General features: G+C 47.7%; 1 protein-coding gene across 1 annotated transcript; it reads left to right on the plus strand.

The window, feature by feature from the left end:
• The first annotated feature begins 6,102 nt into the window (after nt 1-6,102).
• On the plus strand, nt 6,103-32,366 carry LOC149436231 (uncharacterized). The gene is made up of 2 exons (XM_089661830.1): nt 6,103-6,594; nt 28,472-32,366. The coding sequence occupies exon 2, from the start codon at nt 28,803-28,805 to the stop codon at nt 30,114-30,116; it is 1,314 nt and encodes a 437-aa protein (XP_089517956.1). The 5' UTR covers nt 6,103-6,594; nt 28,472-28,802; the 3' UTR covers nt 30,117-32,366.
• Nucleotides 32,367-72,089: the final 39,723 nt, after the last annotated feature.

Below are 72,089 nucleotides of genomic sequence, written 5' to 3' on the forward strand. Positions count from 1 at the left end.
GTCCCTTACATTGGTGTCAGTGGAGTAGTATGTCCCTTACATTGGTGTCAGTGGAGTATCTCTCTTATATTGGTATAAGTGGAGTAGTATCTCTTTTACGTTGGTGTCAGTGGAGTACTATGCCCTTACATTGGTGTCATTGGAGTAGTATGTCCCATATATTGTTGTCAGTGGAGTAGTATGTCCCTTACATCGGTATCAGTGGAGTAGTATGTCCCTTACATTGGTGTCAGTGGAGTAGTATGTCCCTTACATTGGTGTCAATGGAGTAGTATGTCCTTACATTGGTGTCAGTGGAGTAGTATGTCCTTACATTGGTGTCAGTGGAGTAGTATGTCCCTTACATTGGTGTCAGTGGAGTAGTATGTCCTTACATTGGTGTCAGTGGAGTAGTATGTCCCATATATTTTTGTCAGTGGAGTAGTATGTCCCTTACATTGGTGTCAGTGGAGTAGTATGTCCTTACATTGGTGTCAGTGGAGTAGTATGTCCCTTACATTGGTGTCAGTGGAGTAGTATGTCCCTTACATTGGTGTCAGTGGAGTAGTATGTCCTTACACTGGTGTCAGTGGAGTATCTCTCTTATATTGGTATAAGTGGAGTAGTATCTCTTTTACGTTGGTGTCAGTGGAGTACTATGCCCTTACATTGGTGTCATTGGAGTAGTATGTCCCATATATTGTTCTCAGTGGAGTAGTATGTCCTTACATTGGTGTCAGTGGAGTAGTATGTCCTTACATTGGTGTCAGTGGAGTAGTATGTCCCTTACATTGGTGTCAGTGGAGTAGTATATCTCTTACATTGGTGTCAGTGGAGTAGTATGTCCCTTACATTGGTGTCAGTGGAGTAGTATGTCCCATATATTGTTGTCAGTGGAGTAGTATGTCCCTTACATTGGTGTCAGTGGAGTAGTATGTCCTTACATTGGTGTCAGTGGAGTAGTATGTCCCTTACATTGGTGTCAGTGGAGTAGTATGTCCCTTACATTGGTGTCAGTGGAGTAGTATGTCCTTACACTGGTGTCAGTGGAGTATCTCTCTTATATTGGTATAAGTGGAGTAGTATCTCTTTTACGTTGGTGTCAGTGGAGTACTATGCCCTTACATTGGTGTCATTGGAGTAGTATGTCCTTACATTGGTGTCAGTGGAGTAGTACCTCACTTACATTGGTGTCAATGGAGTAGTATGTCCCTTACATTGGTGTCAGTGGTGTAGTACCTCACTTACATTGGTGTCAATGGAGTAGTATGTCCCTTACATTGGTGTCAGTGGAGTAGTACCTCACTTACATTGGTGTCAGTGGAGTAGTATGTCCTTACATTGGTGTCAGTGGAATAGTATCTATCTTACATTGGTGTCAGTGGAGTAGTATCTCTCTTACATTGGTGTCAGTGAAGTAGTATGTCCTTACATTGGTGTCAGTGGAGTAGTATGTCCTTACATTGGTGTCAGTGAAGTAGTATATCTCTTACATTGGTTTCAGTGGAGTAGTATGTCCCATACATTGGTGTCAGTGGAGTAGTATGTCCCATACATTGGTGTCAGTGGAGTAGTATGTCCTTACATTGGTGTCAGTGGAGTAGTATGTCCTTGACAACCACCGGGCCAGGGTTGTATGGAAGAGGCCATTGTCTCCATTAGTTTGGTGACACCATCCTAATGTCAAGGTCACTTGGTCTGGTAAGCCATTGTGGGGCCCCTCCTAACCTTCCTATCAGATCTATGGGTACGGTATGGATTTGGGGGGAGGGGGTATGGATTGGGGGGGAGGGGTCCTGCTGCAGTCAGTTCCATACATTGTACAGATGGGGGACTTTGCAGGAAGTTTAGGGGACCCCCTCCCCTCCCCCCCAGGAATGAGGTTTAAAGGAATATTTCATTTTTTTCCTTTTAGCGATGAAGACTGACTGCCCCTTTAAGAATGGTACTTTGTGACTACATTTCCTTGATCCCTGTCCCCGAGGGCCCCCCGGAGCCCCAGACCCCTTTTGTGGCCAATACCTGGCATAGAAGCCTTCACCATGGGCACAGGTCAGGTGCGATGCTTCGGCCAATCACAATCGGGTCAGGGCGCAGTGCATTGTGGGACATGGTTGGCCCTCTCCAAACACAAGGAACATCCAGCCGGACACTATAGTAGACCCACCAAACCTGGGTGTGTAGACAGCAATGTCTCCTCCGTAGTGATTGGCTGACCTCCCCCGTAGTGATGGGCTGACCTCCCCCCGTAGTGATGGGCTGACCTCCCCCGTAGTGATGGGCTGACCTCCCCCGTAGTGATGGGCTGACCTCCCCCGTGTTCACTTCTCCATGGAACGTTCCACCCTAATGAACGATCCACCACCAATCTCCAACTCAATGCAAGTCTATGGGACCACAACTTGTCCATTCACAAGGGCCCATTGTGAAGGTGAATATGCCTGTTATTGGCCATGAAAGGGGTGCGGGGGTCCCCACATCAGGGACATTGGCTTCCAAAAAGTAACATTTTGATAGGAGCAGTACATTAAAAAAAAGAGATATCCCTTTAAATATCATGCCGGGGGGAGGGGCTAAATTACCCGTGACTATGTATCATCTGTACAATGTATGTATTTTATTTTAAAAAAAAAGGTTAGGAGGGCCCCCAATCCATAGCACACCCATTAGGTGTGGTAGGAAGGTTAGGAGGGACCCCCCCAATCCATAGCAGACCCATTAGGTGTGGCAGAAAGGTTAGGAAGACCCCCCCCAATCCATAGCAGACCCATTATGTGTGGTAGGAAGTCTAGGAGTGCCCCTGAATCCATAGCAGACCCATTAGGTGTGGTAGGAAGGTTAGGAGGGACCCCTCAATCCATAGCAGACCCATTAGGTGTGGTAGGAAGGTTAGGAGGGCCCCCCAATCCATAGCAGACCCATTAGGTGTGGTAGGAAGGCTGGGAGTGCTCCCCAATCCATAGCAGACCCATTAGGTGTGGTAGGAAGATTAGGAGGGACCCCCCAATCCATAGCAGACCAATTAAGTGTGGTAGGAAGGTTAGGGGGGGCCCCCAATCCGTAGCAGACCCATTAGGTGTGGAACGAAGTTGAGGAGGACCCCCCCCGATCCATAGCAGACCCATTAGGTGCGGTAGAAAGCTTAGGAGGGACCCCTAATCCATAGCAGACCCATTAGGTGTGGTAGGAAGGTTAGGAGGCCCCCCCAATCCATAGCAGATCCATAAGATGTGGTAGGAAGGTTAGGAGGGACCCCAATCCATAGCAGACCCATTAGGTGTGGTAGGAAGGTTAGAAGGGACCCCCAATCCATAGCAGACCGATTAGGTGTGGTAGGAAGGTTAGGAGGGCCACCCAATCCATAGAAGACCCATTAGGTAAGGAAGGAAGGTTAGGGGGGCCCCCCAATCCATAGCAGACCCATTAGGTGTGGTTGGAAGGTTAGGAGGGCCCCCCAATACATAGCAGACCCATTAGGAGTGGTAGGAAGATTAGGAGGGTCCCCCAATCAATGGCAGACCCATTAGGTGTGGTAGAAAGGTTAGGAGGGCCCCCCAGTCATGAACAGACCTATTAGGTGTGGTAGGAAGGATAGAAGGACCCCCCAATCCGTAGCAGACCCATTAGGTGATGTAGGAAGGTTAAGAGCCCCCCCAATCCATAGCAGACCCATTAGGTGTGGCAGGAAGGTTAGGAGGGACCCCCAAATCCATAGAAGACCCATTAGTTGTGGTAGAAAGGTTAGGAGGGCCCCCCAATCCATAGCAGACCGATTATGTGTGGTAGGAAGGTTAGGAGGGCCCCCCAATACATAGCAGACCCATTAGGTGTGGTAGGAAGGTTTTGAGGGACCCCCCAATCCATAGCAGACCCATTAGGTGTGGTAGGAAGTTTAGGAGGGCCCCCCAATCCATAGCAGACCCATTAGGTGTGGTAGGAAGGTTAGGAGGGCCTCCCAATCCATAGCAGACTTTTTAAGAAGCCAGGACCCTTTAGGCCTGGTGGGACTTTTAATGGGAACCCCACCCCTAAATAATGGGGGGAGTGAGGGGTCCCCCCAAATTCTTACCAGACCCTTGATCTGAGCACAGACCTGACAGACCAGGAGAGGAGGGAGGGGAGGACTGAGCACACACCCTCCCTGTGGCAACGTACCCTCAGTATTGAGATGGTGTCCCCAAACCGATGAGGGCAAGGACCTCTTCCCCACCACCCTGGCCTGGTGGTTGTGGGGGTAAGCTGTGGGGGGGCTCATTAGTATCAGGGTACCCCTTTAAATAAGGGGGCACCCTGATGCTGCCCCCCCCCCCTTGTGAATGAGTAAGGGGTGAAAAATAAAGACGCCGGACTTCCTTTATTGAACAAAAATCACAACAACAGTTTATGACGAATCCTTTATAATAATAAAAAAGACAAAAAATGTTTCCATCGTTGTAATCCATCGTCAGACGACGCCCACTGACCCGCCCAGCACTCGCTGCAATGTGACAACAGGTCTGACATTTGGTGGTCAGATGTCAAGAAGTAGGCGTGGCTAGCGGTGACGTGGGCTTTGTCCGCTGCGGTGGAAGGAGAAGTATGATCCGGGGTGACAGAGGAGGAGGTGGATGAGGATGGCTGACTTCTCCCCTCCCCCACCTCTTCTGCATGTTCTGGCTCAATAACACGGCCAGCAGAGGAAACAAAGGCCAGGAGTGCCCTGCCTGCACCATGTCCACCACCACCACTTGTCACAGTGGGTACACAGGCTGCCCGCCCTCTCTGAGCTGCCTGGGAGACCCCGCCTCTCCTTTCCGACATGATGGTGACTTTTTGGGGGATTTTTATGACTTTTTATCTCAGAGTGTGGGATGGGAATTTGGTGCTCGGGTGCAATACGCCTGCGCTTGGTGCGCTATAAACCCTTTTATTATTGTTCGGAGGAACAGCATTTATGGGGAATTTATTTTATTGCTGCTGTAAAACAATGAAGAAAACCCCAAAAACCCGACTGGTGACACCGAAGGAGGAGCCGCAATTCTGGGGAAATGTTTGTAGAAAAGATAATAGAGCCAGCGCTAAATGCCGTATATGAAATTACAATGATATATATTCAAATGAATGAAAAGCAGCCGGCACTCGGGGTATAGGTCACAGTCCCAGAATCACAATTGTTATATTAGTGCAGCGCTAAAAAATGCATGTCATAAATTCCATAAACGCATGTGTGAGTAAAGTGCTGAAAGTGCAATATTAATAGAACTAGTTCAAGATGACATAAAATGCAATAAAATACGTTCATCAATGGGTACACCCCTGAGGAGGTGTTATTACACGAAACGCGTTGGGTGGAGCCCTATTGCTGACCTCTAGCTGCCACTACTGGTGAGCGGCAGCCATTTTGGTACTTTATTCATTTATGTATTTATTTTAGTACTCCACATGGATACGTTTTTATGTTACTTCCTATTATTACCTTACATAAAATACTACACTATAAGCACCTTTGTGGCTCCTGTGGCTGAGCTCATTCCCCCCAGGACCACCAGGCACCCACCCTGACGGATGGACGGATGGCCCCGTAGCTGTCAGCATACCGCTGCACCCCCAGATGTGCCATGTATTCTAATCAATGCACATTATAATTGATGGTCTGGTGAGTGTACGTCCGTCCCGAGGGGGGGGATTTCCTTTTACAAGCTTTTACACCGTTACTCTTCCCGGATAACGTCACGGCCAATCATAGGCATCTCTTCAGCTGATATCTTTGCACAAGAGACGTTTTACATTCACAAATGCTCTGATGAACTTCTTTTATTGCATTTTATGTCATCTTGAACTAGTTCTATTAATATTGCACTTTCAGCACTTTACTCACATATGCGTTTAAGTCACATGCGTTTATGGCATTTATGACGTGCAGTTTTTAGCTCTGCACTCATATTTTAGAAACTGGGGAAATGTTTGTATCTATCAGCTGGTGAATGTTCTGCACGGCTCTGGATCCGGGAACTTTGTGCAGCTGTTGTTCTGTCTGTCCTCCTCTCTGCCATGGACAGCTGCTACCCCCCCCTCCTGAATTTACCACTCCCCACCTGACACCACATTTCATTCCAGCCTGAGAAATCACTGAGACCCCATTCTCCTAGTCCGATCCCACCGTACACACCATCAGAATATCGGAGGAATGAGCGTTCGGTTTCTGCATGCTGGTCTCATATGGGAAATAAAGAGATCACTCAGCCAATGGAAATTCCCGGAAGACAGAACCCAACTTGGGAAGTGATGTCATGTGTTGTATTTCCGGATGGAAACTCGGCTGATTAACCCAGAGTCAGAAGTCAGAAGAGAGGAGGTACCCAACCAGAGAGGAGGAACCCGACCAGAGAGGAGGAACCCAACCAGAAGAGAGGAGGAACCCGACCAGAAGAGAGGAACCCAACCAGAGAGGAGGAATCCAACCAGAGGAGAGGAACCCGACCAGAGAGGAGGAACCCAACCAGAGAGGAGGAACCCGACCAGAAGAGAGGAACCCGACCAGAGGAGAGGAACCCAACCAGAGAGGAGGAACCCAACCAGAGGAGAGTTATCAGCGGAGCTCCACTTCCACCTCCAGAACAGAACACCATCAGCCAGGTATTAATTTCCCAATTCACCCCACTAACCCCCATTCACCCCTCTGTCCCCCCACTGCCTCCCATCAACCCCCCTGTCCCTCCACTGCCTCCCATCAACCCCTCTGTCTCCCCACAGCCCCATCCACCCCTTTGTAACCCCATCCTGCCCTCTGTTCCCCCACTATCCCCCTGTGCACCCATTTGTCCCCCACTGCCCCCCTGTACACCCCATTGTCCACCTCTCTGCTCCCTGTCCTCATATCTGTCCTCCCTGTCCTCCCATTATTATTATTATTATTATTATACAGTATTTATAAAGCGCCAATAGTTGGCTCAGCGCTGTACATTACAAAGGGGGACAGAACATGTGACAGAACAATACCAATACAATACAAAACATGAGGGGATCGAGGGCCCTGCTCTTTCGAGCTTACAATCTAGGAGGGAGGAGATGGTGGCACAGGGGGAGATAGCTGTGGGGGATGGAGTGGTAGGAAGAGTGGAGGAGGTTGGCAAGTTAGCAGGGGGTGGGGTAGGCTTCCCTGAAGAGATGGGTTTTCAGGGTGCGCCTAAAGGAGAGGAGAGTAGGTGATAATCTGATGGGTTGGGGCAGGGAGTTCCAGAGGATGGGTGACACCCTGGAGAAGTCCTGGAGGCGGGCATGGGAGGAGGAGACCAGGGAACTAGAGAGAAGGAGGTCTTGTGAGGAGCGGAGTGTGCGTGTTGGGTGGTACTTGGATATTAGGTCAGTGATGTAGTTCGGGGCAGTATGGTGGACAGCTTTGTACGTCAGCGTTAGGATTTTGAATTTGATCCGTTGTGCAATCGGAAGCCAGTGGAGGGATTGGCAGAGGGGGGTGGAGGACACTGAATGGAGGCCAGTGGAGGGATTGGCAGAGGGGGGTGGCGGAAACGGAGCGGTTGGAAAGGTGAATGAGTCTGACAGCCGTATTCAGGATGGACTGAAGCGGGGATAGCCTGTGGTGAGGCAGGCCAGTGAAGAGGGAGTTGCAGTAGTCGAGTCGTGATATGATGAGGGAGTGGATGAGCTGTTTAGTGGTTTCTGGGGTTAGGAACGTGCGGATTTTGGCGATGTTGCAGAGGTGGAGTCTGCATGTTGCGGAGGTGGAGTCTGCATGAGTTTGTTAAAGATTGGACTTGGGGCTGGAAGGATAGGTTGGAGTCCAAAATGACACCAAGTACTCTGGCCTGCAGGGCGGGTTTGATGGTAGCATTGTTCGATGTGATAGAGAAGTCAATGGGAGTGGTGTCCGGGCTGGGGGGAAGACAAGAAACTCGGTTTTGGAGAGATTCAGTTTAAGGAAGTGGAGCGACATCCAGTCTGATATGTCGCTCAACAGGTGTGTGATTCGGGCGGAGACCGAGGGGGTGAGGTGGGGGGTTGGGAGATAGATTTGTGTGTCGTCGGCATAGAGGTGGTAGTTGAAGCCGTGAGAGTGTATGAGTTGGCCAAGGGAGGAGGTGTAGATGGAGAAGAGAAGGGGCCCGAGGACAGAGCCTTGAGGGACCCCAACAGAGAGGGGGAGTGAGAGGGAGGTGGTAGCATTATAGGTAACGCTGAAGGAGCGTTGTGACAGGTAGGATGAGAGCCAGGAGAGAGCAGAATCTCTGAGGCCGAGGGAGTGTAGTTTTTTGAGGAGGAGGGGGTGGTCGACTGTGTGGAAGGCCGCAGAGAGGTCAAGGAGTAGGAGCACTGAATAGTGGCCATTAGCTTTGGCGGTTAGCAGGTCGTTGGAGAGTTTGAGTAAGGCAGTTTCCCATCTGTTCCCCCACTGCTCCATGTCCACCCCTCTGTCCCCTCACTGTCCCCCTATCCACCCCTCTGTCCCCTCACTGTCCCCACAGCCCTCCATGCACCCCTCTGTCCACCTAATGCCCCCATCCACTCCACTGTCCCCCCATTGCCCCCATCTACCCACCCATTGCCCCCCTGTACCCTCACTACCCCCTGTCCACCCCTCTGTTCCTCCACTGCCTCCCTGTTCTCTCCTCTGTCCTCCCCTGTCCACCCCTCTATCCACCTACTGCCCCCCGTCCCCACCTCTGCCCTCCCACTACCCCCTGTCCACCTGTCTTTCCCCCCACTGCTCCTCATCCACCCCTCTATTACTCTACTATCCCCCTGTCCACCCCTCTGTTCTCCCACCTCCCCCCCTCTGTCCCCAACTGTCCCCCTGTCCACCACTCTGTCCCCCCACAGCCCCCCTGTCCTCCAACTGCCCATGTCCATCTATCTGTCCCCCACTGCCCCCCTGTCCACCCCTCTATCCCTCCACTATCCTCCTGTCCACCCATCTGTCCCTCACTGTCCCCCTGCCCCTCCCTCTGTCCTCAAGTCCACCACTCTGTCCCCCATCTGCCCCATTCATCTATATGTCCCCCCACTGTCCCCCTGTCCACTGCTTTGTCCCCCACTGTCCCCCCATCCACCCCTTTGTTCCCAAACTGCCCCTGTCCACCTCTCTGACCCCCCACTGCCCCACTGTCCACCCAACTGTCCCCTCACTGCCTCTACTGCCCTCCATACACCCTTCTGTCCCCCAACTGCCCTCTGTTTTCCCCTCACTGCCCCCCATCCACCCCTCTGTCCCCTTACTGCCTTCCTGTCCACCTCTCTGTCTCCCCACTTCCTCTCCACCCCTCTGGCTCCCCATTGCTCCCCTGTCCCACCACTACCCCCGTCCACTCCTCTATCACTCCAATGTCCCCCAGTCCCCCCCTCTGTCCCCCACTATCCCTCTGTCTCCCCCCACTGCCCCCCTGTCCCCCTCTTCCACCACTTTGTCACCCCACTGCCCCTCATCCACCACTCTGTCCCCCCACTGCTCCCCTGTCCCCCATCTATCCCCAACTGTCCCCCTGTCCACCGCTCTGTCCCTCCACTGTCCCCCCATCCACTCCTCTGTCCCCCACTGCCCCCGTCCACCCCTCTGTCCCCCCACTGCCCCCCTGTCCACCTCTCTGTCCCTCCTCTGTCCACTCATGGCCCCCACTGCCCCCATCCACCCCTCTGTCCTCCTACTGCCCCCGTCCACCTCTCCGTCCCCCCATTGCCCCCTGTCCACCTCTCTCTCCCCCCCTCTGTCTGCTCATGGCCCCCACTGCCCCCCATCCACCCCTCTGTCCTCCTACTTCCCCCCTGTCCATCCCTCTGTCTCCCCACTGCTTCTGTCCACCCCTCTGTCCAACCACTGCCCCCCTGTCCACCCTTCTGTCTCCCCACTACCCCCTGTCCACCCCTCTATCTCCCCACTGCCTCCCTGTCCTCCCCTCTGTCCCCCCTCTGCCCCCTCTGCCCACCTCTCAATCCACCTGCTGCCCCATTTCCAGCTTTGCTCTGTGTATTCAGAATTCCCCGCCATGTCATGCCTCTTTCTATGCTTTCAGATATAGGTGACCCAGTTGGTGAGAACTTTTATGGGGCTCTCAGGGTATGCCCACCCCCCTGTCAGGGGCCCCCACATTGGTTCCTGGACTCACCCATTCCTCTCTTACAGTGGGAGCTGGAGGTGATCGGGGAACATCCTCTCCCTGATCCCTCTGCGGGTAATGAACCCCAAAGTCACTTGTATCACTTCAGGGTCACAGCTGTAATTTCCTGGCTGCTGCAGCTGCGGATGCAGCTAATCAAGCACAATTTGTGGTTGATCAGCTGCATTGGAGGGCAAGGGAGACATTGGGGGTCCAATAGACATCCAATGTCTCCATAAAGAGGACCTGTCACCTGCTCATGCTACCACATAGCTGACTTGCTAAATCCTGAGTAAACAAAAAATAAAATAAATGTTAAAAAATGTTGAGTCTCCGGCATTCACCCGTGTCCATATCATGATACAAACCCCCAGCGTGTATGGAGACATAAATGGTGTCACACATGTGAGGTGTCAGCGCACACGTCACAGGGACATGAAGAATTGTAGAACCATCATACATGACGATGACCTGTAAAGGCTTTTAAAGGGTGATTTGTGGTGAATGTTTGGAGGCCATAGATTTGTGTGATTTCCCAGGCGGATGCAGTTCTAAGGATGGACATGTTTGGTATCTATTTACTCCATGCAGCCCCATCTTTTATATTTCACCAACAAATTGGGGATTTTATTGTGTTTGCACTAAAATCATTTCAGTGTATTTTTTTCCTGAAAACTTGGGTTTGATGAAATAGCCGAGCAAATATTGTGCGCCATAAAAAGTGTGACTGCTGCCTCTTCATTCTTCAGGGTCTCTGCTTTCCGAGAATAGAGGGCTGATTGGTGGGTTTCCAGTCATTCATAGTAAACAATGGCGACTGATGCAATCTTTCACGCCGCACAATATTTGCTCGGCTGTTCATCAAATGCATATTTCCAGGAACAAATACAATGAATCTTAGTGACACCAACACAATATTTCTCCTCATTGTTAGGAAGATAGAAAAGATGATGTGATGAGAAAATAGATACCAAACATGTCAAAGCTGAAAATTGTGCGTACCCAGGAGAGAGAGAGAAACTGCAGTACCTAAAATCTTCCATAGGTGGCACTTTCAAAGCTTTTCCAGGTCATCAGTTTAGAGTTCCCCTTGAATAACACCTCGAAAATTATTGGTGTCAGTCAGATGTTGTCGGTGATACCTCACATGTGCCACACAATTGCTGTTTCTGTACACATGTGTGCCCTATGCGCATGCTTGCATTCATGTGTGTGATGCGCACAAAGGACAGGTTTGCTTTACACTTTTTTTATTATTTTTATTGATTTTATTACAATTTGATTTTTCATAAAACATTTTAATTTAACTTTATTACTATTACAAGAGGGATAACAAGAACATTTATAAATGGACCTCGGCAGACGAGGGGTTAATGAATGAGGTGAAGTCTTGCTGACCTCCATCATCCAATCATTGTCAAGCTATCTGCAGAGTCATATTTCCTCACAATCACTATGATGGGGAAAGCTTCTCTGAAAGGTGCAACTTCCCTTGAAAAGTGAACAGCCTGTCTGCCTTTTGTAACCCCCCTCCCCCCCCCCCTCTGTCTGTACACTGAACTGTCCATAATGCAGCTCTGGGGCCCGCTAATGATCCAGCACAGCTGACATACATGACATTCCTAATACCCCTCCCCCTCCTCTCCCACCATGCTTACTACAGACCAGCAGTCTACAATATCCCTTTGCACCCCTCCCCCTCTCCCTGCACACTGACACAGGAGGGGGGATGGTGAGGGACAAGGCAGGGGGGAACATGTTCTCATGTAAGATGACTGGATGAGAATTTGAGCTTCACACGGCCAGGATTGGACTTAGGAAATAAGATGTTTAGGTTTCATTATTTCACAGATAACAGACAGAAATACTGAGCAGACACAATGCACACCATGGAAGATGATTTTAATAAAAAGTAAAATTGTTTATTGAATGTTGCAGAAGGAACAATGTGCAAGAGGTATGGAGGGAACTGGGGAAAAGTCTCCTATGACAGACTGTATCCAGAATATAAATGGGGTTCAGATCATCCATGAAACTGAGGATACTAAGCGTCAACTGTAACAAATATGTAAATGTGCAAATGGTCAAACTGCCATCCAACAAGAGAGGCCTCATAGTGGAGACTAAACAGAAGGCAGCTTCTTCAGGAGAGGTGAAGAATCAGCCTTCTTAGATCCTGAGATTCGCAGGGAAGAGCATGCTGTATTTCAGGCCCTTAGGCTCCATTCACATCTGAGCATAGCATTTTTTCACATATTTTACAATTGTAGCATGTTTTTATACAGCGTTTTTAGCCATTTTTGAGCTTTGGCTTTTCTGTGTTTTAGTTTTCCCATCAAATTTTAGTGTTATTTTTTTTAAATTATTATTATTATTATTATTAGTAGTATTAATGTATTATTATTTCGTTTTCTGTTAGGGTGAGGGGTAAGATTAGGGTTAGGATTAGGGGTTAGCGTTTGGGTTGGGGTCAGTATTTTATTTCTTATTTCTTCTTATTAATTTATTTATATTATTTCATTTATTGTTTTCTTTTTTTTCTTTCTATTTATTTTTTTGTAAAGGTGGTAATAATAATAATAATAATAATAATAAATGTAAAATAAATACACAAATACATTAACCACTTGCCCTCCAAAGGATTTACCCCCCATAATGACCACTCCTATTTTTGCTACTCAGCGCTGCACTAATTCAACTGACAATTGTGCGGTCGTGCAACGCTGCACCCAAACTAAATATCCGTCCTTTCTTCACACAAATAGAGCTTTCTGTCGGTGGGATGTCATCACCTGTGCGCTTTTTATTTTTCAAGCTATAAACAAAAAAAGACCAAAAATTTTGAAGAAAAACAATATTTTTTACTTTTGGCTATAAAAAATATTAAGTAACCTCAAAGTTAGTTATAAATTTCGCCAAAATGTCTCCCGCTCCATGTTTATGGAAAAAGGACCCCAATAAGTGGATATTGATTGCTGTGTGTGACCGTTATATCGACTGCAGACTATGGGGAGATCATGGGGTGTACACAGCTTGTACTTCTCACTGCACAGCACATTTCTGGGGGGCTAAGATACCAGGACACCCCCAAATACCAGGACACCCCAAATACCAGGACACCCCCAATACCAGGACACCCCCAATACCAGGACACCCCCAAATACCAGGACACCCCCAAATACCATGACACCCCCAAATACCAGGACAGGACAAATAACCCCAAATACCAGGACAGGACAAACACCCCAAATACCAGGACAGGACAAACACCCCCAAATTCCAGGACAGTACAAACACCCCAAATACCAGGACAGCACAAACACCCCCAAATACCAGGACAGTACAAACACCCACAAATACCAGGACAGGACAAACACCCCCAAATACCAGGAAAGGACAAACACCCCCAAATACCAGGACAGCACAAACACCCCCAAATATCAGGACAGGACAAACACCCCCAAATACCAGAATAGACCTCACACTATGTTTTATATTTTTGTGTGATTAACCCCCTAATATCTATACCAGACTCAAAGTGTCTTTCATGCATTTTTGGGGGGCTCTTTCATGGAGCAGATGCCATGGAAGGAGTGTCACCCAAAGAAACAGCGGTGTAGACATGACCCGTCATTACTGGGGTCACTCATATACAAGGTGTGGAGTGACAGAATTTAGGGGAAATACAAGAATCAGCAAAACCCCTCATTGTTTCCCTGTCAGCCCCACAACCCCTTGTCCTCCCTACTGTCCCCACACTGCCCCCTGTCCTCCCTACTGTCCCCCACACTGCCCCCTGTCCTCCCTACTGTCCCCCACACTGCCACAAGTTCTCCCTACTGTCCCCCACACTGCCCCCTATCCTCCCTACTGTCCCCCACACTTCCCCTTGTCCTCCCTACTGTCCCCCACACTGCCCCCTGTCCTCCCTACTGTCCCCCACAATGCCTCCTGTCCTCCCTACTGTCCCCCGCACTGCCCCCTGTCCTCCCTACTGTCCCCCGCAGTGCCCCCTGTCCTCCCTACTGTCCCTTGCACTTCCCCCTGTCCTCCCTACTGTCCCTACAATGCCTCCTGTCCTCCCTACTGTCCCCCACACTGCCCGCTGTCCTCCCTACTGTCCCCCACACTGCCCCGTCCTCCCTACTGTCCCCCACACTGCCACAAGTTCTCCCTACTGTCCCCCACACTGCCCCCTGTCCTCCCTACTGTCCCCCACACTGCCCCCTGTCCTCCCTACTGTCCCCCGCACTTCCCCCTGTCCTCCCTACTGTCCCCCACACTGCCAAAAGTTCTCCCTACTGCCCCTTGCACTTCCCCCTTTCCTCCCTACTGTCCCCCGCACTGCCTCCTGTCCTCCCTACTGTCCCCCACACTGCCACAAGTTCTCCCTACTTTCCCCCGCACTGCCCCCTGTCCTCTCTACTGTCCCCCACACTTCCCCCTGTCCTCCCTCCTGTCCCCCACAATGCCCCCTGTCCTCTCTACTGTCCCCCACACTTCCCCCTGTCCTCCCTACTGTCCCCCACAATGCCACCTGTCCTCCCTAATGTCCCCCACACTGCCCCCTGTCCTCCCTACTGTCCCCCACAATGCCCCCTGTCCTCCCTACTGTCCCCAGCACTGCCCCTTGTCCTCCCTACTGTCCCCCGCACTTCCCCCTGTCCTCCCTACTGTCCCCCACACTTCCCCCTGTCCTCCCTACTGTCCCCCACACTGCCCCCTGTCCTCCTTACTGTCCCCACACTGCCCCCTGTCTTCCCTACTGTCCCCCACACTGCCCCCTGTCCTCCCTACTGTCCCCCACACTGCCCCCTGTCCTCCCTACTGTCCCCCACACTGCCCCCTGTCCTCCCTACTGTCCCCCACAATGCCCTCTGTCCTCCCTACTATCCCCCACACTGCCCCCTGTCCTCTCTACTGTCCCCCACACTGCCCCCTGTCCTCCCTACTGTCCCCCACAATCCCCCTGTCCTCCCTACTGTCCCCCACAATGCTCCCTGTCCTCCCTACTGTCCCCCACACTGACCCTGTCCTCCCTACTGTCCCCCACAATGCCCCCTGTCCTCCCTACTCTCCCCCACATTGCCCTACTGTCCTCCCTACTGTCCCCAACACTGCAGCCTGTCCTCCCTTCTGTCCCCCACACTGCCCCCTGTCCTCCCTACTGTCCCCCACACTGCCCCCTGTCCTCCCTACTCTCTCCCGCACTGCCCCCCTGTCCTCCCTACAGTCCCCAACACTGCCCCCTGTCCTCCCTACTGTCCCCCACAATCCCCCTGTCCTCCCTACTGTCCCCCACAATGCCCCCTGTCCTCCCTACTGTCCCCCACACTGTCCCCTGTCCTCCCTACTGTCCCCCACAATGCCCCCTGTCCTCCCTACAGTCCCCAACACTGCCCCCTGTCCTCCCTACTGTCCCCCACAATCCCCCTGTCCTCCCTACTGTCCCCCACAATGCCACAAGTTCTCCCTACTTTCCCCCGCACTGCCTCCTGTCCTCCCTACTGTCCCCCACACTGCCACAAGTTCTCCCTACTGTCCCCCACACTGCCCCCTGTCCTCCCTACTGTCCCCCACAATGCCCCCTTTCCTCCTTACTGTCCCTACAATGCCTCCTGTCCTCCCTACTGTCCCCCACACTGCCACAAGTTCTCCCTACTGTCCCCCGCACTGCCTCCTGTCCTCCTTACTGTCCCCCGCACTGCCCCCTGTCCTGCCTACTGTCCCCCACACTGCCCCCTGTCCTCCCTACTGTCCCCCGCCTCCCTACTGTCCCCCACACTGCCACATGTCCTCCCTACTGTCCCCCGCACTGCCCCCTGTCCTCCCTACTGTCCCCCACACTTCCCCCTGTCCTACCTACTGTCCCCCACACTGCCCCCTGTCCTCCCTACTGTCCCCCACACTTCAACATGTTCTCCCTACTGTCCCCCACACTGCCCCCTGTCCTCCCTACTGCCCCCTGTCCTCCCCACTGTCCCACACTGCCCCCTGTCCTCCCCACTTTCCCCCACAATGCCCTCTGTCCTCCCTACTGTCCCCCACAATGCCCCCTGTCCTCCTACTGTCCTCACACTGCCCACTGTCCTCCCTACTGTCCCCCAAAACGCCCCCTGTTCTCCTTACTGCCCCCCACACTACCCCCTGTCCTCCCTACTGTCCCCAAACTGTCCCCTGTTCTCCCTACTGTCCCCCACACTGCCCCTTTTCCTCCCTACTTTCCCCCACAATGCCCTCTGTCCTCCCTACTGTCCCCCACAATGCCTCCTGTCCTCCCTACTGTTCCCACAATGCCCTCTGTCTTCTCTACTGTCCCCCACACTGCCCCTTTTCCTCCCTACTTTCCCCCACAATGCCCCTTTTCCTCCCCACTTTCCCCCACAATGCCCTCTGTCCTCCCTACTGTTCCCACAATGCCCTCTGTCTTCTCTACTGTCCCTCACACTGCCCCCTGTCCTCCTACTGTCCCCACACTGCCCCTTTTCCTCCCTACTTTCCCCCACAATGCCCTCTGTCTTCTCTACTGTCCCCCACAATGCCCCCTGTCCTCCTACTGTCCACACACTTCCCACTGTCCTCCCTACTGTCCCCCACAATGCCACCTGTTCTCCTTACTTCCCCCCACAATGCCCCCTGTCCTCCCTACTGTCCCCAAACTGTCCCCTGTTCTCCCTACTGTTCCCCACACTGCCCCCTTTCCTCCCTACGGTCCCTCACAATGCCCCATGTCCTCCCTACTGTCCCCACACTGCCCCCTGTCCTCCCCACTGTCTTCTGAACTTCCCCCTGTCCTCCCTGCTGTCCCCCCCACCACCCCCTGTCCTCCCTACTGTCCCCCACACTGCCCCCTGTCCTCCCTACTGTCCCCCACAATGCCCCTTCTCCTCCCTACTGCCCCCCCCCCCCACTGCCCCATCCTCTCTACTGTCCTCTGCTCTGCCGTCTGTCCTTCCTACTGTATGTGGGTGGGGGGCTTATTGGAATCTAAAAGCCCCCCCATGTGAATGAGTATGGGGTACATGGTACTGCTACCTATTCACAAAAAATAAGTGTAGTGTAAAAATGACAGGAGACGTTCTGTGACAATTTATTAAAAATAACAATTTAAAAAAAATGTCCCCCGAATAGATCCAACGTCACTCACGATGCCCGCCTCCATCGCTACCCGGAAAAAGGAAAAACTTGTGACTCCGGATCCCGCCGTCTGACAGCTGCCCCCTCCATGACAGTTCTTATATGCAGTCATGACATCACATCTCTCCGCCTACAAGGCCTTGCTGGACACACAGCAAAAAGACACAAAAGATGCCCCTGGAAACGGTTTGGGAATGTCTCGGCTTATCCGTGTGTCTATGGGGCAATTGTTAGTGTTCAGATCAGCATTTTATACCAGATATTTATTTCCCCCCAAACAATGATATATTTTCTGAAAGCAGAGACCCCGGAGATTAAATGGTGGCAGTTTATCAAATGCATATTTTCAGGGAAAGAAATCCATTGAAATGAATGTTAGTGTGTGCAAACTCTGTATAATGCCCAGTCATTGGTGAGATAGAAATGATGACGTTGCATCGAGTAAACAGATACCAAACATGTCCAGACTCCAAACTGTGCGCACCTATGACATGGCAAAGAACTATGGGGGCTGAAATCTGCCATAGGGGGCGCTCTCCAATCCTTTACAGGTCATCAGGTCTATATAATGTGTAGTAACCTGTGAATGATGGCCCTCGACTTATTCCTCTCACTCAGACATGATGTGCCATGCAATGGCTGCTTACATACGCTTGTGTGCTCATTTACATTTGTTTGTATGTGCGGGGGAGGGGGGTAACTATATACCAAGAGAGCTAACAAGTCCTCTATGCAATAGCATCAAGCAGCTGGCAAGACCTCTTCATGAAGACCTCAGGGGTCTATTAGACCCCCAATGTCTCCCCTGCCCTCCACTGCTACTAACCCAAGACCTCCTCATGAAGACCTCAGGGGTCTATTAGACCCCCAGTGTCTCCCCTGACCTCCACTGCTACTAATCAAAGACCTCCTCATGAAGACCTCAGGGGTCTATTAGACCCCCAGTGTTTCCCCTGACCTCCACTGCTACTAATCCAAGACCTCTTCATGAAGACCTCAGGGATCTATTAGACCCCCAATGTCTCCCCTGCCCTCCACTGCTACTAACCCAAGACCTCTTCATGAAGACCTCAGGAGTCTATTAGACCCCAAGTGTCTCCCCTGCCCTCCACTGCTACTAACCCAAGACCTCTTCATGAAGACCTCAGGGGTCTATTAGACCCCCAATGTCTCCCCTGCCCTCCACTGCTACTAATCCAAGACCTCCTCATGAAGACCTCAGGAGTCTATTAGACCCCCAATGTCTCCCCTGCCCTCCACTGCTACTAACCCAAGACCTCCTCATGAAGACCTCAGGAGTCTATTAGACCCCCAGTGTCTCCCCTGACCTCCACTGCTACTAATCAAAGACCTCCTCATGAAGACCTCCGGGGTCTATTAGACCCCCAATGTCTCCCCTGCCCTCCACTGCTACTAACCCAAGACCTCCTCATGAAGACCTCAGGGGTCTATTAGACCCCCAGTGTCTCCCCTGACCTCCACTGCTACTAATCCAAGACCTCCTCATGAAGACCTCAGGGGTCTATTAGACCCCCAGTGTCTCCCCTGACCTCCACTGCTACTAATCCAACTACAGCAGTCGGGAATGATGGCTCTGAACCTGGAAGTGACAGAATGTTTGTCATTTCGGGGTTCATTCATCACAGATGAGATCGGGGGATCAGATCCTCTCCAAGCTCCTCCTGCTTAGTAAGATGAAGTGGTTTACCGATGTTCCTCCGTCCTGGACATCCTGGAGGAAACACGGCAGGCACCAGCAGGGGGGAGGGGCGGCACATTCTCTGTATTGTAAAGTGATTGGCTGCTTCTATAGCTGCCCGGATCAATTTTACATGACCGCTGGCTGAAATAATAATACAAACCTCATTTGTGTTTAACCCCTTGAATACCAGAAGGATAAGAAATGTACCTTAGTAGACGAGGGGGCGGGTAATGAGGTGAAGCTCTCCTGACTTCCATCAGCCAATCATGTGGAAGCAAAATTGCAGTCAGTGCAGATCTCCATAATGTTCCTCTCTGCCCCCCACCAACTTCCTTCTAACCCCCTCAACAGAGCTACGACCTTCTTTTAGTTTTGTGTTAATTAGACCTCAGCAGGCAGTTGTCACCGACAATCTGTCCAAGAGTTCCCTTTATTGTCCCAGCACCTCAATGCATCCTTTGACCCCCCCCACCCTAGTAAAACAGTCCCAGCACACAGCTAACCCTTTGATCGCCCCTCATGTTAACCCCTTCCTGCCCAGTGTCATTAGCACAGTGTCAGTGCTTTTTTTTAGCGCTGATCACTGTATTGGTGTCACTGGGGATGTCAGTGACACCAAGTCAGTTTCCCCCAGTGTCAGAACTCCCATGCCAAGATTAAAAAAAATGGTGTGGGGGCCCCACAGAATCCATACCAGACCTTTATTCTAGCATTCAGCCCAGCAGGTGAGGAAAGGGGAGGAGAACGAGCGAGTGCCCCCCCCGTACCATATCAGGCCACATGCCCTCAACATGGGGGGGGTGCTTTGGGGCAAGGGGGCTCCCATCATCTGAAACAGAGCCTTTTTTTAAAAATAATTTTACTGGTGCTGCAGCGGCAGTGGCGGTGATGGTGGACATCGTGATTGGTGTTGGATCTACTGCGGGGGACATTCTTTTAGTTTTTCCTTTAATAGAGGACTTGTCACAGACCCTGTCCTGTCTTTTTTCACACTACACTTTTTGTTTTTTTGTGAATGTGTAGCGGTACCATGTACCCCATACTCCTTCACATGGGGGGGGGCGGGATCTCGGGTCTCCCTTGTTAAAGGGGCCTGCAGACCCCCAAAACCACTGGCCAGGGTTGTAGAGAAGGGGCCCTTGTCCCCATCAACATGGGGACAAGGTGCTTTGGGGAGGAGCCCCCCTGCCCCAAAGCACCCCCCCATGTTGAGGGCATGTGACCTGGTATGGTTCAGGAGCGGGGGGCGCTTGCTCCCCCCCTTTCCTGACCTGCCGGGCTGCATGCTCGGATAAGGCTCTGGTGTGGATTTGGGGGGACCCCAAGCCATTTTTTATAAAAAACTTTGGCGTGGGAATTCCCATCAAAATCCATACCAGACCTGAAGGGCTTGGTATGGATGGGAGGGGGGACCCCATGCCGTTTTTTGATTATTTTTTAATTGCCGGCAATTCTTTTACATTCAGCTGTCAGTGGGGAACCCTGCAGACAGCTGAAACATTGCCGCATGGTTGTCACTACTAAAATACCGCATGACTCGATCAAATACCTCCTGCAGTATTTTAGTGGCGGTTACTTTTTCTGACCTCCGGAACGGATTAATTGGTTTTCAGTGCATTCCTATGGGAAACCGCGTTTCGGTTTTTGAATTTTTTGCTATACAAAAAGTCCCGCAGAACAAATTAAATTCCTAAACCGAGGTATGCCTCTGTGTGTGTATATATATATATACAGTATGTGTGTATTTACATAGACATGGCTTAGTCTGTATATTCTAGGGACATGTGGTGTCAATTAGTCGTACGTTGGCTTGCACCCCTCCCCCTAGGTTGTATGAGGATAAGGTCTCACATGCATTTAGTACATAAAGGTTTAAGTATGTATAAGTTAGGAATGGAAGTCCTTTACACTGTAGGATTCCCTGATTAACATATTCAAATGAAAAAGGAGTTTACATTGAAATCCATCTATTGGCGTCTGTAATATGATGGGATTCAGATGATAGGTAAAGTTCTATTCTATCATGTATATCATTGCTTTCACATGGACCATGCCATCCCCCCACCTCTGATGGAAGATCAGTGTGGCTCTGAAAAGGGGCCCCGAGTATTGGATTTCAGAGAAGGGGGGGGAGCAAGGCTGAAAGTGTTTTCCCTGCATAGGCATTTGTCTCCAGAGACTCCAGTATAGTGGGACTATAAGACGCAGGAGGAAACCCAGCTCACTTTTAGGAGAAGGTGGGGGCTGAATTGCTCCTAACAGAGTACAAGGAAGAGAACAAAGACTGGAGGGGAGACGCTTCCATGAGGAAGAGCTGCCCACTGCTATACACACACATGATTCCACACAATTCCTATCTCAAGAATATAACTACACTTCTATTATTATTCGTTTTCATTCTGGATTTGAAGATTATTCTTGTAAGCTTGCTTGCTATTTCATTATTAAACCCATTTTCAGTTTTTACACAAGAATTGGAAGGACTTTCTATTTTGGACTTTTCTCCCCAATATAAGTTTACAGAATATAGAGACAATTTCGATATTGAACCCATCCACATACAGAAAGAGAAGGGCCCATGGAGATGGCACCGTGTGTGTTTAGTATGACTTTAATGAAGAGATTGCATTGCCCTCCCTGAGTCTAGCACTAGTTCCCCCCCGAGTAGATGTCTCTCCATTGTCTGGATGTATTGGGGACAGTCGGGGTTCACCTCTCGCCCGCTGATTTTCTAAGGCAGATGGATTCCCTGTTTGTTCTTCTAGAGGGTCCTTAAAAAGAGGTTCTCACTCTTCCGGGTCCATTATTTCTGATTGAATTTGAAAGGTTCTAAGTGGATTGAACAGATTGTTTTTCAGGCCTATGAATTACGTGACAAAGTGCCTCCTTTCCATTACTGAAGCCCACTCCAGTAGTGAGCACTTCTTGGGCTTCTCATCATCAGGTTCCTGTGTCTCAGATCTGTAAGTCCTGCTCTTCAATGTATATGTCCTCTAAGTTTTACAAGGTCCATGTATCGGCCAGTTCATCCATTTTGTTCCCCAACCTGCAAAACCTCTGCTGCAGCCAGAACTCATTTATTTAGTGGTGGAATCCCTACTGTCACTAAATGAGAGTTTTTGGTTTGGTGGCTAGGATACTGGAAGCCACCGCCATCCTAGCAACCGAGGAAGCTGTTCGGACCTTAGCAACCAATGATTGTCACAAAGCATCATTGGCTGTTACGTAGGTTTCACCATAACAACCCATGATGCAGTGCAAGTGCCTGCGTCTTAGCAACCAATAAGGTGGTGCCGCACAGTCCCACTGGTTTCTAGGACACAGGTGGCCAGGGTATGGGATTTAGCGATGAAGTAGTGACATTTAGACAATTTAGTCAATGACCTCACCTGGAAGCCCTTTATTTCACTTTCAGCTGTCAGCATGGGAAATGTCATTTGTGGACAGAATATGTTGGGATAGTCTTGGTGGTCCGTGTGTTTTCTTTGGCAAGTTGGAGGAATATAAAACACCGGATGCCATGATTATTATCTATGATGGGGTCTCTGTTGTTGGTTAGACTTTATCATGGTGTTTATTTTCTAGTTGACCTTTTTCTTGTAAATGAGTAACCAGACATACTATGTACCTCTTACACATTTATGTAGGGGGGCAGATGTCTGGGGGCCCCTCTTACAAATCTTCCCTGCAGACCCTCACAACCACTGAGCTAGAATTGGGGGGAAGAGGCCTTGTCCCCATCAACATGGCTAGGCAGCCTGTGGTACCCTTCTGATGTTGAGGACATTTGGCCTGGTATGGGTTAGGTAGAGGGCTACCACTTGCTGACCCCATTTCCTGGCCAGCCAGGCTTCCTGCGTAGATATGGATTAGCTATGGATTTTGGGGAGTCAAGAATAAGGGTCGGGTATGAATGGTGAGAGGAATTCCAGCCACTTTGTATTGTTTCTCTCTGATTTTGTTTTTCTACATTCTACAGGTATGCCATTTGACAGGCAGGTCTGAAGCATTACTAAAGGATTTGTTTTTAATTAAAATAACACACATGGTACCCTTCCCTGCTCCCTGCAATGGTACTGCACAGAGCAGCCCCAAACCTCCTCTTCTGGGGTCCCCTGCTGGATATTTTAAGCTCTTTTTCTTCTGTTTCTTCCCTGTAGCAAGCCACTTGCTCTGGGGGCTGGCATGTGGACTAGCTCCCCAGGGCCGGTCTGCGTGTGTCTATAGATATACACAGAGTGGCTCAGCCCCACCCCCTGCTCTCAGGATTTACCTGACAGTAGAAGGAGCCAATGGTTCCCACTGCTGCCCGATCCTCCTGTGAGAAGAGAAAGATGGGAGAAGAACCGCAGTCGGGCTCAGTGCTGGATCAATGCAGGACTCAGGTAAGTGTTTGGTTGGGACACAGAAAGTGGCAGAACATTGTTTACCTTAATGTGGGGAATGCTTTAAGGGAAGAAAAGATTTTATGTTCAGGGCCAGTTCCCACCATAACCACCTGCAGACCAGTGACGTGCCCATACGTTGCCGGACCTTCGCTGGTGATACTGGGATGATGGCTGCAGCTGAAGAAGTCATCCCGGTGTTGTTTATTAGAGCCGAGGGTCTGCTTTCTTATAAAAGCAATCCAACCAGATAATTAGCCGCTGGATTGCTTTTACAAGCAGCGGGAAGGGACCTCCCCCCTCCCACCACCTTCTGTGCCCTCTCAGCCTCTCCTGTCCCATAGAAGCAAACAGAGGCCAGATTGGCCCTGATGGCCTCCATGATGCAGGAAGATGGAAGTGATGAGCATTCATCCCTTCTGGTTTTCTGGAATATAAAATGGTAAGGCCCCTTTCACACCGGGTGGGCCCGTCAGCGGATCCTCTTGCTCAGCGGGGGATCTCTCTGCTGATCGCTGTTGGGCAAATGGATGAGAAGCCTGCGTCTGCTTCGCTTATACAGAGCGGACATGGACACGGCCCGCTGTCCTCTATGGGCGGTCGGACTGCCATGTGATCCGATCCAATGGACAGAAGGGGAATGGATCCCCATCTGTCTCTTTTTGGTGGATCGGATGTCAGCGAGTGTAAAGGGACACATATCCATTTACACCTGCTGCTCCATAGAGGAGAATAGAGGTTCTGATCGGGTCCGGACCCAATCAGAACGTCCGTGTGAAAGGGGCCTAAAGTATCTGATTACACTGATCTTGGTGCGATCAGATGTTAAGGGCAGAGGAGAGATTTGGAGGCTAATACACCCCAGATCTCTCCATAAAGAGTACCTGTCACTGCCTATTGCTATCACAGGGGATATTTATATTTTCTGTGATACCAATAAAAGTCATCCAAAAAGAAATATAAAGCGACAATGTCAACAAAATAAGTGGATATAAATATGCAGCCCCCCCCGCCCGTGCTTGTGAGCAAAAGGTGAATGCGCGAGACATGCCGCACGCTTTCTAACAGCGATGGTCCCACACATGTGAGGTAACACCGTGAACATCAGATCGAGGGCAGTAATTCTAGTACTAGACCTCCTGTGTAAATCTAAAGTGGGGCCCTGTAAAGGCTTTTATAGCATCTCCTGTGGATAATGACATTTACGTCATTTGTGGCTGTTGCAGGCGTGCGCACTTTTAAAGAATGACACGTTTGGTATTTATTCACTCGCCATAATATACATTTTTTAAAATTTTACCAAACAATTTGGTGTTACATTGTGTTTTTTTAAATCCAAATTTTTAAAAATGTATTTTTCCCCAAAATTTGCACTAGAAAAAACAGCTGCGCAAATACCGCGTGTAAAAAATTACAACACCCTTCATTTTATTCTCTAGGACCTCCGCTATAAAAAGTCTATAACGTTTGGGGGCTCTAACTGATTTTCTAGCAAAAAAACTGTTTTCTAAAAAATATTTTATTAATATGAGAAGAAAGAAGATAAATCTTGAAAAAACGTAATGTCTGCTCCATTGTAGAGCACACGATTGTGATCCCTTGCTCTACGCAATATGTCTTCTTTAAGACGGAAATCGACTAGGCAACAAATTATGTCTCTCGGGGGGTCAGTCTCTCTACCTCTCCGGTGCAGTGCCCTATGAAGGCGTTCAAATTCAATCGGAGACTCTTGAGGTCTTTCTAGCAGATCATTAAAAATGGTTAAAATCGTTTGGGTGAGTTGACCTGAATCAATTATTTCAGGGACACCGCGTACCCTTAAATTATGACGCCGCCCCCTGTTGTCTAGATCTTCGATGTGACGATCAAGCTCTCTTAGGTGCATAGTGTGCAAATCTGCCATATCTGCGAATATCATGAATGGCAAGGTCTTGTGTGATGGCTTTATCCTCCACCGCTTCAAGCCTTTGGGCTACTGCCTGCATGTTGATATGTAAATCTGCTATTGCAGCAGAGAGGGTCTCTTTAATATCTGATGCAACCGCTTTCAAATCCTCTATAGTGAGAGGTGGGGTGTCAAGATGACCGGCTGCGGGTATTGTGGCTAGGTTCCTGCTTTGCGAGTGAGGCATTTTATGGAGTGACTGTGTGGGAGAAGCAGGGGTGGAGGCCTCATTATGTTCTGGTGTCTGAGACCGGAATAACTCTGGGATGCTGTGACTCGTGGAACCGGTTGGCCTGCGGGGGGATCTGGAACGTGGGGTATCGGGTCTCTTATCTGGTTTCCCCATAGTAGCGGCGTCTCTCCTTAATAGTATCAATACTTCCACCTCCTTGTGTCGGGGCTCCTGTAACTAAGCCACCATGTTCTCTGTGTCCAAGCTTGGCCCCTCAGTGCTTATAAACTTATGTGCTACTCTGTGATAAGAGCAGGGGCCACAGTGAAGGCCGCAGATTGTATGTGGCGGTCAGTGAGCACTGATCTTGTTGTGTGTATAAACTCTGCAGAGTATTGAATCCCGGGTTCCTCAGGGGGGGGTGCCAGGGGCCCCTCTATATTCCCCAGGTGCAGGACTGCAGGGATGGTGGCTCTTGCTGGCCCTCTGGTGGCTCAGTGAGGCCTATTGTAGCGAGGGTGCCTTCGAGGCCTTTATTACAGGCCGTGTCCACTGGTCTGAGTGGAGGGGATCCGATAGGCCGGGGGGGAGGATTGCCTGTCATTCCGGGAAGAGGGTCTCTGGTCCACAGGGACCACCTCCCACCTCAAACCGCACTCACCCGGCTCCTGTGTGGTGATGGGTCGAGCTGCCGCCATGCGGCTCCAGAAGGCCGCACCAGGCCGCGATGGATCGCCGCCGTGGCAGGGGGGTGACACGCACCTGGCTCACCTCCGTTGTGCACCCGCCCGTGCCGCGGTGACCCCGCCTCGCGCTCCGGGTCCGCCGCAGCCCGGATGAGTTCAGCCGCCGCTTCAGCAGGCCGTGCTAGGCCGTGATGGAGCGCCGCCACGGAGGGGGGCGATATGCACCCGGATCACCTCTGCTATGCACCTCCTAGTGATGCGGTGATTCCGCCTCTTGCTCCGGGACTGCAGCCGCCCGGATGGCAGCAGATTATCTTTTCCTCCATCGGAGTTCCGGATCATGGGGCTTGTCCGGTCACCATCTTGGAAACGTCCCCTCTTGGACACTCCCGCTCTAGCAAAAAAACTGATTTTGAAAAGTAAATAAAAATGGTCAGAAAAGGCCTGATCTTCAAGTGGATACATTGCACAGGAACGTGCTGCGCATGCAATGCTCTGTGCGTTCCAGTGCGATTCACATGCTATCTGGGTGCAGTATGATTTCACACCATTCATTTGAATTGGCTGAAATGGCACCAGACCACAGCTAAAGTTGTGCTTGGACTACTTCACAAAACACACAGCAACCGGACCGCATGGAACGTCAGTACTTCTGTGCCATGCCATCCAGTGCAGGAAAATGCCCTGTGATTGTGGCCTGCGTTTGGGGTGTCGTTAGCATTGCACTGACACCAGGTGGGGGACACAAACATGGACCTCAGATTTCCCACATCACATTCTGGTATCAACTGGTCCTCAGAACCACTCTAAACGCATAAGCTTCATAGATATTGGGACACGATTGTCGGCACCATTAATCAAGCTTTTTTCAATGACATCAAACTGAACCCAAACCCCTTCACGCCTGAAGGTACAACAAATGTTCATGCCTAAGCACAATTTTGCAGCTTTGACATGCGTTAGTGAAACCGTCATCACAACTACTTTGTGCATCCAGTTGGTAAATGGTAATGGACGTCTCCTGATTTTATTTTTATGTGATCAAAGGAAAACAGGCCCAAAATAGTGAAAATCATTTTTTCTAAAGTTAGCTGTATATTTCTTGCTGCTGCCATAACCTACCACCAAAGGACAACCCCCAACAATTCTCCTGCCCCCGACGATGGCAGCAATACCTCGTATGTGTATGTTAGTTGCTGTTTGTACCCGTAGTACAGCCCAGGAACAGTACTGCGCAGTTTTCTTTACATTTTTTTTTTTACCTACTAAAACACACCGACACTAACTGACACTGATACTAATTTACATAAATAAATAACCCCCCCAAAATACTGACTCTGACCTTAACCTTTGACCCTGACCTTGACCCAAACACTAACCCTGGCACTGTCCTAGATCAAACCTTCATCTACGTATTTTTTATTTTTTTTTATTTTAAATTACTGTTATTATTATTATTATTGATTGATTTTTTACACACTGTTGTTTGTCTCTCTCTCTCCTCTCAGAGAAAAACAAAATGTAAGAAAACACGTGGGGCGAGCTTCACAGTGACTCCTCACTGTGATAGCCAATCAGAGGCTCACAGCCATCAGGTGACCCAGAGTTGGGAGTTCTGAGTTTTGATCATTAGTATGGGACCCAGAGCTCTCAGTGAGACCCCCGCCTCTGTGCTGGGAGCTGGCCATACAGCGTGCTCCCACCACAAAGACAGATATGCAAATATGCAGCCCCAGGGAAAAAAAATCCAGTCCAGTGGGGCCGTATACTGTATTTGCGTATGCTCGGTGTCAAGGGGCTGAGCAATGTGTTCTAGGTACCTTAGAAGGTGTGATTACACAGACGTATACTAAGGTGGCCATATCTAGGGCTTTGTGTCAGGCATGGAAACTTATGTTGCTAGACTGGGAATCTCCAACCCCACCCAGTTCCCAGGAATGGCTTCACCATATGAACATCACCCAGCATTATTTTCCAGCATAGGGGGTTGCCCTGGAAAATTTGACAAACTGTGGGATAGATGGATGAGTACTCCGGGTCTAGCGCCCATTGAGCTAGTATTGTATAAGATGGTAATGTGATGCAAGGTGTACTCCTATACTTTTGAATTTTAACATATTATTTTTCTATCCCAAGTGGACCATGATGGCTGTGAAAACCCAATAGCATAAGGCTGTTGTGCGCTATGTTACACGTTTCTGACTTTGGATGTGTTTCATTATCTGACAATGCATGTCGTGATACTGATTGTACTCAGATGTCAACTCTGCAATGTTTTGGATGTTTTCATAAATTTTCTTTTTAATTAAAAAAATATAGAAAACATCTTTATTTAGCCCTTTATATGGAATTCTGACTTTTTTGTTTTTCTGTACAGGTGGATTGAAGAACCAAGTTTTCGGTCATGCTGGTCTTCATAAGTACAACTCAGTCACATGGGAAACGAGCCAAATGGATGTCTTAGGTGACGGAACGTCTTTATCGTAGTTCACTGGAGGATTCACACAGGACACAAGACATATCAGTGTTCTCAATGTTGTAAATGTTTTGGATCCTCTTCAACATTGATCCCCCCTCAGAGGACAACAGGAGAGAAGACATTTCAGTGTTGTGGAAGTGACAATGCTTTACAATGTAGTTCAACCCTTGCATCCATAACAATTATTTCAAAAGCTATTTCTTGTTTGGATTGTGATAAAGGTTTTACAATGAAGGCAAAACATATCACACACCAGAAGGGTCACACTGAAGAGAAACCTTTTCAGTGTTCTGAGTGCAACACAGCTTTTACAACAAAGGGTAATCTTACCAAACACCAGAGGGTTCACACCGGAGAAAAGCCATATCAGTGTTCTGAATGTGATAAAACCTTTACATCGAAGGATCAACTTATCACACATCAGAGGAGTCACACCGGAGGGAAGCCATATCAGTGTTCTGAATGTGATAAAACCTTTACATCGAAGGATCAACTTATCGAACACCAGAGAATTTATACTGGAGAGAAGCTATATCAGTGTTCTGAATGTGATAGAACCTTTACATCGAAGGATCAACTTATCACACACCAGAGGGTCCACACTAGAGAGAAGCCATATCAGTGTTCTGAATGTGATAAAGCTTTTGCAATGAAATGTAATCTTATGAAACACCAGAGGATTCACACTGGAGAGAAGCCATATCAGTGTTCTGAATGTGATAAAGCTTTTGCAATGAAATGTAATCTTCTGACACACCAGAGGATTCACACTGGAGAGAAGCCATATCAGTGTTCTGAATGTAATGAAACCTTTAGATGGAAGGGTTATCTTCTCACACACCAGAGGATTCACACTGGAGCAAAGCCACATCAATGTTCTGAATGTGATAAAGCTTTTAAAACTAAGTCAGAGCTTATCACACACCAGATTGTTCACACTGGAGAGAAGCCATATCAATGTTCTGAATGTGATAAAGCTTTTACAATGAAGTCCAGTCTTATCACACACGAGAGGATTCACACTGGAGAGAATCCATATCAATGTTCTGAATGTGATAAAGCTTTTAAAAGGAAGTCAAATCTTATCACACACCAGAGGATTCACACTGGAGAGAAGCCATATCAGTGTTCTGAATGCAATACCACTTTTAGAGAAGCATCATCCCTTATCAGACACCAGATGATTCACACTGGAGAGAAGCCACATAAATGTTCTGAATGTGATAAAGCTTTTAAAACAAAGTCAAGGCTTATCATACACAAAATAGCTCACAGTGGAGAGAAGCCATATCAGTGTTCTGAATGTGACAAAACATTTACAACCAACAGCAGTCTTATCATGCACCAGTATACTCACACTGGAGAAAGGCCATATCAGTGTTCTGAATGTGGCAAAGCTTTTGCATATAAGCTTAGCCTTATCATACACCAGAGGAGTCACACTGGAGAGAAGCCATATCACTGTTCTCAATGTGACAAATCTTTTAAACATAGAGAACAACTTAACACACACAAGAGGGTCCACACCAGAGAAAAGCCGTAGCCGTGTTGTAAGTGTAACAGATTTTTTTACATAAGTCACATGTGATCATACACCAGAGGATTCACAGGCTTCAGCTGCAGGAGGTAATGGGGAGAAGGGGGGTTTAAAGGGGTAGAATCCCAAGACTATTTTACCTTTTGACTATTTTTTTTCAGACAAGTATCAACAGTGAATTGTGTTTCCTAATGATTTTAATCTCTATCCTTTTTATGGAGCTTTGACTGAACATGTAATATATTTTCATCATTCATTAACTGAGCTGTGTTCCCAAATGTTTTCTTCATTGTCAGATCCTGGGCTAATGCATTACCAACACTGCCTCAGCACCAAGACTAGGTAATGGTCAAGTGGCATCTTACCAAGCCTCCAAAGCCTCAGTGGGAGAGACTTTTCTAGATTCTGCTGACTATTCCAATATCCGTCTAGCTTGAGGGCTCCAGCTACGCTCACCTTGTCCATGCCTCCCTTCACATATTCCACCTCCCCTCCAATGATCAATGCCTTATTTCCAGGTTCCTCCTCCTCTTATGGATGACAGCTTTACAGGTAGGACTGCAACAGGGACAACAGCCATTGAGAAATCTCTGTTCAGTGAGAAATCAAATTCCTAAGCTGGTGTAGGCCTTCCAACACCAATTCACTGCTCTTTGTTTGGGATGTGTTCAACAGTACCACTTACACCCAGCTGGCTGCTTGTGTTCCATCTTGTCCTGCCACAAGTCTAAGGGATTCCATCAGGAGAAGATTGGACTTCCTTATTATATTGTCTCTCTGTTCAGCTATTGCTCCTCTCCATAGACCAATCACATACTACGACTGCATCTTCTGGGGGACTGAAATTCCTCTGACTCGGGTTCTCTTCAATGACTCTGAATAGTCAATTCTCTTTTTTTGGGTAGATATTGTTTGTGAAGAACCCTTTTTTGACCCTAGAAATATTCTGATGTTGACCCTAAAGTGTAACTATGGTTAGAATTAATATTTACATAAAGGGTGCAATCTGTCCTGAACCACTTATGGTGATGTCCCAGTTCAGCACATTACACCTTTAGGATTTGTAATCTACCCAAATGCATTATACATCAGTTTCTCATGTCAGAGGGCTTTAATGTGGTAGAAAATGTGGATACGTATATTTTATTTGTTTTTCTAGGTAACACTTGTGATGTCACTACACTCCTAATGTAAATACGATGCAAAAGAATTCTGTTTTTGTTGCTTTTACAGTGTTCTCCTATGCAGCGATCTGTTAAAACATTGAAAGCCCGGGGGGGGGGTGATGATTCCGGTTTGTGTGCTTAGTGCTGAATGCCGGCTGTTACAGAGCCTCCGATACCTGGATCTGGTAAGACCGGTGCCGCTTTAATATGGCCCTGGGACCAATAGCCACTATCCCAGCTGACACTCACGTGGTTGTTTTTCTGAGTCCTTCTTGTAACATTTTATGACTTGTTGATCCTGCCAGTAGAGACGTTATTTTTCTACTTCCTGAAGGAAGGAAGCCGTCCTAAAAATGGCAGCTGGAGGGGTTGAGACAAATCAAATAACACTGCTGGGGTGCATACAACTGTCAGCTTTTATTCATATGGTCTAAACCTTTGTAGAAAGGAACAAAACTGTTGCTGGAACTGCTTTACAAGTGTCAGTTGAAGTTGATTTGAATGTTTTTTTGTCTCTTACTGAACCATTTGGCATGTTTAACCTTCTTCCTCTCCAGGCCATTCTCCAGTTTTCAGCACCGTGACATTTTGACTGACAATTACTTGGTCATGCAACATTGCACTTAAATTCATTTTATATCCGTGTTGTGATAGATAGACATTTCTTTTGCTGATATTTAATCATTAATCATTGTTTTTTTTTTCTATGAAAAAAGTTTCCCTTAGTTTCTGCTCTAAAACTTTACAAATAAATAATCTTCCTTCTTAAATGTAGGCCAAGGTATATTACTCTACTTTTGTTTTTGGTAAAAAAAAAAATATTATTTAGTGTGTGTGAAAGTTATGGAGTCTCCAAACTATGGCAAATACACTGTATTTCAAGGTTACCAACCCAGATGTTGTGAAGGCCGGTCACATTTCTTGAGGTCCTAAAATGCCAGGACAGTACAAACACCCTCCAAATGACCCCTTTTTTGGAAAGTAGACACTCCGGGGTCTTTAGCAAGAATTGTGGCTATTTTTGTTGTAGTTGTAATTTTGTGTCACTTTTTTTGAAAATGAAGCAAGTAAATAAAAGATGTTTTCTTCACATAGTTTTCATTTTAACAAGTTATTTCTCACACACGGCTTAGGTATACTTACAATTACACTCCAGAAAACTTTCTTCTACTCCTCCTGAGTAATACATAGAGGGGCCCTGTGACGGAGGTGTGGGTGGAGCAGAAGACACGCGGAGAGCAGGAGTACACACAAGGCTTTTATTGAAACACATAGGAGCACATGACTGGTAGAGCAGAGTTCTGTTAGACAAAGGGTTAAGTCTACACACAGGATGGGGGCACAGTGGGGGGGCACAACTCTGGCTGGCAAAGGAATTCAATCCATATCACAGGGTTGGCAGAATTCCAGCAGACAAAGGGTTAAATCCTCAGCACAGGGTTGGCATACATCAGGAATGGCAGAACTCCAGCAGACAAAGGGTTAAATCCTCAACACAGGGTTGGCACACAGCAGAGATGGCAGAACTCCAGCAGACAAAGGGTTAAATCCTCAGCACAGGGTTAGCATACAACAGAGATGGCAGAACTCCAGCAGACAAAGGGTTAAATCCTCAGCACAGGGTTAGCATACAACAGGAATGGCAGAATTCCAGCAGACAAAGGGTTAAATCCTCAGCACAGGGTTAGCATACAACAGGAATGGCAGAACTCCAGCAGACAAAGGGTTAAATCCTCAGCACAGGGTTAGCATACAACAGGAATGGCAGAACTCCAGCAGACAAAGGGTGAAACCCTCAGCACAGGGTTTGCACACAGCAGGGATGGCAGAACTCCGGCAGACAAAGGGTTAAATCCTCAGCACAGGGTTGGCACACAGCAGGGATGGCAGAACTCCAGCAGACTGTCAGGGCTCCCAGGTATGACCAGAGATGTGTGACTGATGCAGGGAAATGCAGACTTCAGATATGTGATAAACAATATAATTTATTAACACTAACAATACTAAAACATAATACAGTGCAAACAAACCCAACCAACCACCCACAGATAACAGTACATACAAGCAAGCGTCGTCAGGCAGGCCGGGTCAATATCAATTGGGCAGGTAGGTACAGGGGGAGCAAGCGGAGAATGGTCGGGGTCACAGGCCAGGTTCAGCAGGTAGCAAGCAGCGTAGTACAGAGGGCCAGGCAGAGGGATGGTCAGGGTCACAAGCCAGGGATCAGAACAGGTAGCAAGCAGCGTAGTACAGAGGGTCAGGCAGAGGGATGGTCAGGGTCACAAGCCAGGGATCAGAACAGGTAGCAAGCAGCGTAGTACAGAGGGTCAGGCAGAGGGATGGTCAGGAGCGAGCCGGGATCAGAGCAGGAGAAGTCAGCAGCAGTTCAGATCAGGCAGGGTCAGCAAAGGAACAGAAACAGGATGCAGGACAGATACAGGGCCCAGGACAAACACAACACCAAGGCAGAGTCTGTGGGTCTGGCCATCCCTTAAATACCCCAGCATAATCAGTTCCAGGTGTTAGCTGGCTGCAAAGTTGAGTCTCTGATTGCTGGGAGCACCCGCTGGCCAGCCCTGGTACTGCAGATCAAAAGGCAGGTGAGTCCCACCATTGCTTGCCAGTCCATTCCTGACACAAACAAAGGGTTAAATCCTCAGCACAGGGTTAGCATACAACAGGAATGGCAGAACTCCAGCAGACAAAGGGTTAAATCCTCAGCACAGGGTTGGCACACAGCAGGGATGGAAGAACTCCGGCAGAAAAAGGGTTAATTCCAGCACAAAGGGCAAAAGGTTCAGGCAGAATAGGGATTGGTCCAGCATGCAGGACAAAGGGTCCAGGCAGAGCAGGGTTAATCCAACACAGAGAGTACAGCCAGAGGTATGGTCTCCAGGAAAGGGTTGTGGGGTCTGGCCACAGCTCAGAAGCAAAGAACAAAAGAAAGGAGCGCACAAACCTTGCGCATTACCTCAATAAACAATTCATGTATTTATTAATAAGTTATACTCACAAGAGTAGCAGTACAAAAGGCATATAACATCCAACACCAACGCAGGGTGAGACCACACGTGCGAGTTCCATCCAGAAGGGAGATAAACTCTTGCTCAACTCACGCGTTTCGAGGGGAGATCCCTTCTTCATCAGAGCTTAAACGTCTGCAAATGGTTTGCAGGAATAATTCGTTTTCAGTGGTCAAAAGGTAACTGACAGCCTCTCAGTTGAGTGTTTTCTGAGTCTTCATTCATAGGAGGCATTTAGCCGCTGTGTGTCAGGATTTCAGTGTTTACATCAAAACAGAGGCAAAACTTTTATGATTTAATATCCTGAAAATGGGCGGTGCCTAAAATATGTACAAAGTATAAAAAGTTACAGAAAATACAAGAAATACAAGAAGACACACAAATGACTATTCACTATAAAATAAAAGGAAATAAAACAGAAATAAAACTTTTACCAAGAATTATCCTGTGACTGGAGCAAGTCAGAGAAAGTCCACAATCCGTTAGTCGATAGATCCGGCTCCATACGAATCACCACGTCCACCTCAAGTCCTCAATTTATGGGAATATGGACGTGGGTGGGACATTAGTCCTTGGCCAATCAACCCTGGAGGGTGTTCCCGTACCAGCCCACAGGACGTTCTGGGTGCTGAAATGCCCAAAGTCGATTGGACCAGGAACGTTTTGAATCACAAAGTCGGAGATTGAATTTCCGACAGCAGCGCATCAGTCCGATCGCGATAGTACCAATCGCTGTTCAGCTGTCACAATCCGGCACCATATAACCATTTCCTGCATTTCTCTGGCAATCTACATAGCCCACAAATACAGTTTTACATGCAGATGTAGCCCACAGAGTGTCCAATCAGAAGGAAGTATTTTCATCTCTCTGCAACTAATATTTTAGCTTTTATGAGAGATGAAACATTCCCCTTTGATCTGTGTATATACGTCAGAGCTCCCCAGACAGATCGGAGCCCCCCTGGTCTCCTACAGCCAAAATGTCTGGGGTTCTTCTTTTATACCTCAGGAAGGTGGCAAAGTCTGATTATATGTAGGTGACAAATCTTATTGGCACTTAGGTGTCACTTCCAGCCTGAGGAAGCTCTGTCTCTTTCAGATGCTAATTTGGTGACCATATGTCTCTGAGTACCTATGACTGAATATATGACTGAATACATCTTTAATGACAAGGAATGAAACTAAATGTACGATTACATATTGCTACAGATCACATCTCAGCTCCTCACATCTGTACATTTATGTCACACCCTTCCACTCACAGAAGGCAGTCAGAAGGTGATTAATCCATTCTTAACTTCCTCCCAGCTCTCACTCCTGGATGGATGGATGGATGGATGGATGGATGGACGGGTGGATGGATAGGGGTACTTTATGACCAGCTTGTTACTCTCAAGCCTTCGTCAATGATTCCTCCTTAGATTACCCCGAATTCACTCTCATGGGTGGACGGACGGATGGATGGGGGTAATTTATTACCAGTTTGTTACTCTCAAGCCTTCGCTCATGATTCCTCAGTTTGAGAAATGTTTATAAAGAGAAGACCGCGCCCCTCTGATTAATAAACTATTAACTATATGACTGTGTAATGTGAAATATAATTACAATCCAGATTAATTAAATATAATTTGCTGTGAAATAATCGGTGCAGGGGGCGTCCAGCAGGCGGTACTACTCACCACAGGACATGTCTTTCCTTCCAGTGACACCACCAACACGGGACATTTCTTTCCTTGCAGTGACACCACCAAACAGGACATTTATATCCTTCCAGTGACACCACCAACACGGGACATTTCTTTCCTTCCAGTGACACCACCAACACAGGACATTTCTTTCTGCTGATTGTCTCTCTGTGGAAACCAATCATTCCCATCCAGGACTCTCAGGGTTCTCTATGGAAAAAACAAATACAGAGAGAGGTGGGCTGAGAGAGAACTCCACTTCTTTCAGTGTTTAGTCCCCGGTCACATGGGGTGTCACTCGGCATGCCATTTCCATGCTATGCTTCTTGCAGATCACAAGTCGCCCCCTACTGCCCACAATGACGGGTCATATCGGGGGGTGTGACTTGGTGGGAGTCGCAGCGATTTCTAAAGTCGTCCCTGCACTACTATTGGTGGGATTGGCATAGACATCGGTGTCACTCCTGAAATCGGCATTTCCCCCGACTTGGAAATCGTACAACTTCACTGTAAGCTGGATGTGACCGGGGGGGTTAGAGGACAAAACCGGGAACTCCGCAAATGAGGCGTCCCACCATGATTAGTGACACCATCTTTCCTTCTTTCTCTTTCCCTCTCAATTCAATGAGCTTTATTGGCAGGAACAAAGGACATTGTAGCATTGCCAAAGCAGTTTGTATGGGAAGAGGGGAAATATAAAGGGGAGGGGTCCATGGGAAGGATTATGACATCACTTCCCATCTGCGCCTGACATCCCTTCCTGTCTGTGCCTCACATCCCTTCTTGCCTGTGCCAGACCTCACTTCCTGTCTGTGCCTGACATCACTTCCTGTACCTGACATCACTTCCCATCTGCGCCTAACATCCCTTCCTGGTGTGCCTGACATCACTTCCTCTTTGTGCCTCACATCCCTTGTCTGTGCCTGACCTCACTTCCTGTCTGTACCTGACATAACTTCCTGTACCTGACATCACTTCCTGTCTGTGCTTGACATCACTTCCTGTCTGTCACCACATCACTTCTCATCTGCACCTGACATCACTTCCTGTCTATGCGTGACATTACTTACTGTCTGTGACTGACATCCTTCCTGTCTGTGCCTTACATCCTTCTTCTCTGTGCCTGACATCACTTCCTGTACCTGAACTCACTTCCTGTCTGTGCCTGACATCACTTCCTGTCTGTGCCTGACATCACTTCCTGCCTGTGCCTGAGCTCACTTTCCGCCTGTGCCTGATATCACTTCCCATCTGTGCCTGACATCACTTCCAGTCTCTGCCTGACATCACTTCCTGTCTCTGCCTGACATCACTTCCTGTCTGTGCGCAACATCCTTCCTGTCTGTGCTCGACTTCACTTCCTGTCAGTGCCCGACAACACTTCCTGCCTGTGCCTGACCTCACTTCCTGACATCAATTCCTGTCTGTGCCCGACATCGCTTCCCATCTGAGCCTTATCTCATTTCCTGTCTATGCCTGACATTACTTCCTGTCTGTGACTGACATCCTTTCTGTCTGTGCTCGAACTCACTTCCTGTCAGTGCCTTACATCCTTCTTGTTTGTGCCTGACATCACTTCCTGTACCTGACCTCACTTCCTGTCTATGCCTGACATCCTTCCTGTCTGTGACTGACCTCACTTCCTGTCTGTGCCTGACCTGACTTCCTATCTGTGTCTGACCTCACGTTCTGTCTGTGCCTGACATCACTTCCTGTCTGTGCCTGACATCACTTCCTGTACCTGACCTCACTTCCTGTCTATGCCTGACATCCTTCCTGTCTGTGACTGACCTCACTTCCTGTCTGTGCCTGACATCACTTCCTGTCTGTGCCTGACATCACTTCCTGTACCTGACATCACTTCCTGTCTGTGCCTGACCTCACTTCCTGTCTGCCCCACATCACTTCCTGTCTGTGCCCGACATCACTTCCTGCCTGTGCCTGACCTCCCTTCTGGTCTGCCTAACATCACTTCCTGTCTGTGTGCAACATCCTTCCTGTCTGTGCCCGACATCACTTCCTGTCTGTGCCTGACCTCACTTCCTGACATCACTTCCTGTCTGTGCCTGACATCGCTTCCCATCTGAGCCTTACCTCATTTCCTGTCTGTGCATGACATCACTTCCCGTCTGTGCCTGACATCACTTCCTGTCTGTACCTGACATCACTTCCTGTCTCTGTATATATGACCTTGTGGAGATCAGAAGAACTTCAGCCTGAGAAATGTAAGAAAATGAAACCAAACTGTACGATGACAGCAAGATTTATTACCTACTTCAGCTCCGGAATGTTTTACCCCCTTCATAACCAGGGAATTTTTTTTTTCTGTTCAGCACTGCACTACTTTAACTGACAATTGTGTGGTCATGCTACACTGCACACAAATTTTACTGATATAAATAGAGCTTTTTTTGGTGGTATTTGATCACCACTGGGGGGGGGTATTTTTTAATTTTGAAAACAAATGATATCTTCTACTTTGTTATAAAACATATCCCATAAAATCAGATTTCTTCATACATGTAGTACAATGTGTATTCTGCTCCGTGTCTTTGGTAGAAGCATAGCTGAATCCGTGGATATTGATTGGTCTGTGTGAAGTTATGGCGTCTACAAACTATGGGATATAGAATGGAATTTATGCAGCTTTTACGTCGCTGTTACTTTCTGACTGCCGATCACATTTCTTGAGGCAGTAAAATGCCCGGACCTTACAAACATCCCCAAATGTCCCCTTTATGGGAAGGATACATCCCAAGGTATGTGCTGAGAGGCATGTTGTGTCCATGGAACATTTACAGTTTTTGCCATAAGTTATTGGAAAATGAAAAACAAAATCTATTTACACCAAGTTGTCATTTAATGAGCTATTTCTGGCACACGCCATGGGGAGATGTGGAATTACACCCCAAAACACATTCTGCTACTTCTCCCCAGTATGAGGACACCCCAAGTGACAGACTTTCTGGCAGCCTTGCCACATACAGGTCCCAAAATCCAATGACCACCTTAAGGGGGCTTAGGCAACCATCTTAGGGTGCCAGGATGGGGGGGTGGTAAAATATGAACATGCAGCCACTTGCTGGGGATTTGGATTTTTAACAATGCTGCAGACGTGTTATTTCCCCCCCACACTGCCCACCGCTATACAGCCGGGAGTGTGTGGACTTTAGTAAATCCGAATGTCGGCTGTCATGTGGAAGTGATACAAGTGGCTGTGAAGTCGCCTATCATTCCCACCATTAAGATGTGCCCCTCCCCCTGACACCATGTGGGACAGCAGAGCCTGGTGCTGTTATGGTGGGTGTCACTGGGAAGGACAGAGGGAGCTCAGCAGACCTCCTATACACAGACTAGGACGTGACATGTACATTGGGGTGCCTACATAGGAACACAGTGACCCCCACACGTTACATATCAGCACACACGCCGAAGGGAGAGCAATGATTGGAGCACCAGTGCTCCTGTGTAACTCTATACTGATGACCTGGAGGGGCTATTAAAGCGTTCCAAGTGCACACAGTGTTACGGCTTGACATGTTGGGAATCCCATTTCCTCGGCACAACCTCATCTTTTATATTTCACCAGAAAATAGGTCATGAATTGCATTTATGTGCTCAGAAATAAACGTTACTATATTGTTCCTGAAATGTTGCCTTTCATAAACTGTTGTGCTAATATCATGTAACATAGAAAATGACAACTCCCAACATTGGATTATATAGGGTGTCTGCTATCAAAGAATACATCAGATTTGGGGTTTAGTGATCTTCAGGAATAAAATGATTTTTAAAAGGTGTAAACAAAAATAAAAAATGTCCCCAGGACTCCATGGACCCCTTCATTCCACGCCGTCTCCAGGAACCGGGAAACCACAGAGAAGCCAAGTGTCCACCGACTTCCTCTCCAGGCTGGGATGTCACTCTGGTCGGGCGCCACCTACAGGGGAAGAAGCAGACTGCACCGGCCTACATCTGCTCTATGCTTTGTCTGATCAGGATGGCGGCCATTTCTCCCTGAACACAGAGCGCCCTAAACACGAGGTAAACGTGGTGCAGCATTGAGCCCCGTCCAGCTGTAGTGTAGACTTTGACAGGCTGCAGGCAGCGGGGCTGGACGCTGTACCTGTGCCTACCAGGTGTATTATAATGCCAGCATTGCACCCACAGGGGCCGGACCCCCCATGTACAAGGGGCCTAAGATATACTATCAGCTTGTGTCCCATTCCACCAGACTCCTAGAACTGGAAGAGGACATTTTTTGGGGGGGATGTGTTGTAGAAGAACCCAGACCACGGTATTGTGCGGTGAAAATATCATCAAACTTTATTCATCATATACATGTGACACTTTAACAACAGAAGAAAAGAGATAGATTGTTTACATTTCAAGGATCTATTTATACCATTTATATCATCTATTATAAGAAATGATTAACATATGACACACCCCTCATTAATACCAGCCCCACCCACTTATGTAACCATCAATCACACTACACATTGTACATATCTCTGCACACACCAGAGGGAGAGGAATAACTCTAGGGCCATCATTCATGGTTCACTATATAAACTGATGACCTGTAAAGGCTTTTAAAGCGTCACCTATGGACAATATTTGGTACTGAAGTTTGTCACCATTTCACAAGCACATGACATTTTTAAAGCTTGACATGTTTGGTATCTATATACTTGATGCCAACCTCATCTTTAATTGTTCATCAAATTGGGTCATATATTGTGTTTTTCTGCACTGGAATTATTGTTAGTGTTTTTTACTGAAATTATGCACTTCATAGACAGCTGTGCTAATATTGTGTGACAAAAAATTGTAACCACCACCATTTTATTCTCCAGGGTCTCTGCTTTCAGAAAATAAAAGGGGACTTTACATAATCTTCTGTTCTAACAATGTGAATGTAATCATGTGCATAAACAAGCAAAATCAACTGGCAGCGAAAGACACAACAGCAACAATGTATACGATTATTATCAAATCTATAGTAGCAATTAATGGCCTAAGAAGCAAAGCCGTCATATTACTCAACCAAGTTCCAACTAAACCCATCCAAGAAAATGGATCCCACTTCCCCCCACCCAGGTGACTGTTGGAACCCCTTTACCTTGTTTAGATATCTCCTTCTGAGATCCTCATGATCTAATATAAATGGACAACACTCTGTGACACCAGATTGTAGACTCCACCTTGATCTTCTGAGAGATAGTCAGCCGCCATGCAGTTCTGTGACACCACCTTAGGTAATGGAGCCACTTCTGCTGTCAACTCTGCTATACCATCAATGGTGTCATTGGTTATCTGATCCATGACTCCAGTACACCGGTTCATCTTACTTATCTTACATTACTTAGATTCCCCATCCCGTCTATGAAGGGCTCACTGCATAAAACATCTCCACTCCAGAGAAAATGTTTCTTCTCACTGGAAGGCCAGGGGAGTATTGGGAGAAATTGAGGCTTTCCCTTACAGATATGGGGGAGGGGCAACATCACCTAAAGTACAGCTATGGGTGGAATTGAAGGGAAGCCATTTTAGGGCGCTCCTTCCACACAAGAAACAATGTATCTGGAAGGACTAGGAATCCATTGGACCAATGGGGATGAAATGTTACTGGCCTTTGATTGGCTCTCCTATTGTTAATGAAGTGAGACTCCCCTTATTGGTGTCATTAATGGAAAGAAACCATGTAAAATGTTTCCTCCAAATCCAAAAAGGTGACCCCCTTGGGTAGGTACCCATCCTAATATTCCTGATATGAGTTTGTAGTCCCTGCTACTACAGGAAACATGCGGGCGATCATTTACACCTTTTACAGCAGGACAGTAAATATCATCCACTCTAGACTCACTTGCTCCTCTAACAACACGAAGCATCAGGCCCCGACCTCTACAACCTTGGCAGACTGACCAGACCCGGAATCTCAAATGACAAAGTCGTACGCTGGAGCAAATATGGCGTAAAACCAAATCCCACCAAGCGTTCACCCGTTATAAATCTGCCTTCCTAACATACACTTCCTCCCTCCATGCTGCCAAACAAGCCTACTTTGTCACTCTCATCAATACCTTCTCTTCGAGTCCTCGCCAGCTCTTCTCTACCTTTAACTCTCTACTTTCTCCACCCCCACTGCCACCTAGCGCCTCACTCATTGCCCACGAGATTGCAAACCACTTCCAAAACAAGATTGGCGCAATTCGTAGGGACATCGCCACCACACAGACACCCACCCCACTTAGCATTCCTCATACCATACCTCCCTCAACACTCTTCTCCTTTGACCTCGCTACCACTGAAGAGGTCTTCAAGGTCTTCTCAGAAGCCCGTCTCACTACCTGCCCCTGGATCCTGTGCCCTCACAACTACTACGGTCACCCTCCTCTTCCATCCTATGCTCCCTCACTCACATCTTCAATCTTTCCCTCTCTACAGGTGTCTTCCCCTCCCCTCTAAAGCACGCACACATCACTTAAAAAACCCTCCCTAGACCCCAACCAACCTAAACAATCTAAGACCCATCTCCCTGCTGCCATTTACCTCTAAACTCCTAGAACGCTTAGTCTACAATTGCCTGACTTCCTCCCTCACTGACAACAACCTTCTCGACCCTTTACAGTCTGGCTTTCGCCCCCTAAACTCCACCGAAACTGCCCTACTAAAACTCTCTAATGACCTACTAACTGCAAAAACCAATGGCCACTATTCAATAGTCCTACTACTCAACCTCTCTGCGGCTTTTGACACGGTTGACCATCCCCTCCTCCTCAAAAAACTCCACTCTCTTGGCCTCAGAGACTCCGCTCTCTCCTAGTTCTCCTCCAATTTATTGCAGAGCTCCTTCAGTGTTACCTATAATGCTGCCACCTTTTCTTCACTCCCTCTCTCTGTAGGGGTCCTTCAAGGTTCTGTCCTTGGACCCCTTCTCTTCTCCATCTACATCTTCTCCCAAGGTCACTTGATAAACTCCCATGGCTTCAATTACCATCTCTATGCTGAAGACATGCAAATCTGTCTACCCCTCATCTCACCCCTTCAGTCTCCACTCGCATTACTAACCTACTAAGTGACATGTCGGCATGGATGTCACTCCACTTCCTCAAACTCAACCTTTCCAAAACGGAGCTCTTAGTATTCCCCCCAGCCCGTGCCACCTCCACTGACCTCACCATAAATATCGGTAACACAATCATCAGTCCATCCCCTCATGCCCCAGATCCAATCGCTGATAAATCTTGTAGACTACACGTCCGCAACATCTCCAAGATACGACCGTTCCTAACCCCGGAAACCACTAAGCAACTTATTCACTCCTTTGTTATATCACACCTCGATTATTGTAACTCCCTCCTCATTGGCCGACCTCATCGCAGGCTATCCCCACTCCAGTCTATCATGAATGCTGCTGCCAGACTCATCCACCTTACTAACCATTCTGTATCTGCCACCCCTCTCTGCCAATCCCTCCACCCCTCTCTGCCAATCCCTCCACTGGCTCCCAATTGCCCAACAGATAAAATTTAAAACACTAACACTGACATATAAAGCCATCCACAACACTGCCCCAATTTACATATCCGATCTTATCTCTAAATATCACCCAAACTGTACACTCCGCTCCTCGCAAGACCTCCTACTCTCTAGCTCCCTTATCTCCTCCTCCCATGCTCATCTCCAAGACTTCTCCAGGGCGTCACCCATCCTCTGGAACTCCCTACCCCAATCTATCAGACTATCACCTACTCTACTTACCTTTAGGCGATCATTGAAAATCTATCTCTTCAGGGATGCCTATCCCGCCCTCTGATAATTCTGGAATCCTCTACTCTTCCAACCAGTCCATCCCCCACAGTTACTACCTACTGTACCATTCACTCCTCCCTCCTGGATTGTAAGCTCCAAGAAGCAGGGCCCTTAAATCCCTCTTGTATTGAACTGTATTGTTACTGTATTGTCTCCCACTATAATGTAAAGCGTTAAGCAAACCGTTGGCGCCATATAATCCTGTATAATAATAAAAATAATATCAGAACACAATTCAAACATCAGACCAACAGCAGGAAGTCTGCTAACTGAATGGGTAGTCCTAGATTACACAGGTCTGCAAAAATATTTTTTTCAAGAGTTGTTTTGGTTATTCCACGTAATCTTTATGTTTTTTGGTGCGCTGAATCCAAAAATAACCTCCATTTTGTCATAGTACATCACGTTTCCTGACAATTTAGGTAAATATGTTAAAAAAGGCAATACCTCAAAATAAATGGAAATAGACTTATAAAATTAAATTTTTATTACTATTTTTTCATGAAAATCCTTTTTTGAACTGAAATGAGCTCACCTACACACACTAAACTCGATTCTTCTTTCCCGTGAGGCTCCTCTTGGTGCATTTACGCTTGTGAGTAGCATCTGGAATGTCTCTCTGAAGCATCCAACAGCAGTCTGCCCTCATTGTAATGCTCCATTTTCCCTGGTATCTCCTTTCCATCTCTTTAATGTCTTGGTGGAACCGTTCACCTTGTTCCTCACTCACAGCTCCCAAATTTTCAGGAAAGTAGTCAAGGTGGGACTGGAGGAAATGCACTTTCAAACTCATCAGGCAACCTAAAGCTTGAAATGCTTTCAGCATTTGTCTGACGATCTTTTTGTAGTGAGGATTAGAGATGAGCGAATCGAACCAGGCGAACCGGAATTCGATACGAATTTCAGGAAAAATTTGATTCGCGGCGAATCCAAATATTTGCCTACTTCGGGTGCGCGAATCGGATTTTTCCCGATCAGCCGGCAAAAGTGTCCCTGCAGAGAGCTCCGCTATTTCTGACATTTCTCTGACAGTTCCTTCACATGTACAGCGGTTGAAACATTGTATCTATTAGTTTCCATTTAGGATACAGATGTTTTTATTCGGAAACAGCTGTACATGTGAAGGAACTGTCAGAGAACTGTCAGAAATAGAGGAACTCTGCACATACACTTTTTGCCGGTTTGGAATTCTTATTTTCATCCTACTTCTTCTTCTTCTTCTTCTTCTTCATCCTCATCCTCATCCTCAGAAGAAGAAGAAGAGGATGAGGATGAGGATGAAGAAGAAGAAGAAGAAGTAGGATGAAAATAAGAATAATTCCAAGCCGGCAAAAAGTGTATCTGCAGAGCTCCTCTAAGTGTATCTGCAGAATGTCATTTATGGAAACAAATAGATACAATGTTTCAACCGCTGTATGGAGTGAATGTCACAGAACTGTCAGAAATAGACAGAAACTGTCACAGAACTGTCCTTCTTCTCATCCTTCTCCTTCTTCTCATCCTTCATCTCATCCTTTTTCTCATCCTTCTCCTTCTTCTCATCCTTCTCCTTCTTCTCATCCTTCTCCTTCTTCTCATCCTTCTTCTCATCCTTCTCCTTCTTCTCATCCTTCTTCTCATCCTTCTCCTTCTTCTCATCCTTCTTCTCATCCTTCTCCTTCTTCTCATCCTTCTCCTTCTTCTCATCCTTCTTCTCATCCTTCTTCTCATCCTTCTCCTTCTTCTCATCCTTCTCCTTCTTCTCATCCTTCTCCTTCTCCTTCTTCTCATCCTTCTCCTTCTTCTCATCCTTCTCCTTCTCCTTCTTCTCATCCTTCTCCTTCTTCTCATCCTTCTCCTTCTTCTCATCCTTCTCCTTCTTCTCATCCTTCTTCTCATCCTTCTCCTTCTTCTCATCCTTCTTCTCATCCTTCTCCTTCTTCTCATCCTTCTTCTCATCCTTCTCCTTCTTCTCATCCTTCTTCTCATCCTTCTCCTTCTTCTCATCCTTCTTCTCATCCTTCTCCTTCTTCTCCTTCTTCTCATCCTTCTCCTTCTCCTTCTTCTCATCCTTCTCCTTCTTCTCATCCTTCTCCTTCTTCTCATCCATTTCCTTCTCCTTCTTCTCATCCTTCTCCTTCTTCTCATCCTTCTCCTTCTCCTTCTTCTCATCCTTCTCCTTCTCCATCTTCTCATCCTTTTCCTTCTCCTTCTTCTCATCCTTCTCCTTCTCCTTCTTCTCATCCTTCTCCTTCTTCTCATCCTTCTCCTTCTTCTGATCCTTCTCCTTCTTCTCATCCTTCTTCTCATCCTTCTCCTTCTTCTCATCCTTCTTCTCATCCTTCTCCTTCTTCTCATCCTTCTTCTCATCCTTCTCCTTCTTCTCATCCTTCTCCTTCTTCTCATCCTTCTCCTTCTTCTCATCCTTCTTCTCATCCTTCTCCTTCTTCTCATCCTTCTTCTCATCCTTCTTCTCATCCTTCTTCTCATCCTTCTCCTTCTTCTCATCCTTCTCCTTCTCCTTCTTCTCATCCTTCTCCTTCTTCTCATCCTTCTTCTCATCCTTCTCCTTCTTCTCATCCTTCTTCTCATCCTTCTCCTTCTTCTCATCCTTCTTCTCATCCTTCTTCTCATCCTTCTCCTTCTTCTCATCCTTCTCCTTCTTCTCATCTTTCTCCTTCTCCTTCTTCTCATCCTTCTCCTTCTCCTTCTTCTCATCCTTCTCCTACTTCTCATCCTTCTTCTCATCCTTCTCCTTCTTCTCATCCTTCTCCTTCTTCTCATCCTTCTCCTTCTCCTTCTTCTCATCCTTCTCCTTCTCCTTCTTCTCATCCTTCTCCTTCTTCTCATCCTTCTCCTTCTTCTCATCCTCCTTCTCATCCTTCTCCTTCTTCTCATCCTTCTTCTCATCCTTCTTCTCATCCTTCTCCTTCTTCTCATCCTTCTCCTTCTTCTCATCCTTCTCCTTCTTCTCATCCTTCTCCTTCTTCTCATCCTTCTCCTTCTTCTCATCCTTCTCCTTCTCCTTCTTCTCATCCTTCTCCTTCTCCTTCTTCTCATCCTTCTCCTTCTTCTCATCCTTCTCCTTCTCCTTCTTCTCATCCTTCTCCTTCTCCTTCTTCTCATCCTTCTCCTTCTTCTTCTTCTCATCCTTCTCCTTCTCCTTCTCCTTCTCCTTGCTCATCTCCAAGGGCATTTAAATTAAAGGTACAGTGTTCTGCACTAATTTAAAGGCTCTCTGAACCCTAGAAACCCTTTTTATAAGTTAACTTCGTAGCGAATAAATTCGCATCGAATCAAATTTCTTCCTGAAATTCGCCGAATCAGCCAAATCAAATTTTTGAATACTTCGCTCATCTCTAGTGAGGATCTTTGGTATTGCCTAAAAATTTCTGTACGACTTCTTTAAATGCAATCCACCCTTCTTTGTGAGGATCCGTCATGGTATTGACAAACTCTTGATCAACTCTAAGCCTTCTAATGTCTGGTCCGACGAACACACCTTCCTTCAATTGTGCCCCTGACAGGCCTGGAAAGTTGGTGACCATTTGAATTTGAAGCATTCTCCATCTCTTGGAAGTGATTTTACGAATTGCTTCATCAATCCCAATTTTATGTGGAGAGGTGGTAGAAGAACTTTATGGGAAGGTACCAAAGTTACCCTCGGCTGTCACCTCTTCTTGGTCCAGTGATTTTGTCGGTCTCGACTGTCCCATAGACACAGAAAACAAGGGTATTTGGTATCCCACCCACTGGATTCTTCAGGAAAGATTGACCCCTTCTACCATTAGAAGCACAGACTCAGAGCTGAGGCTTACCCTCAGTAGTCAGACATGTCACTCAGAGCAGCACATGTATTCACCCCCTTTGCAAGGAGGGAGGGGCAGAGATTGTTTACCTGCAAATTATTATTATTATTATACAGTATTTATAAAGCGCCAATAGTTGGCTCAGCGCTGTACATTACAAAGGGGGACAGAACATGTGACAGAACAATACCAATACAATGCAAAACATGAGGGGATTGAGGGCCCTGCTCTTTTGAGCTTACAATCTAGGAGGGAGGGGATGGTGGCGCAGGAGGAGATAGCTGTGGGGGATGGAGTGGTAGGAAAAGAGGAGGTCGTCAAGTTAGCAGGGGGTGGGGTAGGCTTCCCTGAAGAGATGGGTTTTCAGGGTGCGCCTAAAGGAGAGGAGAGTAGGTGATAATCTGATGGGTTGGGGCAGGGAGTTCCGGAGGATGGGTGACACCCTGGAGAAGTCCTGGAGGCGGGCATGGGAGGAGGAGACCAGGGAACTAGAGAGAAGGAGGTCTTGTGAGGAGCGGAGTGTGCGTGCTGGGCGGTACTTGGATATTAGGTCAGTGATGTAGTTCGGGGCAGTATGGTGGACAGCTTTGTACCTCAGTGTTAGGATTTTGAATTTGATCCGTTGCGCAATCGGAAGCCAGTGGAGGGATTGGCAGAGGGGGGTGGCGGAGATGGAGCGGTTGGTAAGGTGGATGAGTCTGGCAGCCGTATTCAGGATGGACTGAAGCGGGGATAGCCTGTGACGAGGCAGGCCAGTGAGGAGGGAGTTGCAGTAGTCGAGTCGTGATATGATGAGGGAGTGGATGAGCTGTTTAGTGGTTTCTGGGGTTAGGAACGTGCGGATTTTGGCGATGTTGCGGAGGTGGAGTCTGCATGAGTTTGTTAACCGCATGCTGCCCAGCCACTGTATATGTACGGCGGCAGGGCGGCACTCACAGGCAAAACCATGTTTTAAGACATGTGTTTTGTAAACAAATAGGGGGCGCGCGAGAGGCGCGCTGCCGCCCTATTTGTCCTGTGGATCACCGCCGCAGATGTCAGTCGCCGGGTCACAGCCACTCCTTAGTGGCTATGTCCCGGCGATCGGCGGCAATCAGTGACAGTGAGCAAAGCTGCAGTAGCTGTGCTGTCTGTCACTTCCTTCTTAGCTCGAGGATGAGCTGATCGAGAAAGAGGAGTTTCTCTTTCTCAATCAGCCTTGTCCCACCCAGGACACACCCCCGCCCCCTAGTAAAACACTCCCCTCACTCCTATAACCATTCCCTACAAAATAAAGTTAACCCTTTCCTCCCCAGTGCCATTAGTACAGTGTCAGTTTTTTTTTTTGCACTGATCACTGTATTAGTGTTTTTGGGGATGTCAGTGACCCCAAGTCAGTACCCCCCAATGTCAAAATGTCCGCCGCAGTCCCGTCATAAGTCGCTGATCACTGCCATAAGTCCCTGATCGCCGCCATTATTAGTATAAAAAAAACCCTAAAAATCCCAGTATCTTTCCCGCCATTTGTAAACGCTATAACTTTCACGTAAACCAATTAATTTACACGTATTGGTTTTTTTTTTTTAGCAAAGACATGTCGCAGAATGCATTTTGGCAGAAATTTATGACTAAATTTGATTTTTGCATTTTTTTTTTTTACTGGACATGTTTTATAGCAAAAAGTCCAAAATATTGTTTTTTTTTTCCTCAGAATTGTCAGCCTTTTTTTTTATAGCGCAAAAAATAAAAACCGCACAGGTGATCAAATACCACCGAAAGAAAGCTCAATTTGTGGGGAAAAAAGGATGTAAATTTCATTTATGTACCATATTGCATGACTGCGCAATTGTCCGTTAAACTAGCGCAGCGCTGTATAGCAAAATGAAATGGCGTAAATTGCAGTATCTATACCATAGTTTGTAGACGCTATAACTTCCACAAAAAGCAATCAATATACACTTATTGGGATTTTTTTTTACCAAAAACATGGAGCAGAATACATTTTGGCCTAAATTTATAACCAACTTTGAGTTTAATATATATTTTTTATAACTGAAAATAAAAAATATTGTTTTTCTTCAAAATTTTTGGCTTTTTTTTGTTTATAGCATGAAAAATAAAAAGCGTACAGGTGATCAAATTACACCGAAAGAAAGCTCTATTTGTGAAAAAAAGGACGTAAATTCCGTTTGGGTGCAGCATTGCATGACCGCGCAATTATCAGTTGAATTAGTGCAGCGCCGAGTAGCAAAAAGAGGCGTGGTCATTAAGGGGGGTAAATCCTCTGGAGCTAAAGTGGTTAAAGATTGGACTTGGGGCTGGAAGGATAGGTTGGAGTCCAGAATGACACCCAGTACTCTGGCCTGCGGGGCGGGTTTGATGGTGGTGTTGTTGGATGTGTTGGAGAAGTCAATGGGGGGTGGTGTCCGGGCTGGAGGGAAGACAAGAAACTCGGTTTTGGAGAGGTTCAGTTTAAGGAAGTGGAGCGACATCCAGTCTGATATGTCGCTCAGTAGGTGTGTGATTCGGGCGGAGACCGAGGGGGTGAGGTGGGGGTTGAGAGATAGATTTGTGTGTCGTCGGCATAGAGGTGGTAGTTGAAGCCGTGAGAGTTTATGAGTTGGCCAAGGGAGGAGGTGTAGATGGAGAAGAGAAGGGGCCCGAGGACAGAGCCTTGAGGGACCCCAACAGAGAGGGGGAGTGAGGGGGAGGTGGTAGCATTATAGGTAACGCTGAAAGAGCGTTGTGATAGGTAGAATGAGAGCCAGGAGAGAGAAGAATCTTTGAGGCCGAGGGAGTGTAGTTTTTTGAGGAGGAGGGGGTGGTGGACTGTTTGGAAGGCCGCAGAGAGGTCAAGGAGTAGGAGCACTGAATAGTGGCCATTATCTTTGGTGGTTAGCAGGTCGTTGGAGAGTTTGAGTAAGGCAGTTTTGGTGGAGTGTAGGGGGCGGAAGCCAGACTGTAGGGGATCGAGGAGGTTGTTGTCGTTGAGGTGAGAGCATAGGCGGGTGTAGACTAGGCGCTCGAGGAGTTTAGATGTAAATGGGAGCAGGGAGATGGGTCTGAGGTTGTTCGGGTCATTGGGGTCCAGGGAGGGCTTTTTAAGTATGGGGGTGATGTGTGCATGTTTCAGAGGGGAGGGGAAAGTGCCAGAGGAGAGGGAGAGATTGAAGATGTGGGTGAGGGAGCGTAGGATGGAGGGGGAGGGAAGTTGTAGGAGTTGTGAGGGGATAGGGTCGAGGGGGCAGGTGGTGAGGCGGGCATCAGAGAGGATCTTGGAGACTTCCTCGATGGTAGTAAGGTCAAAGGTGCAGAGTGTTGGGGGAGCTTCAGTATGAGGAATGTAGGGTGGGGTGAAAGTGGAGGTCAGATCAGTGGTGGGGCCATGGGAGAGGGGTGATGAGGGGGTAGCTGAGTGAAGGGGAACGGGGTTGGAGGGAGTTTGAGCAGCGACGAAGTCCCTGCGGGTTATGTCGAGGGGGAGGGAGGATGAGGGGGTAGCTGTGTGAGAGGGGACAGGTTGAGAGGGCGTGTGAGTTGCGGCGATGTCCTTGCGAATTGTGTCAATCTTGTTTTTGAAGTGATAGGCAATCTCAAGGGCAGTGAGTGAGGTGCTGGGTGGAGGTGGCGAGAGTAGAGAGTTGAAGGTGGAGAAGAGTTGGCGAGGATTGGAGGAGAGGGCCTTGATGAGGGTCAGGAAGTAGGCTTGTTTGGCTGCGTGGAGGGAGGAGGTGTAGGTGTGGAAGGCAGATTTGTAGCGGGTGAAGGCTTGTTGGGATCTGGTTTTGCTCCATAGTCGCTCTAGGGCACGACTGTGTCATTTGAGGGTTTTGGTGTGATCAGTCAGCCAGGGCTGGAGCGGTCGGGGTTTGATGTTGCGTGTGGTTAAAGGCGCTAGTGAGTCAAGGGCTGTTGACAGCGTGTTGTTGTAGGTGGTCATAGCCAAGTCGGGGCAGGACAGGGGGAGGATGCTGTCATGGAGTTGATCAGCTGCAGAGTGGAGGGGGAAGGGTTAAGGTTGCGGAGGTTACGGCTGGTAGTAGTGTGACATTTGGAGGGGTAGGCGTTGGAGGACGAGGAGATAGAGAAGGTGATCAGGTTGTGGTCAGAGAGAGGGAAGGGGGTGTTAGTGAGGTTGTGGGGAGCGCAGTGGTTGGAGAAGACAAGATCAAGGATATTACCGTTGGAGTGGGTGGTGGATTGTATGCACTGTGCGAGTGCAAAGGAGGAGGTTAAGTGGAGGAGATGGGATGTGTCCAGGTTGTCAAGGTTGACAGGGATGTTGAAATCCCCAAGGATGATGGTGGGTAGCTCAGAGGAGAGGAAGAAGGGTAGCCAGGAGGAAAAGTCATCCAGGAAGCGGGATATGGATCCAGGAGGCCGGTATATCACAGCAATCTTCAGGGGGGTTGGGGAGAATAGTCGGACGCAGTGGGCCTCGAAGGAGAAGGATAGGGAGGGGGGTTTGGGAGGACTCGGAAGGTGCTCTGTGGTAACAGGAGCAGACCAACCCCACCATCTCTACAACAGTTGGGCCTGGGTGAGTGGGTCCAGGTGAGACCTCCATAGGAGAGTGCAGCAGGGGAGGTAGAGTTAGTGGCCTGGATCCAAGTTTCCTTAATCGACAGGAGGTTGAGGGAGCGGGAAACAAAGAGGTCGTGGATGGCGGTAAGCTTGTTGCACACCGATCGGGCGTTCAGGAGTGCACATGAAAATGGCGGGGAGATTTAGGGAGCAGGGGGACAGATACTAAGTTGTGGGGGTTGCGGCGGGACGTGGAGGCGGGAGGGTGTTGCGCGGGTGAGGGAGGTGGTGGAGGGCCAAGATTGGGGGAGATGTCCCCCGCGGTTAGGAGGAGGAGAAGGGTGAGAAAGGTGGCATGGGAGCGGGATGTGCAGGAGCGTGAGAAACTACTAGTGGAGGTGTTCGGGTCAGTGGGAGAGTGGAGTAATAGGAGGAGGTGGTGGGTGCCGTAGAGGAGCGAAGGAAGCAGTGAGGACACAATATACAAATGTTTGGGAGGGGCAGAGGGATATAGTGAATGGATTTTGGGAACGGAGGAGAGGAAAATGAGAAGGAGGAGTGGAAGAGGCATTGTGGGGAGGTGATGAGAGCAATGGTAGGGAGATGATAGCAATGAGGGGAGATGTACAAGTTTTGGGGTGGAGCAGAGGGGTAAAGAAATGAGATTTGGGAACAGAGGATAGTAATATGATAAGGAGAAGAGGGGCGTATTATATAAAGGTACACGGAGTGGGACTCAGGCATGTAAGAGATGTTTCCCAGGGTGTTTGCTTGCAGTCTGTCCAGCGTGCAGTAGAGTTTCTTGCTGTTGTTGTGTCTTCCTGCTGCTGAAGTTCTCCTGCTTTAGTTCAACTGCTGTGTTTAACTGCTTTGCACTCCTTCAACGCAGCACCCCCATCAGAGACTGTGCCCCCCATCAGTGATCTCCCCCCATGAGCTGATCTAAATTTATAGGGAGATGCTCAAATGAGCATTCAACTCCACCCCAATTAGAAGCTGATAAGGATCACATGAATAGTGGGGGATGTTTCATTGGGAACAGGCTACAGTCATAAACCTGAGTGCAGCTGGAGGTGAGAAATGGTCAACATACACAAATATAAAACACCATTTGTTCTGAATTTAACAGGAGTCAATGCGTTTTCCTAGTTAAGAGCAAATAACAACAAAGGGCCAGAAGAGAACTAGGGAAATGAGGAAATAGAATTTCTTTCCCTAAAACTTGCTTAGCTTATGTATATATTGCTGACTAGAGATGAGCGAAGTATTCAAAAATTTGATTCGACTGATTCGGCAAATTCGTGGAAAATATTCGATTCAAATATATTCGCTGTGAATTTAACTTAAAAAAGGGTGTTTCTAGGCTTCAGAGAGACTTAATATTAGTGCAGAACACTGTACCTTTAATTTAAATGCCCTTGGAGTCTGCTGGGGAAGAGAAATAATACTGTCAGTCGGTATGACATGCAGATGAGTGCCGTCGATCTTAGAATCACCGCACACTTCACTCATTTGGCCAGTCACGGGACCAAAACCAGTGTTTGGAGCCACAGTGTGGCGGTGGAGGCAGCAGCAATGGGAGGCCATACAGCAACCTATGACAAAATGGAAACCAGCAGGAGTGTGAGGAGACCTGAAAGTGGCACATGGCAGAGTGGAAGCAATGGGAGGCGGTACAGGGACCCAGGTCACACTGTGGGCCCAGCAGCAGCGTGACCAGGCGGTACGGGGGCCCATGGCAGATTTGGGGCCTGGCAGCACCTATGGGAGGCCTGTAATCTGCCAGCAACCTGTGACAAAATGGAAAACCGCAGGAGTGTGAGGAGACCTCAAAGTGGCACATGGCAGAGTGGGAGCAATGGGAGGCGGTACAGGGACCCAGGTCACACTGTGGGCTCAGCAGCAGCGTGACCAGGCGGTACGGGGGCCCATGGCAGATTTGGGGCCTGGCAGCACCTATGGGAGGCCTGTAATCTGCCAGCAACCTATGACAAAATGGAAAACCGCAGGAGTGTGAGGAGACCTCAAAGTGGCACATGGCAGAGTGGGAGCAATGGGAGGCGGTACAGGGACCCAGGTCACACTGTGGGCTCAGCAGCAGCGTGACCAGGCGGTACGGGGGCCCATGGCAGATTTGGGGCCTGGCAGCACCTATGGGAGGCCTGTAATCTGCCAGAAACCTATGACAAAATGGAAAACCGCAGGAGTGTGAGGAGACCTCAAAGTGGCACATGGCAGAGTGGGAGCAATGGGAGGCGGTACAGGGACCCAGGTCACACTGTGGGCTCAGCAGCAGCGTGACCAGGCGGTACGGGGGCCCATGGCAGATTTGGGGCCTGGCAGCACCTATGGGAGGCCTGTAATCTGCCAGCAAACTATGACAAAATGGAAAACCGCAGGAGTGTGAGGAGACCTCAAAGTGGCACATGGCAGAGTGGGAGCAATGGGAGGCGGTACAGGGACCCAGGTCACACTGTGGGCCCAGCAGCAGCGTGACCAGGCGGTATGGGGGCCCATGGCAGATTTGGGGCCTGGCAGCACCTATGGGAGGCCTGTAATCTGCCAGCAACCTATGACAAAATGGAAAACCGCAGGAGTGTGAGGAGACCTCAAAGTGGCACATGGCAGAGTGGGAGCAATGGGAGGCGGTACAGGGACCCAGGTCACACTGTGGGCTCAGCAGCAGCGTGACCAGGCGGTCCGGGGGCCCATGGCAGATTTGGGGCCTGGCAGCACCTATGGGAGGCCTGTAATCTGCCAGCAACCTATGACAAAATGGAAAACCGCAGGAGTGTGAGGAGACCTCAAAGTGGCACATGGCAGAGTGGGAGCAATGGGGGGCAGTACAGGGACCCAGGTCACACTGTGGGCTCAGCAGCAGCGTGACCAGGCGGTACGGGGGCCCATGGCAGATTTGGGGCCTGGCAGCACCTATGGGAGGCCTGTAATCTGCCAGCAAACTATGACAAAATGGAAAACCGCAGGAGTGTGAGGAGACCTCAAAGTGGCACATGGCAGAGTGGGAGCAATGGGAGGTGGTACAGGGACCCAGGTCACACTGTGGGCTCAGCAGCAGCGTGACCAGGCGGTACGGGAGCCCATGGCAGATTTGGGGCCTGGCAGCAGCTATGGGAGGCCTGTAATCTGCCAGCAACCTATGACAAAATGGAAAACCACAGGAGTGTGAGGAGACCTCAAAGTGGCACATGGCAGAGTGGGAGCAATGGGAGGCGGTACAGGGACCCAGATCACACTGTGGACCCAGCAGCAGCGTGACCAGGCAGTACGGGGGCCCATGGCAGATTTGGGGCCTGGCAGCACCTATGGGAGGCCTGTAATCTGCCAGCACCCTATGACAAAAAATGGAACACACCAGCAGTGTGAGGAGACCTGAAAGTGGCACATGTTTGGGGCATGATTCATGGCGGATTTAGTCAGTTGTGTCAGGAACTGGTGGTTTGAAATCCAGACTAATCCACGCCTGATTCATTTTCACAAACGTGAGTCTCTCCACACTTTGTGTGGACAGTCGTGTCCTCCGCGGAGTTACAATACCTCCTGCCGCACTAAACACGTGCTCCGATGCCACGCTACTGGCCGGGCACGACAGCCTTTCAAGGGCAAATTCAGCTAGTTGGGGCCAAAGGTCAAGTTTCGTTGCCCAGTAGTCAAGGGGATTGTCTACCTCGGTTGGCAGGGTGCTGTCCAAGTATGCCTAAGCCTGTTGTTTGAGGTCCTGCTCCAGGTCCACCTGATGCTGCTGCTGCTGCGGCTGGTTAGTAGTTTCCTCACTGCGCTGGTGAAGAAAGCTACTCATCATCGACTGCAGACTGAGGCAGCCGCTGCTGGTGGAGCTGCCACTGCTCCTACCACCCCAATCCTCCCCTGCTGCCATGGCAGCGGAACGCGAGCGCACAGGGCCCACAGTGTCTGAGGATGGACGTTGGCGCACAAAGGCAGAGACCAACTGACTACATAGGTGGTTTTTATAGTACGTTATTTTGGCCTCCCTCTCAGCAGGTGTGAAAAAGGCCACCATTTTTGAACGGTAGCGAGGGTCCAACAAGGTGGACAGCCAAAAGTCATCCCTCTGTCTGATGGTTATTATTCGGCTGTCGCTACGCAAGCAACCGAGCATGCTATGGGCCATTTGTGCCAAGGAATGCGAGGGACTCCCTGCCTCCATCTCCACAGCATACTGCCACGGTGCGTCTGGGTCCTCTGTCTCCTCCTCCTCCTCCTCTACCAGATGCTCCTGCTCCTCCACTCCTGTCCGCTGAGTGGAAAAACCACCCATTTCACTCAATAATTCCTGAGCACAAATGTCCTCCTCTACCTCCTCCTCTTCTTCCTGTCCTGCCCCCACAGGGGTCATGTGGCGTTGAGATCTGTGCGCCACGTCTACCGCACCCTGACCAGCCATTGTTAACAGCATTTGTTCCAGGACGTGCAACAGAGGAATGACGTCGTTCATCCCATAGTCCTGCCGACTCACGAATAGCGTGGCCTCCTCAAAGGGCCTGAGCAAGCGGCAGGTGTCACGCATGAGCTGCCAATGGCTGACATCTAAGTTACACAGGGAGTACCTTTATCCGCTTTTAACATCAGGAAATCGGTGATGGCCTTTCGCTGCTCGTAAAGGCGGTCTAACATGTGTAGGGTTGAATTCCACCTTGTTGCAACGTCGCAGATCAGGCAATGCTGTGGAATTCCGTTCTGCCGCTGCAGCTCAATGAGGGTGTTCTTTGCGGTGTAGGAATGGCTGAAATGCATGCAAAGTTTACGTGACATTTTAAGGATGTCTTGCAGTGGGATGGTGGATTTTAGGAACCGCTTGACAACCAGATTGAACACGTGAGCCATGCATGGCGCATGGCACAACCTTCCTTGACGCAGAGCAGACACCATGTTCTTTCCGTTGTCGGTCAACATGGTTCCGATTTTCAGTTTGCGCGGAGACAGCCATCTGTCGATTTCTCTGTTCATTACACTCAGAAGTTCCTCCCCTGTGTGACTACGTTCGCCAAGGCATACCAGGTGCAGCACAGCGTGACACCGTTGCGCCCTGCACATGTGATATGCCGGTCGGGTAATGGGACTTGGCACGGGGGTGGCGGCTGAGGACACGGCGGAAGAAAAGGTGGTAGAGGCGGACATCTTTGCTGGACCAAGGACGTGCAAACGTGGAGGCAAAAGCGTCGTGACCTGTCCAAGTTGCTGGTGCGGCTGTGCCGGCACCACGTTCACCCAGTGGGCCGTAAATGACATGTACTGTCCCTGACCGTAGTTACAGCTCCACACGTCGGCGCTGCCGTGCACTTTGGCAGAGACCGACATGCTCAAAGACTGGCCCACCATCTCTTCTACATGTGAATGCAGGGCTGGCACTGCCTTTATGGCGAAGAAATGACAGCTTGGCACTCTCCACCGCGGCGCGGCACAAGCCATCATTTCTCGGAAAGGTGCTGAGTCCACCAGTTGGAAAGGGAGGGACTGCAGCACCAGCAACTTGGACAGGAGGACGTTCAGCTTTTGCACCGTCGGGTGCGTGCTCGCAAACTGTTGTCTCTTGGAAACGGATTCCAAGAAAGACTGCTGACGGAATCCGAGAAGAGGAGTAGCAGGAGAAGGAGCATCTGAACGAGCGGAAGATGCCAACGAGCGACAACTCCCCTCAGCAGAGGTGTTGGAGCCTTGACTGGCTGATAGAGGGCGATTGACGTCGGGTGACGGAGCAAGTAACGGAGCGGGTGATGGAGCGGGGGCTGGGGCAGGCAGAACCGCCGTATCTTTATCACGGTTTTCCCAGGCCACCGAATGGCGACGCTGCATATGCTGACGCAACGCTGTAGTCCCAACATGGGCCCCCTGGCCACGCTTGACTTTCTGGCCACATAGTCGACATACGGCTACGTTTACTTCCTCGGGCGGCTTGACGAAAAATTGCCACACCACCGAGTAGGAAACTTTGCCCCCGCTACTCCTCACTGGCTGACTGCTACTTCCTCCGTGCGCACCGGCACCACTACTGGCCGTGGTGGTAGGCTGCAGTGGAGCTGGTGCTCTACTCCGTGGCCGTTTGGCTCCACTGACACTGCTGCGACCCTGCTGCCTCCTGGGCAACCCACCGACTGTTTCGCTCGCTGCCAAGCTGGCACCCTCTTCTCCTGATGATGCGGAAGAAATTACCTGATGACGACGAGGCTGCCAAGTGCGATCAACCTCCTCATCATCAAGTAGGGTCTCCGCCTCACTACTAGCCACCTCGGCTGCGTCTGGGTCAGGAGACAGACCTGTCTCTAGACCGGCTACCGAGCCACTCTCCTCGCCAGTACTTCTTCGCCTGGCTGCTGAAAAGGCGGATGTCTCCCCCCGTTCCTGACCGCCCTCTGTTAGCTCTTCCTCACTGTACAGTGGGGCTGAGCCCACAGCATGCGATACTTCGCTTGGTGAGGGAACAGCAAAGGACAGGGGCAGGTAGAGGACACGTGATTTCAGTGGGCTTGCTCCCGGGCCATGCCAACTAACGGTTGTGTCTGACGTACCCACCGACCGTTGGCTGTAGGTGTCAGAGGTGACCTGGGAAGAGGAAGACGACCGAGCCAACCAATCGATGACGGCAGGGTTGTCGGTGGAGACACGACCGCTGGATGACACCGGGAGCACTGGCCTCTGGCTGCGAATAGTGCTGCCTCGACCCCTTCCTCTGCTGCCACGTCTGCTCGCTCCTAAAACATTGCCTCCTCTGCCACTCCTCTGCATGTTGTCTGACATACTCTTTAATTCAACGATTCTGTGTCCCTGAGTAACAATTCTGTGTCCCTGAGTAACAATTCTGTGTCTGTCCCTGAGTAACAATTCTGTGGCCCTAAGTAACGGTTCTGTGGCCCTCAGTAACAATTCTGTGTCCCTGAGTAACAATTCTGTGGCCCTAAGTAACGGTTCTGTGGCCCTCAGTAACAATTCTGTGTCCCTCAGTAACAATTCTGTGTCTGTCCCTGAGTAACAATTCTGTGGCCCTAAGTAACAGTTCTGTGGCCCTCAGTAACAATTCTGTGTCCCTGAGTAATGTTTCTGTGGCCCTAAGTAACGGTTCTGTGGCCCTCAGTAACAATTCTGTGTCCCTGAGTAACAATTCTGTGTCTGTCCGAGTAACAATTCTGTGGCCCTAAGTAACGGTTCTGTGGCCCTCAGTAACAATTATGTGTCCCTCAGTAACAATTCTGTGGCCCTAAGTAACGGTTCTGTGGCCCTAAGTAACAGTTCTGTGGCCCTCAGTAACAATTCTGTGTCCCTGAGAAACGTTTCTGTGGCCCTAAGTAACGGTTCTGTGGCCCTCAGTAACAATTCTGTGTCCCTGAGTAACGTTTCTGTGGCCCTAAGTAACGGTTCTGTGGCCCTCAGTAACAATTCTGTGTCCCTGAGTAACGTTTCTGTGGCCCTAAGTAACGGTTCTGTGGCCCTCAGTAACAATTCTGTGTCCCTGAGTAACAATTCTGTGTCTGTCCCTGAGTAACAATTCTGTGGCCCTAAGTAACGGTTCTGTGGCCCTCAGTAACAATTCTGTGTCCCTCAGTAACAATTCTGTGGCCCTAAGTAACGGTTCTGTGGCCCTCAGTAACAATTCTGTGTCCCTGAGTAACAATTCTGTGGCCCTAAGTAACGGTTCTGTGGCCCTTAGTAACAATTCTGTGTCCCTGAGTAACGTTTCTGTGGCCCTAAGTAACGGTTCTGTTGCCCTCAGTAACAATTCTGTGTCTGTCCCTGAGTAACAATTCTGTGGCCCTAACTAGCGTTTCTGTGGCCCTAAGTAACAGTTCTGTGGCCCTCAGTAACAATTCTGTGTCCCTGAGTAACGTTTCTGTGGCCCTCAGTAACAATTCTTTGGCCCTCAGTAACAATTCTGTGTCTGTCCCTGAGTAACAATTCTGTGGCCCTAACTAACGTTTCTGTGGCCCTAAGTAACAGTTCTGTGGCCCTCAGTAACAATTCTGTGTCCCTGAGTAACGTTTCTGTGGCCCTCAGTAACAATTCTGTGGCCCTCAGTAACAATTCTGTGTCTGTCCCTGAGTAACAATTCTGTGGCCCTAACTAGCGTTTCTGTGGCCCTAAGTAACGATTCTGTGGCCCTCAGTAACAATTCTGTGTCCCTGAGTAATGTTTCTCTGTCCCTAAGTAACGTTTCTGTGGTCCTAAGTAACAATTCTGTGTCCCTGAGTAATGGTTCTCTGTCCCTAAGTAACGTTTCTCTGTCCCTAAGTAACGTTTCTGTGGCCCTAACTCTGTCCCTAATACAGAGCGGTCTGCCTCTCTTGAATGACTGGAGGCAAATGAAGAATTCTAAAATGGCCGCCATTTATAGCTCGACCATTACACAGTGCTGGCTGGCTGGTTGCTGATTGGCTAATGCGATCACATGTCATTAATGAATGCATTATGGGTCAGCGCGCCTTGTCTGCGCGCCTTCCCAGACATCCCCGCTCCATCGCCGCACATGTCGCCGCCATTTTAGGAAAAATTTTGATTCACGCATCCGAAGTATGATAATTTTCGGATTCGGCGCGAATCGAAAATTTTCCAATATTCGAAACGAATTCCACTTCGCCTACTTCGATTCGCTCATCTCTATTGCTGATCATCAGATTTACACAGCTATATTTTTTTTTTACATAATTCGGACAACCCCTTTAAGGTTTTTTTTGGCATTTTATATCTTAAATGCACTTATGTGAATTAATTAATAGTAATTTGGACTTTAAATTTGGTTAAAAACCCATAATATTAAAAAAAAAACCAAAAAATTAATTTTTTTTTATAAATCTGAAGACAATTTTGCATTTTGTGACAAATCATGACATCTAAGAGTTTTTTCAATATTTTATTTGTTTTCAATATTTTTTTATTTGTTTTCAGCACACCAAAATACATGGAAATTAGATGAAAATAATCAAACAGCTTTTTAGTCGCAGACCTGTGTTATAAGTAAGACACACAACAAGTAAAGCCCAACTTCAGCTAACGCTTCTACAGCAGTTACAGCAACAGGTTCTCTATAAGGTCCAACCCCCATATGAATGACAACTGACAGTTGTGAGCACCCCCAGCAGTGTTATAGGATTTGCCCCAACCCCTCCAACTGCCATTTTTCCGTAAAGACTTAGTCTTCTACAGGAAGTAGAGAAAAAAAATATCTACTGGGAGGGACAACAAAAAATAAAACAATAGGAGACTCGGAAAAACAAAACCTGCTCTGCTAATGACAGATTTCATTATTGTCATTACTGATTTTGCCCATAGTTACACTTTGGTGCCAACGTTGTAATATTTCCAGGGAGAAGAAGTTTTCTTTACAAACTTTCCACCAAAAAGAGATGTGTGCACTCAGAGTGATTATTGTGAACCCCAATCAGAGGAATGTCAGTCCCCCGGAAGAAGTGGTAGGAATATGACCGCACACTCAGCACTTTGTAAGTTCAGATCTCTGGCAGTTGTATTGTGTGATTAGTCTATGGAGAGGAGTAATAGCTGGAAAGAGAAAACATGGAACAAGGATTTCTGATCTTCACCTGATGGAATCCCATTTGGCAGAACCACATGGAACACAAGTGGCCAGCTGGGCTTACGTTTTACTGCTGAATACATCCCCTAAATCAGCAGTAACTCAGTATTGGAAGGCCTGCATCAGCTTGGGATGTTGTTTTCTCACTGAACAGAGACTTCTTTCTAGCTGGTGTCACAGACACAGACCTGCCTGAAAGGTTGTCACCCATGAGATGATATCCTACAACCTCACAAACACCCCCTTTCCTCTCTATGATCACAATCTCATCACCTTCACAGTGTCCTCATCTTCAAACACTTATCCCTCCAATCAGCAATCACCTGCAGAAACCTTCACAACTTGAACCCTTCTCCTTTCCACTCTGCAACTGACCAACTCTATGACAGAATCTCTCCCCTGTCCTGCCCTGACCTGGCCACTGCTGTCTACAACAGTTCACTTTCATCCACATTAGACTCACTTGCTCCTCTAACATGAAGCATCCGGCCCCGACCATTACAACCTTGGCAGACTGACAACACCAGAGATCTTAAACGACATAGTCGTGTGCTGGAGCGAATGTGGCGTAAAACCAAATCTCACCAAGCATTCACCCGATATAAATCTGCTTTCTTCACATACAATTCCTCCCTCCATGCTGCCAGACAAGCCTACTTTGTCACTCTCATCAATACCTTGTCATCCAGTCCTCGTCGTCTCTTCTCTACTTCTAACTCTCAGCTTTCTCCACCTCCACCCAGTACCTCACTCACTGCTCACGAGATTGCAAATCATTTCAAAAACATGATTGATGCAATTTTTAGGGACATCTCCACTGCACAGACATCCATCCCACTTAGCATATCTTATACTAAACCTCCCTCAACACTTTCCTCTTCTGACCTCGCTACTACCAAAGAGGTCACTAAGGTTTCCTCAGAAGCCCGTCTCACTACCTGCCCCCTGGATCCTGTCCCCTCACAACTACTACGGTCACCTCTTCTTCCATCCTATGCTCCCTCACATCTTCAATCTCTCCCTCTCTACTGGTGTCTTCCCCTCCCCTCTAAAGCATGCGCACATCACTCCCATACTTAACAAGCCCTCCCTGGACCCCACCAACCTGAACAACTTAAGACCTATCTCCCTGCTGCCATTTACCTCTAAACTATTAGAACTCTTAGTCTACAATCACCTGAGATCCCACCTCACCGACAACAACCTTCTTGACCCTTTACAGTCTGGCTTTCGCTCACTACACTCCACTGACACTGCCCTACTAAAACTCACTAATGATCTACTAACTGCTAAAACCAATGGTCACTACTACGTACTCATCCCAACCAATGGTCACTACTCCGTACTCATCCCAACCAATGGCCACTACTCCGTACTCATCCCAACCAATGGCCACTACTCCGTACTCATCCCAACCAATGGCCACTATTCCGTACTCATCCCAACCAATGGCCACTACTCCGTACTCATCCCAACCAATGGCCACTACTCCGTACTCATCCCAACCAATGGCCACTATTCCGTACTCATCCCAACCAATGGCCACTACTCCGTACTCATCCCAACCAATGGCCACTACTCCGTACTCATCCCAACCAATGGCCACTACTCCGTACTCTTACTACTTGACCTCTCTGCAGCTTTTGATATGGTTGACCAACCCCACCTCCTCAAAAAACTCCACTCAGTTGGCCTCCAAGACTCTGAACAAGCTCTGCAATAGGTAGGAGAACCAGGAGAGAGCAGAGTTAACTATAACTCTGCCTCCTCCTCTCCACTCCCTCTTTCCATAGGGGTACCTCAAGGTTCAGTTCTTGGACCCCTATTCTTCTACATCTACACCTCCTTCCCCTACTGCCATGGTTTTAAGTACCATCTCTATGCTAATGACACACAAATCTATCTTTCTACTCCTCACCTCACCCCTTCAGTCTCCTCCTCACCTCGCCCCTTCAGTCTCCTCTCGCATTACTAACCTACTAAGCGACATATCGGCATGGATGTCACTCCACTTCCTCCAACTCAATCTTAACAAAACTGAGCTCTTAGTATTCCCCCCAGCCTGTGCCCCCTCCCTGACTTCTCCATCAAGACCAATAACACAACCATCAGTCCCTCCCCTCATCAAAAAATATCAAAAGATAAAATATTCAAATCCCTTCTAGTTGTGTATTGATGGAGATAAGCACTAAACTCAGTTTATCCAATCATTACATTCCAGTTTGCTCACAGATTTTAGTTTGTTTCTTTTAAAGTAACATTTTATCTTTTCCCTTCTTCTCTAGCTTGTGGGATGACATTGGGGATGTGAAACTAACTTGTGACACCTGAAACTTCTTTAATATTCCTTTTCCTCCAGAATTTAATCAATGCAGAAATTTATGAAACCTCCGGTGATAGATTAGACCGGCATTAACTGTAAAACTTTGTCACATTGAGAGCATTAAAATGGCTTCTCTCCAGTGTGAATCCTCTGGTGTTTGATAAGATATGACTTATGTATAAAAGCTTTATCACATTCAGAACACTGATATGGCTTCTCTCCAGTGTGAATCCTCTGGTGTCTGATAAGATTTGACTTCCCTGTAAAAGCTTTATCACATTCAGAACACTGATATGGCATCTCTCCAGTGTGAATCCTCTGGTGTGTGATAAGATTTGACTTCTGAGTAAAAGCTTTATCACATTCAGAACACTGATATGGCTTCTCTCCAGTGTGAATCCTCTGGTGTGTGATAAGATATGACTTCCGTGTAAAAGCTTCATCACATTCAGAACACTGATATGACTTCTCTCCAGTGTGAATCCTCTGATGTCTGACAAAATTTGACTTCTTTATAAAAGCTTTATCACATTCAGAACACTGATATGACTTCTCTCCATTGTGAACCTTCTGGTGTGTGATATATTTTCTCTCCATTGTAAAATCTCCAAATAAGAAGTAGTTTGAAATGACTCCTCTTATGTATATTTGGGTTGGACTTTATTGTAAAGCCATTGTCACTTCCAGAACACTGAAATTACTTCTCTCCTGCTGGATCAATGTGGAAGAGGATCCAAACCATGACTTTTAGAACACAGATATGACTTGTATCCCGTGTGAATCCTCCAGTGAGCTGCAATAAAGACTTTCAGTCAATTAAGACATCCATATGTCTTGTTTTCCATGTGACTCAGCTGTATTCATGAAGATCAACATGACCGAAAACTTGGTTCATCAATCCACCTGTACAAAAAAAAAGAAAATAATTCTATATAAAGGGCTACATAAAGTTGCTTTCTATTTTTAATGTTCATTACTAAATATATCTTCTGAATAGAAAGAATATGTACAGCATTATCTACAGTAATTTTTAAATCAAATAGATTTTTTTAATAAAGTTTATAAGTGCGCACAGTATTCCCAACATTCAGCCCAGACAATGGAGTCATACATTCTCACGTATAGGCAGTTGTGGCACTGTTACAGATCATACAGAACAATAACTTGCTTTGTCTATGGTGTCACTTTTACCTTTTATAAACAAATGAACAGAGAAAAGAAGAAACAGCCTAGAACAATTCAGCTGTACACGGCAAGTAACTCACCCCAGTACATACAGTTGTGTTCAAAATAATAGCAGTGTGGTGAAAAAAGTGACTAAAGCTGAAAATCCTTCTAATAGCTTTTATTTCCATCCACACAAATGCATTGGGAACACGACACATTCTATTCCAAATCACAACATGAAGAAAATACATCAAATTTGTGTTGTTCCTCTAAAAAAATGGAAGAAAAGTGAATATTAGACGGTTCAAAAAAAAAAAAAAATCGCAGTGTTTGTATTCTTCTTTACAAACTCCAACATTCACTATATAAACTGAGAAATGTTTGAAGATTTTGCTTTCCTTTGAATGACTTCATGAATATTTGGTTGTAGTCGCACTGTTTCTGAGAACTGCTGTACATGTGTGTTGCATGGAGTCCCCCAACTTCTGGCCCCTGTGATCAGGTATTCCAGCCCAGGATGATTGGACCACATTCCACAGTTCTCTATTTCTTGGTTTTGCCTCAGAAACGGCATTTTTGATGTCACCCCACAAGTTTTCTATTGGATTAAGATCCGGGGATTGGGCTGGCCACTCCATAACGTCCATCTTGTTGGTCTGGAACCAAAATGTTGCACGTTTACTGGTGTGTTTGGGGTCGTTGTCTTGTTGGAACACCCATTTCAAGGGCATTTCCTCTTCAGCATAAGACAGCATGACCTCTTCAAGTATTCTGATGGATTCAAACTGATCCATGATCCCTGGTATGCGATAAATAGGCCCAACACCGTAGTATGAGAAACATCCCCATATCATGATGCTTGCACCACCATGCTTCACTGTCTTCACAGTGTACTGTGGCTTGAATTCAGTGTTTGGGGGTCGTCTGACAAACTGTCTCCGCCCACTAGACCCAAAAAGAACAATCTTACTTTCATCAGTCCACAAAATGTTGCGTCATTTCTCTTTAGGCCAGTCAATGTGCTCTTTGGCAGATTGTAACCTCTTCAGCACACGTCTTTTTCCCAACAGTGGGACTTTGCGGGGACTTCTTGCAGATAGCTTGGCTTCACATCGGCGTCTTCTAATTGTAACAGTCCTCACAGGGAACGTCACACCTTCTTTCATCTTCCTGGAGCTGATTGTTGGCTGAGTCCGCGCCATTTTGGCTATTCTTCTATCCATTCCAATGGTAGTTTTTCGCTTTCTTCCTCGTCTTTCAGGTTTTGGTTGCCATTTTAAAGCATTTGCAATCTTTTTAGCTGAGCAGTCGATCATTTTCTGCACTTCTTTATATGTTTTCCCCTCTCCAATCAACTTTTTAATCAAGGTACGCTGTTCTTCTGAACAATGTCTGGAACGACCCATTTTCCTCAGAATTTCAGAGAGAAATGCACTGTAACCAGCATGTCCAACATTTGCTGCCTTCCTTCCTTAAATAAGGGCAATAATTGCCACCTGTTTTTCAAAGAATGAATGACCTCACTAATAGAACTCCACACTGCTATTATATTGAACACACCCCTTTCAATGAGTGATTCAATGACACAGAATCAGCAGCATGCATGTCATGACTGTTGGGTCTGTTGGATTTCTATGACTCTACTACACCTGCTAGGAAATTATTTGCCATGTAGAAATGTAATTTCTACCAAAAACTGTGATTGATCCGGTTAGTGATGTCTGACTGCTATTATTTTGAACACAACTGTACATAGATAGCGGACACCATTCAATGAGGCCTGTGTCTACAGGATCATTCCCCAAGTATGGGTCCCCCATGTAGTTACCATTCAGTAGGATACAACTGGCCATTCTCCTTCTATGGGGCTAAAAGAGCTAAGATTTTAAAAGCCTATGAAGAACTAACTAAGAGAGAGCAAGGAGTATCCAGCCAGTTCTGCCAGACATACATCTCCTGGGGGAATTACAATGTTGGTAAGTTAGTTTTTCACATGTTAATGTGGAGATCACCTGCTCAATCCACTGGTGTCTGCTGGGAGTTTGAGATGATAGCCAAGATTGGGATATTTTTTATGGTCAAGCAGCCTCACTATTGCTATATGACTTGTAATAGGGGAGGTGTAAATAATTCCTCCTCTATTGAGACCAAGAGGCACACCCAAGGAATATTGAATACCAACATTACAATACTGGTCATATCGTTCCACTTTTTGAATAATTTTGGACATCTCCAAAACATGTATCAAATCCCCGACAACACCGCTACAATTGGGGTCATAAGGGGAAATCCCTCCTTCCTAGCTGAACAATTGGGCTAGAGTCCTGAAAGCTCTATGCAAAAGAAATGACTGAGTTTCTGTGAAGAGGACAGAGAGATGAGAGGTATGGAGGTCACAATCACCTCCCACCACTCTCTCTTATTTTCTCTGTTTCCCATTTCTTTCTATAAGTCTTCGGTAAGAGTCAAAAGACTGGAATAAATAGATGAGAGATCATGCCTTTCCCACTGGTGCCATCTGAAGCCCATTAACAAGTGTGAGAGTGATGTGAAATCTGTATCTGATGGAAGTAGCAACCGATGGATGGGATCTAATGTGTCTACTAAGTCCCACCTGGTAAGATGTTGAAGTTGGGCAGCTATAAAATAAAGTCTAACATTTGGTATTGCTAGGCCTCCTTGGTCTTCACCATACTGTAGAGTAGGGAGTTTGATTCTAGCTGACGGCTTCTTCTAAATGAGTTCCCCAAACTGGGAGTCTATACTGGAGAACCACTTACGAGGTGTCCACATGGGAGAATTGTGGAGTATATAGAGGAATTGTGGGGTCCATATCTTCTCTTGTTCATAGATTTTATTGGAAAGAGATAATAGTTTTACAAGGAGCTCATAACAATGTGATTGCAGGACTCACCAACAGTAAGTCAGAAGGGGTACAACCCTTAGAGGTAACGTACAGGTTGTAATTTGTACACTACAAATAATATCTTCATACATTAAAGTGGAGTTCCAGTGAAAATAAAAAAAAATAAAAGTCAGCAGCTACAAAAACAGTAGCTGCTGACTTTTAAAAGACGGGCACTTACCTGTCCCTCGATCTCGTGGTGTCCTCCCCGCAGCCTGTTTCACCGGCCGCCCTGTGTTTCCAGTGCCGGCATCTTCAGTGTGGGCACTCAGCTGTGACAGCTTGCGGCTTCACATCCGGGTGCCCACTGAGCATGTGCGAGTATCGCTGTGCTTTGTGAATGGTCCTGTAGTCTTCTAGGACCTTTCATGTGTCCCAGAAGACTACAGGGAGGGAGGGGGGAGGACAACTTCCGCTTCTGATCACCTAGTTGATTGCAGCAGAAGTGGCAGCGGGTACCTGTCAATTTCGGTAATCCCCCCAAAAGGTGCCAGTGGGGTCCTTAACCACTTGCCTACCAGGCACTTATACCCCCTTCCTTACCAGGCCAATTTTCAACGTTGTCGCACTTTAAATGACAATTGCGCGGTCATGCAATATTGTACTCATATGAAATTTGTATCATTTTTTTCACACAAATAGAGCTTTCTTTTGGTGGTATTTACTCCCCGCTGGGTGTTTTATTTTTAGTACTATAAACAAAAAAAGAGCAAAACATTTGAAAAAAAAGTTCTTTGTTTCTATTATAAACTTTTGCAAACAGGTAATTTTTCTCCTTCACTGATGTGCGTTGATGAGGCTGCACTGATAGGCGGCACTGATGGGCACTGATAGGCGGCACTGATTACACGGATTAGAGACTAACCGTTTTTATATTTCATGTATGCACTTTGAAACGCCAACTTGGGACGTTTATCACATCTATACTCCACCATACTCCTCAGTGCGTGTATTTATTTATGTCACTATAATTGATATGGAGATCATAGTTGGTCACTTTTACATTATCCATTGTATCTAGATACATTTCATTCATGATATTTATGATTTTACATTTTTTTCATACCTTTAGCGCTGCATGTGTTTTATTTATTATTGATTAGAGGGTTTTGAGGTTCTTACCTTTCATGCCAGCTGCTCCATTTCTGTGTTTATCCAGCGCTCATTTTATCTTATTGGATGAGGCAGCACTGATGAGCTGGCACTGATGATGGGTACTGATGATGGGTACTGATGATGGGCACCACATGTGAAGGTGGGTAACTGCTTCAGAGCAGCCATGGAAACAAGTCAGGGATTAGGATGGAATGAATGCAGTAATCCGGGCAGGGACCAGGTACCTGAGGGGAGAGGTCTTTGCTATAGGCAGCACTGGTCACACATATATATATTAGGGCATCAACTCTTGTCAGCTTCAGCTCTGAGGAAAGGGACACGTCCCTGAAATGCATCAGCAGGCTGACAGCACAACCAGTCGGACACTCTGACATCAGTTTGGGCCATAACTGTGGCTTTTTAGGCTTTTTCATGTACATATTCTGTGAGTATGTTTTTTGTCTTTTTTATTTTTTTTTTTAATAAAGCTTGGATAATGTGCTAGGTGTTTGCACCGCCTGTGTGACTTTTTTCTTTTTTACCAGGACATGAGAGTTTTGTGGTTAGTCTCCATGGCTACTATATTTTGGGAGGAGGATTTCCAAATGTAGATTTAAATCCCATTCCCACTTGGATGTATATGGTATGAAGTGTAAGGTGGTGGAGCTGGTAGCTGTGTATATAAGGTGGAAATCAAACATCTGACATGGGGGTCACATTTACATATGTGTTCAAACCTAGTCATGTCTAGGAGGGAGGGGGTTGGTGTGTAAGTGGGAGGAACAAAAGTGATTGATCTGAAGATATCTAAAACTTTCAGGTCTGGATATTTTGTGGGCGTCACATAGGGTTTGGAAGGGTATAAAGGAGTCTGGTGCTGTGAAATTGTAAGTTTGAACTAGACTAGCTCTAGGACAAGCATGAAAAGAAGATGAAGGCATCCATGCCGGATAAAAGCCTGGATGGAGGAGGTATGCCATGAGTGGGTTATGGGGTGACTGTAAGGTGTATCAGAACTTAGACTGTCCCAGATAGACAGGTAGTGTTGAGTAATTGGGTTTTGGAGTGAGCGATGGTCTCTGGAGTGTAGCCATAGTAAATAGGCAACTGATAACGGGTCACAATCTACTGACTCTATAGCGACCCATGGGGGGAGGGGTCATTTTTACTGCGTGATATTTAGGGAGTTGAGCAAGATGTGCAGCTTGGAAATATTTTGCAAAGTTCGGAAGCCCCAGAGCACTCTAAGTTTCGGTGAGGTACGGATGGACCTGGGCAGATGCAGTTTAATAGTGCCCCATACATAAGTGGTGCCGCGACACTAATATGCAGAGGAAAAAGGAAGGTATATATATGGGTAGGACCCAAAAAAGGTATAATATTTTGCAAAGAATTGTCATTTTTTACAACCGTGACACAACCCATCCATGAGAGGGGTAGTTTGGACCAGGATGTCATAAGATTGGTAAGGTGTGTTAACATAGGAGGGTAGTTAGCAGAATATAGAATACTGAGGTCTGCCATCAGCTTGGGTCCTAAATCAGGAATATATTGACTGGACCAAGAGAAGGGTGGAGGACGTTGTAGTTGTGACACAGTTAAGGAGGGTAGAGAGATATTAAGAGCTGTAGACTTTTTGGGATTCACAACCAGGTCCGAAATCACTGCAAATTGGTCCAGGCATTGGAGAAGGTTGGGTGCTGAGATGAAAGGAGAAGACATGAAGAGGAGATTGTCATCAGAGAAAAAGCATAACTTATGATGATGACCTCCAAGTTCTAATCCTTTAATATCTTTACGTTAGTTCTTATCAACTGTGCTAAAGGTTCATTCGCTAGAAAAGGAGGGGGGGGGGGGGGCAAGGGGCAGCCTTGCCTCATTCCCCTTTGTATTGAAAAAAAGTCTGACTTGTAACCCACGTACCTGAAGTAAGCCCTTGGGGAGGTGTAAAGGGGTGATATCCATTGGAGTCAAAGGCTTTTTTTATGTCTAAGGAAAGAAAACAGCCGGGTATGCGGCGTATGCAAGCTGCATGTTCTAGCAAAATCACTCTGTGGTCTCGGCTTGGCAGAGGGGTGTTAAAACCCATCTGATCCTTGTGTATCAAGGTGCCTATGATGGAGTTCAGCCATGCAGATAGGATTTTTCTAGGATTTTAACATCCAAGTTAAGAAGGGAGATTGGTGTGTAATGAAGCCATGTGGTGTGATCTGATTGGGGTTCAGGTAGCATAGAAATGACTGCTGTTAGGGAGTCTGAGCAGAAAGAATAACCTTTGAGTAAGGAATTAAATGCATTAACCAATAAAGGTGGAAGGAGGTTAGTAAATATTTTGGAATATAGGGCTGTAAGCTGTCTGGGCCAGGCCGCTTATTAGACTTTAGGGACTTGATGGAGTTCGGAACCTCAAGTTCTGTAATAGGTGTTTCCAGGGAAGAACATTGAGAAGCTGAGAGTGTTGGTAGAGATAGGCTTGAGAAAAGTTGAGTGGCCTGCGATTCATCATAGGAGCCGGTCTCAGAGTATAATTCTGCTAGATGTTTGTGGAAGACCTGTAATATTTTATTAGGATGGCTGGTGTGTGAAGTTTTTGTAATCTTTAAATGGACAAGTCTGTGTGTGTGGTCTGAGGTTCACAGTCCCAGGGATAGAGAAGTGTCAGGTTTGTTTGCGTTCATATAATGTTTATGTCTGGATTGGCGTAGAACTTTTTCATCTGATTCTGTCAAGAAAACATCTATTTCTAGCCTGGTCTTGTCCAGGACAATCTATGAGAAGGTGAGGGGTCTGATTGGAAGGCTTTGTTGGCCTGGTGAAATGAGGTTTCTAAGCGGTGATGGATTGCTCGCTGTCCTTTCTTGAGATGTGAGGCTTGGCTGGTACAGGCTCCTCTAATTACAGACTTATGGGCTTCCCAAAAGGTCAGGAGAGAGATGTCATCAGTTGT

Source organism: Staurois parvus, unplaced genomic scaffold (assembly GCF_062004578.1).
Source record: "Staurois parvus isolate SC_StPar_1 unplaced genomic scaffold, SC_StPar_1.0 ptg001396l, whole genome shotgun sequence".
NCBI lineage: Eukaryota > Metazoa > Chordata > Amphibia > Anura > Ranidae > Staurois > Staurois parvus.

Excerpts from the sequence above, each read along its gene's own strand:
- LOC149436231 (XM_089661830.1), top strand. The coding sequence starts at position 28,803 with ATGAAGGCAAAACATATCACACACCAGAAGGGTCACACTGAAGAGAAA.